The sequence below is a fragment of the Schistocerca serialis genome, chromosome 9 (assembly GCF_023864345.2).
Source record: "Schistocerca serialis cubense isolate TAMUIC-IGC-003099 chromosome 9, iqSchSeri2.2, whole genome shotgun sequence".
Classification (NCBI taxonomy): domain Eukaryota; kingdom Metazoa; phylum Arthropoda; class Insecta; order Orthoptera; family Acrididae; genus Schistocerca; species Schistocerca serialis.
Genome location: NC_064646.1, coordinates 346669485 through 346741573, shown reverse-complemented (window position 1 = coordinate 346741573; position 72089 = coordinate 346669485). Strand labels below are relative to the sequence as shown.

The 72089-nt window shown below is 42.6% G+C and overlaps 1 protein-coding gene across 1 annotated transcript; it reads left to right on the top strand.

The window, feature by feature from the left end:
- The first annotated feature begins 27858 nt into the window (after window positions 1–27858).
- On the top strand, window positions 27859–45490 carry LOC126419607 (arylsulfatase B-like). Its single transcript, XM_050086797.1, has 8 exons — window positions 27859–27969; window positions 31617–31776; window positions 33654–33877; window positions 36849–37098; window positions 37318–37466; window positions 41031–41166; window positions 43418–43576; window positions 45012–45490. Exons 1-8 carry the CDS (start codon window positions 27868–27870, stop codon window positions 45488–45490), a joined length of 1659 nt encoding a protein of 552 aa, XP_049942754.1. The 5' UTR covers window positions 27859–27867.
- The last annotated feature ends 26599 nt before the right edge of the window (window positions 45491–72089 follow it).

Genomic DNA, 72089 nt, shown 5'->3' with positions numbered 1-72089 from the left:
CTAAGCGCTGTTGGCAAGTGGGGTGCACCCAGTTGTTGTGAGGCCAATGGAGGAGCTACTTGATTGGGCTGTGACGGTTCCATTCACAAAAACTGACAACGTCTGGGAGAGCAATGTGCTGAGTATATATGCCCCTCCATACCAGCATCATATGACACCTGTGTGTGAGGTTGACTCGGCGGTCGGTCGGTTCCGTTGAGTCTTCAAGGCCTGTTCGGACGGAGTTAAGAGTCAAAAGGTAGAGGTGGGACTACACCAACATCAAAATTTTGTGATGGCTGTAAATGACGTTAATTCACACGTAGTGTTGCAGTTTGCGTACCCACATTGTAGTTAGAAACATAAATATTAACCTGGGTACAGAGGTATATTTAAAACTACACCTACTTGTGACAGCAGGAATCTTCCTTGTTAAAGAAAGAAGAAGTGGCCAGGTGCGAGTATGACTCGCTCACTGAATGTTCTGTACAAACTTAATTATATATAAAAACAGTTCATTTCCGTGAATCGAGAATCTTGACCACTCTGGCTTGTTATCGCCAGTAACACTGGCAACATATCGGTCCCAAGCATTTAAAGATTAACTAAATGTTACAGAAAATCTTCCAGGAGGTAGGCGACCATTATTATAATAATCAGTAGTTCTTCAATCATGGCGACTGGGTCGCGATGGTACGAGTTAAAAAAATCATGCAAGGAATGTTGTTATTTCTCATATGACGCGTTTCGGATGTTATTCTTCAACAGATATCCAGGAGCTGTTACTGCACGTAAATACGGCGTTTTAAACTGTATGTGAAACAATGTACATAAGACGTTTCCGTTTGTATGTGAAATAAAAATTCGCAGACTATATCTGTAATTCTGAGATTGGATTTTGTACTGTAAACAGTGGCATGCTACAACGGAAAAATTAGCGACACTCTCTTTTTTGTTATTTCTTCCAAAAATGTGGCACACGAACAAAGCCGACGTTCTTACCTTCTTTAGCTTGCAGAGAAAGCAGAGGCTGGTACAGCCATCCAGTATAATTCACAACCATCTGCTGTAGAATCCAGATCGTAAGCTTTAGTTTCATATTTTATAGAGTAAGGTATTGCAGATGAAACACGAAACTGAGAAAAAAAAAATGGCGCAGTCACATGGTCCGAGGCTCTATGTCGTTATATCCAATCTATGGCAAATGTTGCAGAGCTAAATGGTTGATTCACACCTACAGAATTATCAGTACGTATAAAAAATTGACCTTTAAAATGTTGATAGATCATATAGACGTAGCCTATGTGAGCAGTTGGTTGGAATAGCAGCGAGGTACATCGTCGGTAGCTGAAAAATATGACACTATGTCCATTCCAGTATAGACGTAGAACTGACGGGTCTCTTATAAAAGGACTCTATTACACCAAAATTGGTTGTGGTAGTATATGTATCAATGTAAAATGTGATCGAAGAAAGATGGGAAATTCACTCATGCTACTCGTCAGCCTTAGGACACTGCTAGAATGAAAATGTGGGTGACATAAATCTGATTGACCAGTGTTTCCATAGAAGACTATAACAAAAGCAACAATAATAGCACGTTACGAACAGTCGTTGTAAAAGTTTATGAGATACAATGTGTTCAACTGTGGGTAATATGTCAGCCTAACGAGACATGATATTTGTCTTGCATTTTGGATGGAAACAGATTGCGATTAAACTTTCAGCTTGTGACAAGCAGGAGTCTGCTCCAAATCTACGTCTTCCCATCCTAACTTAAATTTCTTTCATTTTTTCCTCTCTGAGAAATTTTGTAATTGTTCTTTCATTAATGCTTTCACCGCATCTCACTACGGTTTACGTCTGTATCGCCGCATTGGCGTTACACTGGAATGTCAAAACTTTAAGTGAATCAAATCATAGATCTATACGCACAATGTATTCTGTTTGATTTTTATACAAAAAATACAGTGGGAAAGCAGCCACAACATATTATCAATCAGAATTTCGTACTCGCTTTACAGCTCGCTGATCACTAAAACTACGGGATATTAGTGTGGCATCCGATGCTGTTAACATAGTCATAGTCATAGGCATAGGACTTTGTGCTAAATAAACAGTTAAAAGTGTCTGAAGAACCTTTAAGACGATACAGTCTCCGCAGGAAGTATGACTTCAGCTTGGGAGTAACCAGGACCGGAGTACTCATACTTAACAGTTATAAAAAGTACTCCACACTTCTCCCATTCACTTCTAAAGAACGAGCATTTGTTGTTGAAGGTAACACAGCAATTAATTCCTTTATTTATGAAACTGTAAAACAGGAATCTCACTTTCATATCGTACAAAGATCGCGTTGCGTTACCAAAGTTAGCAACACGAATCTACATCACAGACATTAGTGAAGATTCGCTGCAGTCCGCAGCCACGTATGCCAGGCTCTCCTTAAGACCACGCCTCCCTTCTGAGACAGTAGCGCACTCACGCTGAGGTCAATATAGTGTCCAGCTTGCAAGAACTCAGCCCAGATTCGTGACCTCACCTGAAGGAGTCAGCGTCATAGTGCGGGACCAATGTGATAGCTACAAAGTTTATAATGAATGTACCTCGTAAATGTGGAACATTGTACCTCAGGAGAATTGTATGTTAATCTGTGCATCAAGTGACACTTTAATAGTCAATGACAGTTGTAAATTATCCAGTATTACTGTGACAAAGCATTGACTTCAGTGGTGCTGTGAGGTCAGTCCACTACAAGGATCCCTCGCTACGCTCTCAGGCCTAGTAGACATTTGTTTACGGTAGCTACCGCACATTTGTTCACCAGCAGCAACTTCTGAACGTATAGAAGAAAAGGAAACACTCAAAACAGGGTAAAAAAGAGATTTTTCACAGGAGGTAAGCTACTATCAAATCAAGCTGCATAAAAATGACACTGTTAAACAGGAATTGAAAATATTCGCTCTATATGGTGAAACTAAATAGAAAGGACAACGATGACATAAACACACTTTGCGAATGGAAGGTTATTGACTACGAAAGTTAGTCCTCGTGTACCAAGCAGAGAGGCGAAGAATAGAGCGATCTAGAGGAAGATTGAGTCAAAACAGGAACAAACAGATGCATCTAACCAGTGATTGCTATGAAAAACTCCCGGAATATACGAAAGGGCTTAAATGATAAGAAATAAAGATAGTAATTGGACTTCTTGTGAGCAAATGTTTAAAAAAATTCCGTATCCGCTAAGTTTACTTCAATATATCCACGGCCGACCACCTGCCCTGTCCTTCCAATGGGCACTATCAGTGGGCAGATGGTATCTTCAAATAAATATATTTATATACAGGGTGGACCATTGATCGTGACCGGGCCAAATATCTCACGAAATAAGCGTCAAACAAAAAAAACAAAAAAAAAAAAAAACTGCAAAGAGCTAAACTTGTCTAGCTTGAAGGGGGAAACCAGATGGCGCTGCCATAGGTCAAACGGACATCAACAGCGCTTTTTTAAAGTAGGAACCCCCATTTTCATTACATATTCGTGTAGTACGTAAAGAAATATGAATGTTTTAGTTGGACCACTTTCTTCGCTTTGTGATAAATGGCGCTGTAAAAGACACAAACATATGGCTCACAATTTTAGACGAACAGTTAGTAACAGGTAGGTTTTTTAAATTTAAATACAGAACGTAGGTACGTTTGAACATTTTATTTCGGTTGTTCCAATGTGATACACGTACCTTTGTGAACTTATCATTTCTGAGAACGGATGCTGTTACAGCGTGATTACCTGTAAATACCACATTAAGGCAATAAATGCTCAAAATGATGTCCGTCAACCTCAATGCATTTGGAAATACCTCTAACGACATTCCTCTCAACAGCGAGTAGTTCGCCTACTGTAATGTTCGCACATGCACTGACAATGCGCTGACGCATGTTGTCAAGCGTTGTCGGAGGATCACGATAGCAAATATCCTTCAACTCTCCCCACAGAAGGAAGTCCGGGGACGTCAGATCCGGTGAACATGCGGGCCATAGTATGGTGCTTCGCCGACCAATCCACCTGTCATGAAATAGTGCTATTCAATACCGCTTCAATTGCACACGAGCTATGTGCTGGACATCCATCATGTTGGAAGTATATCGCCATTCTGTCATGTAGTGAAACATCTTGTAGTAACATCGGTAGAACATTACGTAGGAAATCAGCATACATTGCACCATTTAGACTGCCATAGACAAAATGGGGGCCAATTATCCTTCCTCCCATACTTCCGCACCATACATTAACCTGCCAAGGTCGCTGATGTTCCACTTGTCGCAGCCATCGTGGATTTTACGTTACCCAATAGTGCATATTATGCCGGTTTACGTTATCGCTGTTGGTGAATGACGCTTCGTCGCTAAATAGAACGCGTGCAAAAGATCTGTCATCGTCCCGTAATTTCTCTTGCGTCCAGTGGCAGAACTGTACACGACGTTCAAAGTCATCGCAATGCCATTTCTGGTGCATAGAAATACGGTACGGGTGGAATCGATGTTGATGTAGTATTCTCAAAAAATGGGTCAAATGGCTCTGAGCACTATGCGACTTAACTTCTGAGGTCACCAGTCGCCTAGAACGTAGAACTAATTAAACCTAACTAACCTAAGGACATCACACACATCCAGTCCGAGGCAGGATTCGAACCTGCGACCGAAGCGGTCACGCGGCTCCAGACTGAAGCGCCTAGAACCGCACGGCCACACAGGCCGGCGTAGTATTCTCAACAGCGACGTTTTTAAGGTTCCCGATTCTCGGGCAATTTGTCTGCTACTGATGTGCAGATTAATCGCGACAGCAGCTAAAACACCTACTTGGGCATCATCATTTGTTGCAGGTCGCGGTGGACGTTTCACATGTGGCTGAACACTTCCTGTTTCCTTAAATAATGTAACTATCCGGCGAACGGTCCGGGCACTTGGATGATGTCGTCCAGGATACCGAGCAGCATATATAGCACACGCCCGGTGCGCATTTTGATCACAATAGCCATACATCAACACGATACCGACCTTTTCCGCAATTGGTAAAAGGTCCATTTTGACACGGGTAATGTATCACGAAGCAAATACCGTCCGCACTGGCGGAATGTTACGTGATACCACGTACTTATACGTTTGTGACTATTACAGCGCCATCTGTCACAAAGCTAAACATGTGGTCCAACCTAAACATTCATATTTCTTTACGTACTACACGAATATGTAATTAAAAATGGGGGTTCCTGTTTAAAAAAAAAAAAAAAAAAACAAAAACGCAGTTGATATCCGTTTGACCTGTGGCAGCGCCATCTAGCGGGCCAACCATAGCGCTATCTGGTTTCCCCCTTCAAGCTAGACGAGTTTCGTTCTTTGTAGTTTTTTCGTTTGGTGCTTATTTCGTGAGATATTTGGTCCTGTCACTATCAATGGACCACCCTGTACATGACCTACGTTTCCCTCGTACTGGGCTGACATATCCTATATTATTTATGTTGATACTAATTCTGAACATGGGTAGTCATAATGATGAAGGCTGGAAAGCGTTTGCCTTCGTTTTTACGTAAAATCCTCACTTCATGTTTAAATTTTCCTTGCCTCCCGACACCAATACGTCACCTCCCCAACCCTCCCCCCCTCCCCGTTTTGTCACCCTGCACAGCAACGTGCGATGTACATAGTTACGTCAGTCGAACCGTATTGTCTTACTCTGTAACAATGTTTTTCAGAACTGAAACACTATAGCTGAATTTTGACAACAATTACTTTGGTGTCATTTGTTTTTGATTTTGCCTTCAGTATGTTCTGGATGTTTCTACCAGATTGAGTGGCGTGGAATTAGTTTATGCGGTTTCTATGAGTATATGCAGTGACAAGACACTACAGTGAAAACATTGCCGAAGATTCCAAAGTTGATTTGCTTGCTCTTAGTCAGTTTCTTTCAGTATCCTGCCTCTGCCCTGCACCTTTCCCACGTGCGACAGTCAGTCTTTCAACAGCTGATTTAACATGACGAACGTAAACTAAGTGAAAATACATTGTAGATTTGTCTTGATTTCTTAAAGGTCTGTTTTCGTCCAGTTAATAAGGCTGGTGTGGCCGTGCGGTTCTAGGCGCTTCAGTGTGTAACCGCGAGACGGCTACGGTCGCAGGTTCGAATCCTGCCTCGGACATAGATGTGTGTGATGTCCTTAAGTTAGATAGGTTTAAGTAGTTCTAAGTTCTAGGGGACTGATGACCACAGATTTTAAGTCCCATAGTCCTCAGGGCCAATAAGGTCGAAAATCTAAGTCTGCATTGGAAATGCTTATGTATTAGTGTCACTAAACGTGTTTTTCCGTTTAGTTGCTGGAGAATCTTTCGGGTTGTAAGACCATGCTATATTTCCTTTCACTTCCACACCTGAGAAAACTGATCATGTGCGCGCTGTTTATGTTCCGTTTTATGTTTTGATGCACCGACGGTCTTCCTCGCAGACCTAAATACCTCTAGATGTCGCGTTTATCCATAGGTTCAATTATGTTTCTAACGCTCTTCTCAATATCAGAAGATGTATCTTGACCTTCCTTACATTCACCCCTCATTTGACTAGCCAAATTACATGATTATGCTTCTAGGGAACATTTATACTCCTTCTTGGAGATCGCTCATCTTTGTTTCTGATGTGGTAGATTATTTAATGTTATCCCATGTACATCAGATGATTTAACATCTGAATTCTAATGGTAAGCCTGTACGACTTGGAACTGAGTGCATATAAAAACTGATTGAGTGCTAAACAGGACCACAAAGGGTTCAATCTTTCCTTTTGAAATCTACCACCCTTGATCATAATTTCCTCCATTATCATCTCTTTGTTGCTTTTTTCAGATGTAGATATGTCTTCCAGTGTTTCATCAGTGATGAGAGAGTGCTGAATACTGGACTTTTTATATCATTCTCTTGTTCTACACTACTGGCCATTAAAATTGCTGCACCACGAAGATGACGTCCTAAAGACGTGAAATTTAACCGACAGGAAGACGATGCTGTGATATGCAAATGATTAGCTTTTCACGGCATTCACACAAGGTTGGCGCCGGTGGCGACACCTACAACGTGCTGACACGAGGAAAGTTTCCAACCGATTTCTCATACACAAACTGCAGTTGACCGGCGTTGCCTGGTGAAACGTTGTTGTGATGCCTCGTGTAAGGAGGAGAAATGCGTACCATCACGTTTCCGACTTTGATAAATGTCGGATTGTAGCCTATCGCGATTGCGGTTTATCGTATCGCGACAATGCTGCTCGCGTTGGTCGAGAGCCAATGACTGTTAGCAGAATATGGAATCGGTGGGTTCAGGAGGGTAATACGGAACGCCGTGCTGGATTCCTACGGCCTCGTATCACTAGCAGTCGAGATGACAGGCATCTTATCCGCATGGCTGTAACGGATCGTGCAGCCACGTCTCGATCCCTGAGTCAACAGATGGGGACGTTTGCAAGACAACAACCATCTGCACGAACAGTTCGACGACGTTTGCAGCAGCATGGACTATCAGCTCGGAGACCGTGGCTGCGGTTACCCTTGACGCTGCGTCACAGACAGGAGCACCTGCGATGGTGTACTCAACGACGAACCTGGGTGCACGAATGGGAAAACGTCATTTTTCCGGATGAATCCAGGTTCTGTTTACAGCATCTTGATTGTCGCATCCGTGTTTGGCGACATCGCGGTGAACGCACATTGGAAGCGTGTATTCGTCATCGCCATACTGGCGTATCACCCGGCGTGATGGTGTGGCGTGCCATTGGTTACACGTCTCGGTCACCTCTTCTTCGCACTGACGGCACTTTGAACAGTGGACGTTACATTTCAGATGTGTTACGATACGTGGCTCTACCCTTCATTCGATCCCTGCGAAACCCTACTTTTGAGCACGTTAATGCACGACCGCATGTTGTAGGTCCTGTACGGGCCTTTCTCGATACAGAAAATGTTCGACTGCTGCCCTGGCCAGCACATTCTCCAGATCTCTCACCAACTGAAAACGTCTCGTCAAAGGTGGCCGAGCAACTGGCTCGTCACTATACGCCAGTCACTACTCTTGATGAACTGTGGTATCGTGTTGAAGCTGCTTGGGCAGCTGTACCTGTACACGCCATCCAAGCTCTGTTTGACTCGATGCCCAGGCGTATCAAGGCCGTTATTATGGCCAGAGGTGGTTGTTCTCGGTACTGATTTATGCACCCAAATTGCGTGAAAATGTAATCACATGTCATTTCTAGTATAATATACTTGTCCAATGAATACCCGTTTATTATCTGCATTTCTTCTTGGTGTAGCAATTTGAATGGCCAGTAGTGTATTTATTATTATTATTATTATTATTATTATTACAGAGATGACCTTATAATAAAAATCTAAAGGAAAGAGGGACTTACACATAGGACTGTCAGTTAAAAGTGAAACGTCCCCTTTGAACAATTGTACAAGACTGTGCTTAAACTGACATACAATATTTTTTAGCGCAACGCAATCTGACTTTCAAAAATCCCTACAAAAGAATGGCCCTGACTAACATTAAACTATACCTTTCAGAAATCACTTACCTCACAAAAATCTTCATTACTCGAACTACTGCAATACAGCGAGCGCCACTACTGCCAGCTAAATAAAAGATTCAAACTACGGAAGGCACTAACTACTGATAGGGATAGTTAGCAAATGAAAGATATTAATAGAGAACAAACAATGAATTTACCTTAATAGTCATAATATATATAGCAGTTCATGACAAATTACAAAACTCCGCCATCTCTCTCCCCACATCCACCACCGCTGGCGGCTCACCTCCAACTGCGCAACGCTACGCGCTGTTCACATCCAGCTGCCTAACACTACAATGGCGAGTATTACAACTATGCAAACTAGACACAGACTGCACACAGCACAGCCAGTGATTTTCACACAGAGGTGGCGTTACCAATAAAAAAACCTAAACAGCCTACTTACAAAAGATGTAACTGACGCCATGGCAGGTCGAGAGGCCTAATCCGAGAAAGGCAGAAGAAGATTATTACTACGTATATCAACCTATTCTTTCGTCGGATCTTGGTGGATCACACAATAGTAAATAAAATACTATAGAACGTAATATACAAGACTATCATTATTATTATTATTAACTTGATGAAAACCTGCGTTGCGCAGATACGTATTTATTTCAGTCTTCTGTTAGTCTATATCCTACTTCCCCCTCCCTCAGTAGACCTTCACATCCCCCTTCTATCCCCACGCTGTCACCCTCACCTCATTAGGTGGTTGCTGGTTCTTACCCCCACAATAGTTCTTTCTAAATAGTAAGTACAAAGTTTATATGAAATCGGTCTAGGGGATTAGGATGAGCTTTCTACGCTTGGCTTTGCTCGTATACGCATATGTATTTAACATATATCACTTTTGTATACATATTTCACTTATATCTCTAGCGAATTTCGTCCTGCAGTTACGTTTTCATGCAGCTCACTGCTTATGGCATTATATCTCCTGAACTATGTGTCCTAAAATGATACATGTTTGCTAGTGTAACGGCATATGTGAATATTGTCTGTCAAATTTGCTGCAAACAGAATTAGTGGTAATGAATTAATAACTTGATGCAGCAGTTTTACTGCACGAACAGCGAATATGTAGTATACAATATTTTTTTTCCTTTCATCATTCGCTTCCCACGCCCGGGTTCGATTCCCGGCGGGGTCAGGGATTTTCTCTGCCTCGTGATGACTGGGTGTTGTGTGATGTCCTTAGGTTAGTTAGGCTCAAGTAGTTCTAAGTTCTAGGGGACTGAAGACCATAGATGTTAAGTCCCATAGTTCTCAGAGCCAGTCCTTTCATCATTTTGTGGGGTGTGCCAACGAGAAAAAGCCTCGTAATGGCTTGAAATTATATGTAAAGTTACTTGCGAGTAACTAAGTGTCCTCATTTTCTTCTAACTGGTTTGTTGCGGCCTGCCACGAATTTTTCTCCAGTGGCAACGTCTTCATCTCAGAGTAGTCAACCACGTAGTCAATTATTTGCTGGATGTATTCCAATCTCTATTTTCCTCTACAGTTTTTACCTTCTACTGCTCCATCTGTTACCGTGGAATTTATTCCGTGATGTTTTAACAGATGTCCTACCATCCTGTCACTTCTTCTGGTCAGTGTTTTCCATATGTCCCTTTCCTCGCCGATTCTGCAGGGAACCTGTTAGTTCCTTTTCTTATCAGTTCCCCTAATACTCGGAATTCTTCTATGTAGCAAATGTTTCAATTATCTTTTCTTCCGGTTTCCCCTTAGTGCATGTTTCACTACCGTACAAGCTGAGATTCAAACGTACAGTCTCAAAAATTTCTTTCTCAAATTAAGGCCTATGTTTGATACTAGTAGACTTCTCTTGCCCAGAAACGCATTTTTTTCCAGTGCTAATCTGCTTATTGTGTCCACCTTGCTCCGTCCGTCATGAGTTATTCTGCTGCCTAGTTAGTAGAACTCCTTTACTTCATGTAATCCGTGATCGCTAATGCTGATGTTAAATTTCTCGTTTGCTCTCATTTCCGCTACTTTTGATTAGATTCGTCTTTCTTCGATTTACTCTCAATCGATATACCGTATTCATTAGACTGTTGATTCTATTCAGCAGGTCCCGTAATAAATCTTCTACACTTCCACTAACGATATAAATGTCATCAGGAATCTTTCATTGATATACTTTTGCCTTCAATTTTAATCTCACTCTTGAACCATCCTTTTATTTCCGTCCGCGTTACTCCGCTGCATAGATTGAACAATACCGACGAAAGACTACATCCCTGTCTTACACCCTTTTTAATCCGAGCACTTCGTTCTCATCTACAACTCTTATTGTTCTCTCTTTGCTCTTGTGCATATTGTATATCATCCGTCTTTCCGTATAACTTACCCCTATTTTTCTCAGATTTTCGAACATTTTGCATCATTTGAGATTGTCGAACGTTTCTTCCAGGTCGACAAATCCTATGAACGTGTCTTGATTTTTCTTTATTCTTGTTCCCTTATCAACCACAACGTCAGAACTTCCTCTCTGGCGCCTTTATCTTTCCTAAAGCCAAAGTGATCGTCATCTAACACATCCTCAATATTCTTCTCCATTCTTTTGTGTATTATTCTTGTCAGCAGATTGGATGAATAAGCTGTTAAGCTGATTTCGCGATAATTTTGGAAATTGTGTGGATGACGTTTTTTCCGACAGTCTGATGGTATATCGCCATTCTCATACATTCTAGACACCAGCGTGAATAATCATTTTGCTGCCGCTTCCCACAATGATATAAGAAATTCTGATGGAATGTTATGTATTCCTTCTGCCTTAGTAGGTCTTAAATATTTCAAAGCTTTTCTAAATTCTGTTTCTAATACTGGATCCCTTATCTCTTCTGTATCAGCTCCTGTTTCTTGTTCTATCATGACATCACACAAGTCTTTCTCCTCATAGGGGCCTTCAGTGTACTCTTTCCACCTATCCGCTCTCTCCCCTCTTATTATTGCCACCCTTGATTTTAATTTCACTGAAGGCTGTTTTGACTTTTCTGCACACGGAGTCAGTTCTGCCCATAGTCATTTCTTCTTCGATTTTTTCACCTGTTTCTTGCAGCCATTTCGCCTTAGCTTCCCTGAATTTCCTGTTTATTTCATTCCTAAGCGACTTGTATTTCTTTATTCCTGAATTTCCCTGAACGTTCTTGTGCTTCCTTGTTTCATCGATCAACTGAAGTATTTCTTCTGTTACTCATGATTTCTTCGCAGTTATGTACTTTATACGTATGTTTTTCTTTCCAACTTCTGTGGTTGCCTTTTTTTTTTTTTTTAGATATGTCCATTTCTCTTCAACTTAAACTCCTACTGACCCATTTCTTATCCCGGTATCTATAGTCTCGAGAACTTCAAGCATATCAAAACTAGACATGATTGTCTCAATGGGAATTCCGCGATCGTTCATTAAATAAAATAAGGGTTTTCAGTCTTCGACCTCTATTCTATATTTTCATACCTTAGTACTTCTGTATACCAATTGTTTGTGCATTGATTCTTCCTGATTAGTCTCTTACACTTCAGCCCACTCTTCATCACTACTGAATTGTGGCCTGTGTCTGTATCTCCACCGCGGTACGCTTTCTAATCCAGTAACTGATTTCAAAATTTTTGCCTGACCATAACGTACTCTATTTATTACAGAACTCAATTAGTCTTTCTCCTCTCTCATTCATAGTGCCAACCCATATTCTCTTGTAATTCTTTCTTGTATTCCTTTCTCTATAACCGCATTGCAATCTCCCATCACTAATAGATTTTCATATCCCTTTATGTACTGAATTACCCATTCAATATCCTCGTAAACTTTCTCTATCTCTTCATCTTCAGTTTCCGACGTTGACATGTACACCTTAAATATCGTTGTCGGTTTGCTGTCAGTTCTCGTGATAGTAACCCTATCACTCGAATGTTCACAGTTAAGTCACTGTCTGTCCTACTTTCCTATTCACAACGAGTCTACTCCCGTTATACATTTTCTGCTGCTGTTGATGTTACTCTGTAGTCGTTCGATCAGAAGTGCTTGTCCTCTTTACATTTCACTTCACTGACCCCCACTATGTCTAGACTGAGCATTAGCATTTCACTTATCACATTTCCTAGCTACCCTAACGCGTGCAAACTTCTGACATTCCAGACCCGACACGTAGAACGTTATCCTTTATTTAGTTGTTTAATCTTTTCTCACGATCACCTGAATGGAGAGATCATCATGACACTTTTTTCAATTACAGGTCAAGAGCACATTATGTGTCTTCAATGCAGTGGTTTCCATTGCCTTCTGCATCCTCATGCCGTTGATCATTGTTGATTTTTCCCCCTAGAACTTAGAACTACTTAAACCTAACTAACCTAAGGACATCACACACATCCATGCTCGAGACAGGATTCGAACCTGCGACCGTAGCGGTCGCGCGGCTCCAGACTGTAGTGCCTAGAACCGTTCGGCCACTCCAGCCGGCTAGAGGCATTTCCTCACGCCAAGAGCAAGAGAGTGCCCTGAACCTCTGTCCGGTGCTCCACCGTCTTTGACAAGGCCTTTGGCTGAATGAGGGTGACTTCTTATGCCGGAAGTCTTCGGCCGTCATCGCTAAAGATTTTTACTGAGAACGTAAGGATCAACGCCATTTTTATTAAGAATCAAAGAAGTTACTCCTCGATCACGAGCGCACATGGTCATTTTCAAACACTGGGGGAATGTTCTCTGGCTTTTGGCACGTCGTAAGCTACTCTCTATTTTCATATTTTCACCCCCCCCCCCCCCCCCCGCCACCTCTTTAGAGGGAGCTATTCTTGCAGTTACAGTGTTTCTTTCCACCCAGACAGAAAGTGATACAAAAAATATGTATGGATTATAACAGTAAATAAGTTCACTGTGCTGGATTTCGTGTTTTGTCTCAAGTCGGGTACACTCCACGCACGTAAGTCTCCGTGATGTATCAGCGCATAATTCAAGCAAGTTCAAGTAGAGTATGTTTCTGTAGTCGGCAGATGGATATTACAACAGTACCCATGATTTTCAAGAGCCCACTAAGATCTTTTGGCACTGCTCCGAGTGTACTCAGAAAGACTGGGACCACTTTCACTGGTTTCTGTCAGCCTGCTATTATTATTATTATTACTAACTGGCCAGACGCAGATCTGTACACGGTTCCCTCTGTGGAGGTTGCGGAGGTGTTACTTTCTCAAGGAACGCACTCACTAGACGAAATTTTGATTCGCATTCGCTACAGGAGATTTTATATCTTCATTCTGTTGTAACCGCTTGGAAACATGACATGCATAAACTGATTCACGTGGCAGGGTGCAGGCGGTTGTCGCTACAGCAGCAATCAAATATAATGTGTTTTTTTTCATCTAATTAGGCGCATTACCTTGCTTTTCGGCGATATTTAACGTGAATAGTCATTCACGACGAGCTGAAAACAACGTCTTCAGTGAGTTTGCGTTTCTATGTAGTTTCTCAGCTAGTACGCGTCCACTTAAACGCAATGTCAGCAAAAAAACTGACAATGTGGCTCTCAGCACCTGATAAAATTCTCATTACACTCCTGTCTTCCGACTCTAACACAAGTGGTCCATAAGGTTCAAGTAGGTCGGATTACTTTCCAGAGCAGCTGTGGTGATCAGTCGCGATAAAATCTTGAGTGTACTCGAAAATATAACGATATGCTGTTTGAACACTCTAACGTGGTAAAAACAAATCATGAAGGCAAAGGGGATCTCACATGAAAAAAATTGATTCCCAGCTCCCTCAAGAAAACAAAAGGAACTGCTTGTGTAGTCAAGACTATAGAAAAATGAAGCTCTTAGTGTACTCTTATTAGTCTTTCGAGAGAAGATGATGAAAATTATTGAAACAACAAGGCCTTTGGAAATATTACATCGCAAGTAATTCCAAATTCCACCGTACTTGATTAATGAAAAAATGCTATTTGCTTGCTCGTTATCTACATCTACATCACTACTATGCAATTGAAAATTAAGTGCCTAGTAGAGGGTTCAACGAACTGCCTTCAAGCTACTTCTCTATCGTTCCAATCTCGAACATTTCGCGGGAAAAACGAACAATTAACCTTCCGTAAGGGCTCTGACATCTCTTATTTTAGAATGATTATCATTTTTCCTTATGTAGTGGGAGCCAAAAAATTACTTTCACACTGTGAGGAGAAAGTTGGTGATTGAAATATCAAGAAAAGGCCCTGCCTTAACGAAACACGCCTTTGCTTCAATGATTGCCACCCCAACTCGTGTATCATATCTGTGGCACTCTCTTCCCTATTTCACGACAGTAAAAAACGACCTGCACGTCGCTGAACTTTTTCGATATCATTCGTCGGTTCTATTTGATGTGGTTCCCACACTGCACTGCAATTCTCCAGAGAAGGGGGAAAGGGGGCGCGTGGGGGGGGGGGGGGCAACGTAGTGTAGGGAGACTCTGTAGCAGACATGTTGCATTTTCTAAGAAGTCTCCCAATAAATCGCCGAATTTAGTTTGCTTCCCTCACAACATTATCTATGTGATGGATCCAATTTATTTAGTTGAATTTACAGCCTTTAGATTTAAGTAATTTTCAGTGTAACCGAAATTTAACGGACTCCTTTTAGCGCTCATGTTTATGACTTCACACTTTTCATGATTAAGAGTCACTTGCCATTTTTTGCGCTGTACAGGTATTTTGACTAAATCATTTTGCAATTGATTTTGATCTACTGATGACTGCATGGCGGTAAATGATAGCATCATCTGCAGACAATGTAAGAGGCAGCTCATAATGTCTTCTAAATCGTTTATGGACATCAAGAACAAAAGAGGGCCTATAACACTTCCTTGGGAGATGTCAGATATTACTTTTGTTACCCTCGATGACTTTCCGTCAATTACTACTCACTGTGACCTTTCTGACAGGAAATCGCGAATCTAGTCACTCAAATGAGACGATGCTCCTTAGTCGCGTAATTTAATTAGAAGAATCTGTACCAAAAGCATTCTGGAAATCTCACAATTTGGAATGAATTTGACAACCCCTGTCGACAGCATTCATTACTTACTGAGAATAAAGAGATAGTTACGTTTCATAAAAAAGATATTTTCTGAATGCTTGTTGGCTATCTGTCAATAAATCATTTCCTTCGAAGTGATTCATAATGTTCGCTCATTCTTTATGTTCAGAACTCCTACTGCAAATCTACGTTAGTGATGTGGGTCTATAATTCAGCGGATTACTCCTATTTCCTGTCTTGGGTAGTGGTGTGACTTGTCTGAAGGCTCTCTAGTGTTTCAGATACTCCACAGTATTAAATAATAGCTTTCTGTGTGTATGTGTGTGTGTGTTTACGTGTGTGTTCCCATTTTCCGTTTACGGATGAGATTCCTGCTGTACAATTGGTGGATGAATAGACAGTGAAGGAATTTTACACTGATCACTTGGTTCTCATGGAGTAACACACTGCATGTCTGAGTCAAGTGTTGCTGTTCTTAGCAGCTCAACGGTTGTAATATCGGCTCATTTAATTAACAAAAATAAATAAACAAATATAAAAAACGAATTCTCATTTGATCCATGAAGTACCACCATCGTGTATTCTCCAGGTGTGTGATTCTTATGCTTGCTACAGTAAATATTGTACCGAAAGTTCTCACCTCACATTGTGTAACGGGTATAGTGTTACGCTTTTAAAACGAATACTGTGATGGAAACAGTACAAAACTCGGTCTTGCACTTAACACCATCCAACAGTCCTTAAACATACATTCAGCAAGGAAGTTTCACATACTATGGTGAGTAGAAGACTTGACCAATAACGTAATGTTGATAGGAACAAACAACATCATGATAACCAGTAATGAGTGTTGATTCCAGGATGGATAGACGTGTTTTTCTTGTGTGTGGTACCAGTGTGTCTTAGGCAGAGGGAGATCTAAATCTCTTATAAGCGATCAACGATTAAAAGTAACACAGTAGCATCGACTGTATTAAGCCGCGAATGCATCCTGGCGTTGGTTCTACAGGAAGGTGAAACACTGTAATAATATCACACAACTATCGAATAAAGAAAACCTTCCACTAGGACAGCTCAAGAGTTGTCATCTTGACTTGTGGAATCACACTGAGCTTCTTATAACTAGTCTTACCCCCCTCCTACCTCTTTCCTTTCCTGTCTCTCCTTCCCCCGTAGGTGGGAATGCTCTCTTTCCAGGCCTGTTCTATCCTGTCGCTGATGGTTCAAAAGAGCTCCATGCACTGCAGGTGCTCTGCTTTGGTCGGTGTTTAGTTGACAATGACATTCTGTTTCCAGTCTGCAGCTGGACACTTCGGTAGGCGGTGGTTCTGCTTTACCAGGAATGTTCTATCCTCTCGCTGTTGGAGCACGAAAAAATCCATTTGCAGGAAATACTTTGCTTTGGTCAGTGTCGGGATGACAGTGATATACTGTTTAAGGTCTGCAGAAATCACACATATTTCTAAGGAATGCCAACCCCTGGTACGATGACACAGGAAACCTCCCCCTCCCCCCCCCCCTTCTACCACCGACGCCACCGGGAGCTTCCAGCACTAATCTCTTGTACATCGTGCGCTAATAATTAGTGTCTCTGGATGTCCTGTAAGTAAATTGTCATGCATGTGCACATTACACATACAGAGTGAGTCACTAACTATTGCCACCAAGAATAACTCCGAAACTATGAGAGGAACTGAAAAGTTTGTGTGAGAAAAGTAGGATAGGACAATGGGGGCCATGATACTATTACGTCAGAGATACGAAGGTCAACTGTTTTTTTTAAATGGGATGCCATGGTTTGATATTTTCTGATAGCTGCTATCGAGACAAATCCAGTGATGTGTAACAGTAAGGTCTTTGAAGGTCAATTAAGGTCACAAAGGTGGCATGAACGTCCACTTACAGAGGGTGTTCGAAGTGATGACCATTGGTATCAATGCAATGCTGCAATCTTCTTATCATGGACTGAGTGGTATTCCTTATCACATCACCACTTATCGATGCACATGCTCTGACAATTCTCTCTTGCATATCTTCAGGTGTAGTGGGAACGTCTTTATAAACAATGTCTGTTACGAATCCCCACAAGAAAAAATCCAGAGGCTTTAAGTCTGGCGAACGACCCGGCGACGACACATCTCCTCCGCGTCCAATCCAACGATTAGGGAATTGTCTCTGCAACTCATTTCTAGCCATCAGCGAAAATTGTGCCGGACACCATCGTGTATACACATGTCAATGGCACGTTAGATGGATACGCCGTATTCGGCGAATATTTACTATTTGCGCGATATACGAGAGAGAATTGTCATATCATGTGCTTCGATAAGTCCCGAAGTAATAAGGAATACCACTGAATCCATGATAAGAAGATTACAGCACTCCACTGATACCAATGGTCATCACTTCAAACGCCTTCTGTAAATGGATGTTCATTCCACCTTTGTGATCATCGTTGACCTTGAAAGACTTTACTGTTACACATCATTGGTGTCGTCTCGATAGCTACTATCAGAAAATAACTAGCAAACAATAGCATCCCATTTAAAAAAACAAAGTTGACCTTCATATCACTGACGTGATCCCACATAGCAACAAAAAACCAACGTCATATTATGGCCCCCGTTGTCCCATGCAACAATTGTCCCACTAACATTTCAGCTACTATCATACTTTTGGAGTTATTCTAGGTGGCAATAGTTAGTGACTCACCCCGTATAGTGGGGCAGATCCATACTAGATACTACCTGAGGATTATTATCCAGATAGATCCACCCTAACTGCTGCCCTCGCGTTTGCATGAGTGAATTCAACCCCCCACCCCTCCCCCCACAAGAAAACCATTTGCTGGATCCAGCATGAATAATGTTCCTGGAATTATAACATGCCAGATCCATTCCAAACAATAATTTTCAACTTACTGCAGGCGGATCCACCATTCGGGCGCCACCTAAGATCATACACAGGGGTGGGTCAATTATGAACGTAATCAAGGAATTATCATGTCAATGGATCCAACCCATTCAATATACTCATCCATCCCATTCACTACATCAAGGATGTGACGTGAGCTGGACCCACATCTAATATTATTCCCGTATGTAGTGCAATGTGGATTTTGCATTATCGGTATCCCACTTATAGTACAGCAAACGCCAGGCAACAATTATAGGATGAACCCCCATCACCCTCTGCCTCCATGGCTTCTAGATCACCCTTTACAAACGTCCTATCCAGTTAACGGACACTGTAAAATATCTTGGACTAACCCTTGACCAGCGACTAACATGGAAAATTCACCTACTAGCCATCCAACGGAAGGCCACAATAGGCTAAAACTACTCAAAGTACTAACAGTCGGAACTTTCGGTTTACACCCTTCCCCTCTTCTCCACACTTACAGAACCTGATCTGACCCATCCTCTGCGATGCAAACGTTGTGTGGAACTCCACCCCACTAAAATTCTCTTAAGTGCATCCAAATCGTCGATCTTGATGCACTCCATATCGCTTTTTGTATGTGTTTACCTTTCGCTACATGGATCCTGTATCACCTCATCAGATTCCCAAACCTCGACACCTCACATCCATCATCTCTGTGTCTCCTACATTATCTGGAAACTAGATTCTAATAACCCCATTGTGTTCCCTCTGGTTAACAATCCTGGTAAGCTGCCGCACCTTCACAAACTCATTCCTCTTTTCCTAGACCTACACACGGTCCATATCCCTTCGTAACGCAATCAACTCCCTTTCCCAGACAATGAGATCCTCCCCGATGTTCATCCCTCCTGCCTACTTTAACTATTCTGCAACTATCCCACTCCAAATCAGGGTTCCTTTCTGTTTTTCCCTGTACATTCATCCCTATCGCTTTTCTCTTGTAACCACTGTTCTATCCACATACAATACTACTCCTCACCCTCTGTCTTTCCCACCGTCTGTACTTCCACTATGCACTTCAACTCCTACCTATCATCTCTATAGTTTTTCCTATCTAATTGGCCCTTATCTTTTTACCCACACGCCTCAAACCTATGGAACATACTCTCTCCTCCCACAGTACTTCCCACCCAATGCATGTCTTTCATATTTCAAATGAAAGTGCAAGGCTCAAGAGTTTTTTCATCGAAGAATATTACCATGTTACATTTGTGTTTTTAAACTGTATTTTACGTCCTTTCAGCTGGCCATCTTTATTATTTTTAACTTAAAAACGAAAGTCTGTCCTCATATATGTTTTCATCTGTGTCATATATTTAAGAAGGCTGTTGGATGAAGAAAAGAGTAGTATACCACTGACAGTCCACCCCCTGCCCGTATGGGGCGAGGGCGATGAAACAACAGTAAATAAAAAAAAGTAAAAGTTCACAGATTAGGAGGATACAGCTACTTTTAAAAGAGCCATTGTTTCTAGTCTTGGACAACACAACCGTTACTTTGGTTTCCAACTTCAGACAAAGCATTTATATACCTTTACAGAGATCACAATCGGCGGTTTCATAGGTACAAAGATACAAACATAGAATTATGCAGTATTTACATCCTTCAGTTACACTACCCTGACAAACTGTAGAATGAATATATAATGTAAACTTTCGCTTCTGGTACTGGGCATCACATAAATCTTCCCGGCTAGTAGGCAGAGGTCGACGTATAAAACCTTCTCCTGACGTTTCCTCTCCGACTGAGGGAGATATCTTCGGAGGTAAAATGGCCAACTGCCAGGAGATAACTTTATACATAGACCATGGACGAATAGTCCAGAAGTGTTAAGTGACGCAGAATGAGTATTTAATGAGGCATTCTTTTACATTATATTTGAAGTACGTGGATTTTCAGTTTCCTATCTGATTGGAACCTATTATACGAAGGTTGGAACTTTAATAGTGATAACTATTTATTTACAGCTCGAACAAAATAGATACGTGTTTCAAAGTTTTACTTACCTTCAAATTAGTCGCCAGCATTGTAGATAACCCGCTGCTAGCGATATGGAAGTCGTAGGATACTCTTAGCAGTGCCAGCTGTGTTGACAGTTCGAGCGGCGCAGTCTATTGCCCGACGAATTTGTAGCAGTTCTGAAGCGAATGCCGTTAAGTGTTTCCTTCAGTTTAGAAATCGAGTTAAACTTTGAGGGCTTCAGTCAGGGGAGTGCAGTAGGCGGTATAGCACTTAGCAGCTCCATCATTCAAACAAATCAGTAACAGCCTGCACTGTATGTGCTTGAGCATTGGGCTGCAAAATGATGTTCAGGTCCTGCAGAAAGTGTCATCACTTCTGTCTCTAAACTGGTCGTAGGTTGTGTTCCAAAAATGAACAGCATAAAGACAGAAGTGGTGACACTTTCTGCAGCACCTGAACATCATTTTGCAGCACAATGCTCAAGCACATACAGTGCAGGCTGTTACTGATTTGTTTGAATGATGGAGCTGCTAAGTGCTATGCCACCTACTGCACTCCCTTGACTAAAGCCCTCGTGAGTTCAACTCTATTTATAAACTGAAGGAAATGCTTAATGGCATTCGCTTCAGAACTGCTACAAATTCGTAGGGCAATAGATCGCTCCGCTCGAACTGTCAACACCACTGGCACTGCTAAGAGTATCCTACGACTTCCACATCGCTGGCAACGGGTTATGTACAATGCTGGCGACTAATTTGAAGGTCAGTAAAACTTTGGAGCACGTATCTATTTTTTACGAGCTGTAAATAGTTGCCACTATTAAAGTTCCAACCCTCGTAGATAAAAAGCTCCTTTCTGATACCTAGATTGGGATGCACAGTATGTTTAGAAATTATTTTTACTTAAAATAATGTGGTTGTAAATTGCACAGTTCATCGTAAATTCACGCCTGTTACTAACCACATTTATCATTAGGAGTAATTTATTGTCAAATAAATGTGAGAATATCTAAATCCCTATTAAGTCTCTGAAGTGGTCTCAGAGACATGTCCAGTTACGATCTTTGCAGAAAACCCTTATTAAACGACTTTTTCTCTTTCTGAGTGGGGACAGTTGGATTTCCCCAGGCGTTTATGTCAAAGGACAAGATCGAGTATAAGAGTCCATAGCATGCGACCAATGCCATCTATAAATTAACAGAACAAGAAAGATTTCGATGTACAAAGCAGGCAGATCTGAGCTTTGCGGCTAACGTATCCATGTAGTGATACTGCGTAAGTTTATTATCCACACAGTCGCCTAGAATTATCACACGTGGAGTGTCACGGCGAGTTATATTTTGGATGACTGTCAGACAGTGTTATTTGTTTTCATTTTCAGTATGTGAGATTTTATACGACTAAATATTAAGCTGTTTGCTGTGAAGGTTTTGTAAGCCATTTACACTATCCTCCTACGTGTGTCTCTTATGACTATGGTTGAAACTTTTCTCACTAAATATGTGTCATCACCAAACATGTTAAAAAATAAACAACTTCCGAGTAAATCACTTGTATAGGTCACGAGCAACAGCGAAAAAGGCACCGAAAGTTGCGAGATTCCATTTTTAATGTTCCTTACACCTGGTATACACTTATTCCTGTCGTACCACTTGTTAATGTGGCCTTCTGTCTTCTGCTGTTGAGGTTACGCTCCGTTCATGGAGAGAAAGCCTTTAATTCCACACCGCTCTAGTTTCTCTCAGAAAAGTTTCTAATGTGCGCAATCGAAGGCGTTGGCAAAATTACAGAAAATACCAACAGGGGGAATTTCTTATTAAGTTGACCAAAAACTGAGTTCATGACGTCATATAACGCCTCCTCAGAAGACAACCCTTCATGGAAGTGAAAATGATATGTTGTTGAAAGGATATTCTCAGAAACGTGGGTCAGTATTACTGCATAGACTAACTTTTCAAAACAAATCGGGAGCACGTAAAGGAGAGAAAAGAGTTATTTATTTTGTCGTATGGTTTTACAAGTACACAACGTATTTACAATCAAATGGAAATGTCCAAATGTAACAAACCGTCAAGAGTACTTTGAGTCACTTGATGTAAAGTCCTTAGCTCATTAGTAAATCCTCGAAGTGGACACGAATTAACAATATGATTTATTGTTTGCTCCTCCGCTCCGTAGTCGCAGTCAGCGGATGGACAGAAACCCCACTTCTTCGTGGTGTAACCCTATCTTACTTGGCCAGTACTCATACGGTTCTGCCTTGACCAGATTTGGCGTGGTACTGCTTTTTTGGGTCTTGAACCATGTGAGCGTTGTTGGGTGGAGGTTCGTTCCAGCGGTGTGGCCATTTGCAGGTCACCTCAAGAGAACTGCTACCCTCTAAATCAGCCCAGGGTGGTTTGCGTGATTTCAGACGAATTTTTGATGGATCTTGTAGGGTATCACATAATGGAGAATTCTTATGAGAAGTAATCTTTTTGAGCTAGTTTATGTTGGCTTCTTTCTTCCTTAGATCTTGCGGAGCAATATTAGCCAAGACTGGCAGCCACTGACTGGGAGAACGTTTGACAGTACCAGTGGTAACTCTCATGCCTTCATTAAGCTGCACATCAATCATTGTCTGATGGCCACTGTTTTCCCACACAGAAACGCAATATTCTCCATCAATACACTATTGCGAGTGCAACAATGCGTAGAGTATGCGTCCACATCCAAGCTGCTTCCGGCAATCTTGCGAAGTAGATTCACTCTTGAGACTAGTTTCTCAGATAGCTTGATGCACTGTTGTTTGAACGTCAAGAGACTATCCAGAATGATTAACATATATACTGGATTGTAGTTATGTGGTACTCATATTCCATTGAAAGTAATATGTAGCTTGGGCTTGTTTATTACTTACAATTAGGTGGAATGCAGTAACATCAGTTATAGCTCGATTAGTGAGATGAGTTCATAATTCCAGACCAGTTGCAGATACACACTAGTGCACACTTTCAAATAAGAAGTCCAGGGTCATACATTGATTATGAAGGTGTCTCAAGGGGATGCTACGAAGTCAGCACAAGATTTTGATACTTTGGTATCTTTATCTGAAATCCATGCCAATTGTTTCCTTTTATAATCCCTTCAACTGTAGTATTCAGTAACGACACATATCGTAACACGTGCCCAACAACTGTATTTCTTCCATTCAATATCTTCGTAAATAGGCAAATGGATCTCAACGTCCTCACGGGAAATAGCGGAGACGGATACCAACAAACCTTTTTACTCCGTTACTGAGAGCTTATAGCTCTAGCGTGAAGGTTGTGCTCCTGTTAATCGCCTTTGCCTGTCTTTCTAATTGTTCCAAGTTTGTATTAGTCTCTTGTACAGACGGTTTCAGAAAACTGCTTCGCTGTCCTCTAGTGCACATTCTGACTTTCATTCCTCTCTTAGCTGCTGACTCATAGTACGGCCCAGTGCTTTGCTATCGCAAGTCATTCCGACCCCTGGGAAAGCTGTCCCCAAATCACGTAGTGTGTCATCCTGACAACACCTCATTACCGCACAGTGGCATTACTTCGATTTGTCACGCAATCTGTGATAACAGCTTCTGTTCCACCTGCGATAAATCCCGTATCTGAAATAACGCAAGATTACTTTCATGATACTGCGTACTGAAATCAAGATAATTACGTAAACAAGAGGTATATAAGTTCCTTCACAAAACAGACAGAGCACTATAGGCTTGTAGTAGCCTGCACACATCTTACGGTCACAGACGTCAGCTGTAAGTGTTTCTGCTGCTTCTCAGTTCTGTAGTTCACAGTGAATGTATATTATATCAATATCTATGGAGTTTCTAGTTCTAATTCTCATAACTTAAAAAAAAGTGTTTCATTTCATCGCAAGCGTGGTACTCATCGATGGTACCGATGAATAAACCTGATCCAAAAGTAAATTTGGGCGTTGCTTATATGTGTTCTGGTGTACTACCTTTAAGCGCGTTAGATTATTCTAATGCAAGTTATTGCCCACGAGAGAACTAACGCGTTAACTTGGCACTGTCAACGCAGAGAAGAGGTCTTCGAGTCCACAAGATAATTTGAGCTATGTTCAGTTAATTCATGTTCGAAGCAGTACATGAACTAATTGAATTGGAATAATAGGTTCTCATGGAGAAGACTGGCCATGAGTTAGCAATGAGTGTCAAAATTGAGCTCCATTTACCTTGAGCGATACGAAAGGAATGTCATGTTGTGTGCGTGGTAGACAGCATGTGGAGCGACTAATGCGATATAAATGTGTTGTAGCACCCCCCTGAAAACCCATAGAAAAGTATCGCGTCTTCGTATTCTGTCCTGTTCAAGCAGTAATTGCTTGCATCTCCATCGAATAGTGTTTACACACATTAAAATGTATTCTCAACAATACAGACACCACATAGCTATGCGAGGAAAGGGAGTGTGGAGCTAAACTTCGTTTTCGTGAAAGGATGGCTGAACATAGTATTGTCTATTTATATGGGAACAATGTCTTGTACAAATAGATGGATTTCCTCCACTGAAAAGTCCACGTATATTTCGGCCGCGGCTTCCGTTTCAAGAGTAGCAAGAAGATATACTGCCAAACATACTGCCAAAAAATAATGTCCCTAAACATCTCTGAGCCACCTGCACGTTCAAGGTTGAAAGTAGGCAGCCAGACGGGAGAACTTCGTTGCGACTATCCGAGTGTAAAAGCGAAGTCTTGTCGGAGACAAGGCAACATGTGGTGCCTAAGACTATTACAGAAGCAGCCAATCGTTACTGGTTCATTGAAGCGGCCTCGTACTGTTCGAGCTGTGTGGTGACTTGATGATATTCAGAGATTTATGGATGGCTACTCTGCCAAAGTCGTCACCTTTGAGAATCTCGTGTCACGTCACACGGTAGTCGCAGAAAACCCTGTTCTGCCTTGTCTGCCTTCAAATGTCTTCGCATCATTTACTTACACGTTACACCTAAGCTTTCAGGGATGACGGAGAAGGGTAAATGTCTCAGTTTAAGATAAGGACTCAGTCCGAAAACGACAAGGTCGAAAGTTACAAGAGAAAATCGTTCTGATACCTGAGACAGTGGAATATATGTACTGGTACTCTGATACCGTTGTTGTTGAGACTGTAGGGTAGGCAGTTTTCAGAGGAGGTAGGATGGACCGAAACGAGAGAAAAAAATGTCGAGTGAATATGAGCTCAAAAATGCATACTTTAAGAGCTATGTGCACGTGTTCAGTAAAACAAATGGATTCCTCAGTATTGAAGATGAACAAGTGATCACGGTTCTTAAGGTTGGTATTTCAGAGCCCATGTTCACCACTCCCTTTTTTCTTGTTTTGGTTCGTACTACTTCGTCCAAAAATGTGGGAAATAAAGAGCTCGCTACGAAAGAGATGTGTTTCCTTGAGAATACAGCCGCCTTTCTTCCAAGGATTCACAATTACGTTCCCTGAGCAGATCTGCTACTTTCGCATAAGCTTCGGTTTTGGAGTAGTTCGGTATCTACTGCCGTGATTACTCGATGATGACTCCCCGTGCTGGAGCAGTCCTCTGAAATTGGTCCATCTAGCGTCTTGTAAGGAGTATGTTTTACAGATGCATAGCATTCTGCCAGAAATCTAAGTTTTCCCCTCGCTTTCCTTAATTCTAATTTCACATGTCCGATCCGTTACGTATCGCTTATTACTATTACCCCTAAATATTTAGCCGATGCACGACATTTTATTTTCAACTTTTTTTTATCTTTCCATAACGTAGGTTTTTGCATGTTATGTCGTATGCCTGATTCACTTTGGAAAGAAGAGTTACAGCCTTAGTAATAATTATCGAAACTGATAACTGTTACAGACTTTCGTAATTTACGTGGTTTTTCGAAATAGTGCAGCCTTGTGGTGCAAAACAAATGCTTTTAGTTTAGTAAGACTTTTTAATTTCTGTTTGCCTTTTACATCGATATTCTGAAGTTTTACTGACGTCGATATCAACCGACGTGATTTGGCAGTAGTTACACGATATGTGTATGTTATCATTCTAAAACTAATACCTCCGAACATTTTATGTGAAAATTCTTAAAGAATTTTAAATAAAACAAAACTTATTCACATTGTACATATTTATTCTTCATGTCTACATGTTTGCAGCCGCTAGAGGCATCTGAATTGTAGTGTGTAAAATGGCGGTGTGTAACGTAACTATGTCGGTGCGTGAGAAACGGCGTGCTGTAATCGAGATTCGAATTCGAAAATTTCGTTCACACGTGGAGGACGCTCTCCTTCAGTATGACAATCCCAGACCATACAACGCTGCGACATCCGCAACAGTTCGATGCCATGGATTCATTGTCAACAGTTATCCTCTATATAGTCACGACTTGACTCAATCCGATTTTAATGTTTCCAAAGCTTAAAGAACATCTCCTAGGACTTCAAGTTGACAGCCATGCAGCGACGTAAGCAGGAGTGAGGTTATGACTTCGCCAATAAAGCCGAAAGTTCTACAGTGATGACCTTCGAAGTGGTCTCTCGTTAGGAGAAATTTGTTCGACATGAGGTTGACTATTTTTCGGAATAAATGTGTACATATGAACAATAAAGATGTATAATGTTAATAAAGTTTGTCTCATTTAAAAAGCTATGATAGTTTTCACACAAAAAATTCGGAGGCTTTATTTCTCAGTTCGGTTTCATAATTGGAACACTTTTCAGACTGTCGGCCCTGTATTCTAAGTTTAATATATTTTTTCATTTCATTTTGAAATGACAACATTCGCTTTATGTGTGCTGCAGTTTTTTTCTGAAATTACAAAAAATTTTCCAGTAATTTAGGTTTTAAAATGTGAAAAACTGTTCTAAGATACAACATGGCCATGCAGCTATGGACAAACATTGTATTGAAATTTAACAGTGCTGCAATTTACAAAATCTTATCAGTACTATATTTAATTGTCCATGCTTTAAATAACTACTCCACTAAATGCCAATAATCAATAAGTGAAATCAAATTAAGAAGATGTGTTATCAAAAACTACTTACAATTTAAAATCTTTTTTAAGTGGAAGCTGATGGCAGCTAACAGAAATTTCCATTTCAAGACAGGGAAAATTGGTAACACATTAGAGAAGAATGAAGGTGTTGCCGAGAGCTAATAGTAATAATTACTTACTCAGGAGCTGGATTGCTGCACATTGCAAATTACCTTCCTAGCTGAATGTTGTAAGCTGGTCGCACGGCTCTGAAAGACTTACAAATGAATTTCATTAGTATGACAACCAAGTGTACATTTCCAGTAGAACACGGCATTGTACTGACATCTGCTCTGTCTGACTGTTGGCAGAGACATCTGGGGAGGATGCGACTGCTGCTGGTGGTGGCGAGTGTGTGGCTGGTGGCCGCCGTGGGGCAGGCAGGGGCCAAGCCGCCCAACATCGTCTTCATCGTCGCCGACGACATGGTGAGTCGCCGTCCTGTCCTGCCATCAACTGGACAAATAGTATTATACATCCCTGTTTCTTAGGATTTCATGAGGGAGCATCTGACAGATACGTCAGTTACAGGGCTTGAACTGCTGACGTCAATTTTTTGCAGAATTACGAGACACCAGATGGCACGTTATGACTTTTTGATGATCTAAAGTCTCTAACTTTATTGCTTCTCATTATAGTAGGACTTCTAAGTTTGTAAGAGATAAATGTAACTCCAACGCATCTTTATATTATTTGGCACCATGACTTCATTTCATGGGAGCCATGATTTCACCATCAACATGCTCAGAATTTACAGTTCGTTATAGATTCTCCAGCTGCTGGTTGGTCTAATTGGCTCTTCCAGGAATCTTCCCTGCATGAGTGACAAACCCTATGATATTACAAAGGACAGAATCAATTAAAACTAGTGTTTCGAAGTGACTTACACTCCTGGAAATGGAAAAAAGAACACATTGACACCGGTGTGTCAGACCCACCATACTTGCTCCGGACACTGCGAGAGGGCTGTACAAGCAATGATCACACGCACGGCACAGCGGACACACCAGGAACCGCGGTGTTGGCCGTCGAATGGCGCTAGCTGCGCAGCATTTGTGCACCGCCGCCGTCAGTGTCAGCCAGTTTGCCGTGGCATACGGAGCTCCATTCGCAGTCTTTAACACTGGTAGCATGCCGCGACAGCGTGGACTTGAACCGTATGTGCAGCTGACGGACTTTGAGCGAGGGCGTATAGTGGGCATGCGGGAGGTCGGGTGGACGTACCGCCGAATTGCTCAACACGTGGGGCGTGAGGTCTCCACAGTACATCGATGTTGTCGCCAGTGGTCGGCGGAAGGTGCACGTGCCCGTCGACCTGGGACCGGACCGCAGCGACGCACGGATGCACGCCAAGACCGTAGGATCCTACGCAGTGCCGTAGGGGACCGCACCGCCACTTCCCAGCAAATTAGGGACACTGTTGCTCCTGGGGTATCGGCGAGGACCATTCGCAACCGTCTCCATGAAGCTGGGCTACGGTCCCGCACACCGTTAGGCCGTCTTCCGCTCACGCCCCAACATCGTGCAGCCCGCCTCCAGTGGTGTCGCGACAGGCGTGAATGGAGGGACGAATGGAGACGTGTCGTCTTCAGCGATGAGAGTCGCTTCTGCCTTGGTGCCAATGATGGTCGTATGCGTGTTTGGCGCCGTGCAGGTGAGCGCCACAATCAGGACTGCATACGACCGAGGCACACAGGGCCAACACCCGGCATCATGGTGTGGGGAGCGATCTCCTACACTGGCCGTACACCACTGGTGATCGTCGAGGGGACACTGAATAGTGCACGGTACATCCAAACCGTCATCGAACCCATAGTTCTACCATTCCTAGACCGGCAAGGGAACTTGCTGTTCCAACAGGACAATGCACGTCCGCATGTATCCCGTGCCACCCAACGTGCTGTAGAAGGTGTAAGTCAACTACCCTGGCCAGCAAGATCTCCGGATCTGTCCCCCATTGAGCATGTTTGGGACTGGATGAAGCGTCGTCTCACGCGGTCTGCACGTCCAGCACGAACGCTGATCCAACTGAGGCGCCAGGTGGAAATGGCATGGCAAGCCGTTCCACAGGACTACATCCAGCATCTCTACGATCGTGTCCATGGGAGAATAGCAGCCTGCATTGCTGCGAAAGGTGGATATACACTGTACTAGTGCCGACATTGTGCATGCTCTGTTGCCTGTGTCTATGTGCCTGTGGTTCTGTCAGTGTGATCATGTGATGTATCTGACCCCAGGAATGTGTCAATAAAGTTTCCCCTTCCTGGGACAATGAATTCACGGTGTTCTTATTTCAATTTCCAGGAGTGTATATCTACTACTCAGTCGTACCTTCTCTACAGTCCGAGTAACGAGGTTGGATCCGTTCTGGGATCTGTGTCAGGGGTCAAGTCTTATCATAAGCGAAATGGAATCCTCAAGAAAAATCTTAAATTTTTTACTTGTAATAGGTAGCAATACCTTCCAGATACGTCTCTATATCGTCACCGCTCCGACTGAGACATTTGTTGTAGCATTGTACAAACTCTTCAATGCTATCGTCATTGAAGGCAGCTGCCAATTCTCTAAGCTAGTCTACAGCTCGTTGTCTGGGCCAAAATGTTATCGTCTTAGGCAGAGGTTCATGCGAACAGAGACAAAAATCAGCGGGAGCCAAGTCTAGGCTTATGGTGGATGATGGAAACACCTTCCATAGAAAACGCTTTAGGAGCGTCCTCATTGCCTATGCAATATGTGGCCGAGACTTGTCACGAACAAGAAAATGCACGACAATTAGGTCGTGTGAACTGTACGAAATCAGGCGAAAACAGGTGTTCATACTTGGCTGGAGACATTATTGTTCTAGGCGTATTTACGAGCTCACTGTGCGTTCGGACGTGACGCAATCGACGGACATACTGGAGACACTGTCCAACACAGCTATTCAAAGCTTAATCGGATTTTTCACTGTGGTTTCCATTTCGCAACCGATCAGACCTTGCTTTGCGAATAGCCCTCACGTTTTTCAGTCGACTCATCTGGTTGAGCTATAATATGCCGCAGACTTAGACATAGACTTGTACGTTACAGTTCAGAAATTAAAAATTACTTGCAGGTGCAATGATAAGAGGCAACTGTGATTAGAAAGGTTATAGAGAAGAGAGGTAACACAACGATCTACCCAATGATCTGAACACAGAACAGTCCCAATCAAGTGCAAAAGAATACCTGAAGTGATATAAAAACCTGAATGACTTCCTAAGGTCCGCTTTTTTTGAGAAGGGTTAGAAGAAAATTGATGGCTGAAATGGAACGGCAACGTAAATCAGGCATGTAATACATATTCGAGTTATAGGGAAAAGAGTAGAAAAACAGAAAAGTAATAAGCAACACAGACGAAAGTAAAAGCCTGCTAAAACAACTGTTCATGAATATAATTCAGGAAACCGTCATAACGACCGTGAGTGCGATGTGCTGACAACACGCATCTCCTATTGCATCCTCAGCTGAGGATGACACGACGGTCGGATGGTCCCGATGGGCCCCTTGTGGCCTGATGACGGAGTGCTCTTTTTATGAATATAAGTCAGCAATTAAATACACTCTTCTCATATTTTAAAACTCTAAAGCAAAACGATGCTATGTATGCCGAGGAAATTAATGTCAAAAAATTAAAAGTAAACGGTTGAACAAGTGAGCTAAGAAAAGACTTGCACCTATCGAAAAATAGTTCTTAAAAAGGCTTTTGAAGTAAATGTAACAAATGAAGTTCAGAGAGGGTAGGGAAAGATATCTACCAAAATCTTATGAAATTGTAGGTGATAGTTTTTCAGTATGTGCGTAATTATTCATTTCATTTTCTGGCAATGGAAGTAGTCAATGGAGATTAGTTCATTTAAACGTGTCACGACTATCAACGGTAATAACAGTATCGATGAGAACCTGTCTTTTTATTTCGCGGTATTTTGCTCAGCACTACACTGTTTTCATTCTCTAAACGAAACTTTATTACGTTTGGGGAATAGGCCCAAGCAGCTAGTGAAGACGAGTGGTATTGAGCCGAAGAATGTGTGAGACGTAACAAAACGTGTTGCAGGGCTGGAACGACGTGAGCTTCCACGGCTCGGACCAGGTGCCCACGCCCAACATCGACGCCTTGGCGTACCACGGGGTGATCCTCAACGGCCACTACGTGCAGCCAGTCTGCACGCCGTCCCGGTCGGCCATCATGACCGGGAAGTACCCCGTCCGACTGGGTGAGTCTGACGTCAGCTTGGAAGTAGCACTTCTTCGTCAGCAGGGCTCGTGAGCACAACGTATACATAGAAATCCTTCACCAACTTTGTAGCTTGCTTTGTTCATGGTTTCCTCTGATAATACCTGCACAAGTTTTCGTTCCTCCTTTTTCATTCCAGTTTAGCTCTCAAGCTGTAAGTTACTTCACTTCACGATTGAAGTTGCTTTATGGCTGCGTTAAATCAGTAAGCATACCGGTCTTACAACCGAGTGGTCTTATTTCTACATCTGTCAACGCTTTCAAATTCAGGCTTGAAATACAAAAATTTTCTATCTACAATTTTTCAAACAACCTTCTTAGATGACGACGGACGCTGTTCACACAATGTACGGACTGAAAACCAGAAATAAAACATTATAAACTTATCCTTGTAAATTTGCACAGCTGATTGGGAAAGAATATCGTAGGACATTGCCCAAATAAATCAAACGTAAGTTAAAAATGTTGGTATTAAGAAATACGAGGATTGCAACTTTGATAGTGACAAGTATTTATTACAACTTATACAAAGTAGATACGAGTTTCCGATGTGGAAGTCGTGGAATATACTTAGCAAACGGCTCTGAGGTCATCAGTCCCCTAGAACTTAGAACTACTTAAACCTAACTAACCTAAGGACATCACACACATCAATGCCCGAGGCAGGATTCTAACCTGCGAGTGTAGCGGTCGTGTGGGTCCATACTGAAAGGCCGAATATTCTTAGTAGCACTAGTTGTGTTTATAGTTCGAGTGAAGCGGTCCGTTCCCCGACGAATCTCTGCAATAGTTTTGAAGGGAATACCATGAGTTTCTTCCTTCAGTTTAGGATTCAAGCTGAAGTCACAAGAGCTGTGGAGAGTGTGATAGGTGGTACTGTACTTTCCAGGCCCGTCGACTGAACAAATCAGTCACAACTTGCGCCATATGCGCCAGAGCATTGTCCTGCAAAAATGATGGGCTCTTCCTGCAGGAAGTGTCGCCGCTTCTTTCTCTTGGCTGATCAGTTTTCCGACACAGCCTGCAACCATCTTAGAGAAAGAAGTGACGGCACTTTGTGCTAAGCCCGCTCATCATTTTACAGCATAATGCTTTGACGCATATGGCGCAAGTTGCAATTGATCTGTTAGATCTGCGGTGTGCTGTACCACCACTGCAGTCCCAGGACTTAAGCCCTTGTGACTTCAATTTGATTTCTAAACTGAAGGATGCACTTTATGCCATTCGTTTTACAATTGTTACATAAATTCGTGGGGCAATAGACCGCTCCACTCGAACTATAAACACAACTAGCGCTGCTAAGTATATCCTACTACTTCCATGTTGCTGGCAACGGGTTATACACAATACTACTCTGAAGGCCAATACAACTTTGAAACATAAATTGTAAACACATAGATCCACTGCTAAAGTTCCAATCCTCGAATTTTCGAGACAAAATCTCTTGTGTAAATATTTTACACTATTGTGTCCAGCAACAGAACTCGTGTTGATCAGAAACGGCTTCCAGACCCTTAACGGCCATCTGACTTGGATCACCTGTCATTTCTCACAGCATTGTTCTTTGAACTAGACCCTTGGAGATATCTGTCGCCATTCTTGACCACTGAGAACTGGTTTCCAATTTTTAATACCTCTGCTTCAGTGGGAAGCAAAATTGAAGGCTACCTCCATCTTCCGATCTCGCCAGTAACTGACGACGATATTTGCCCATTGAAACCCGTTTTCCTACATCAGTGAAGCCCCACTAACTTCGTTGACCAAATATTTTCCCGTTCCCAGCAGATGAGTTGCTCTGCAAATGTGCCATCTACGTGTGTGCGCGCTGTGACTAATGGATCCCTCGTGTTGTTGCAGGCATGCAGGGCCACGTTATCCTGGGGGACGAGGTGCACGCGCTGCCCGAGGGCAAGATCCTGCCGCAGTACCTCAAGGACCTGGGCTACGTCACCAGGGCCATCGGCAAGTGGCACCTGGGCCACTACTCCAAGGTCTACACGCCCACCTACCGCGGGTTCGACTCCCACCTCGGCTACTGGAACGCCGGCGTCGGATACTACGACTACATATTTGCAGACCAGGTAACCAGTCGGCTTCTTTTCTGCGTTTCAGTTCATCTCACAAATTCCTTCGGACCTGCAGAGGGGGTCGGTGACCACTGTAAAAGCATTTAATTATAGTAATCAATGTCTTGGGACTAATTATTAAACTCTATAACCAGATTCAGTTTTGGAGTCATTATATGATTCAACGATTACAACAATGACATGTAGTACTGACTATGCGTGTTTACATCGTTGCTATATTCCTTGAATTTAATGATGACTGCAAGATCAAAACAAGTCATCAGTATCAAGAGACTAACATGTGACCAAGAGATTGATCCCTATGGCTTAATCATCTCATAAAGTCTCAGGAAATTTTACTTGCAGCTTTATTAAGAATGGCTTCACTCTTGTAAATTTTTAATTAGTCCCTTGATACAGTTTCCCAAGTGGCTACATATGAGATGAACATAAAAGCACAGCTGTTGCCTGTCTCACAATTTTCAGAGTAGTTGTCAACACCACATGTACATTTGGTGTTCCCAATCTATGTCTTATGAAAACATAGTCATCTTTTAAAATAAAACAAGTATATATTGGCGTCAACCTACTGGGTGGCCACTTAAATGTTTCAGCAAAAATATCTCTGGAACAACTATAGATATTGAAAACCGACTTATTTTAAAACGTCAGCTACTATTATTGTCAACGCAAACATGTTTATGTAATGGACATTCCATACTGTTTCTTACAGAATCAATAACATAAAAAATCACAAAAAGAATGGAATACGTGAGTTACATCTTGAGAAATTACAAAGCGAAATTGATGTTTGAAATGAACAAAACTCACCGCTGTTGCACATTCCGATATGCAAACGTGAACTCCACATTGCTCGTAATCGCGATGTGATAGACGTACTACGAGGCAACAAACGCTCTACTTACTGCTATTTACGCTGGTCCCATCACCCACGATGAAAAATAAAGACGGGGTTTGTTGGTTCATACTTTATTTATCGCTACTACAATACTAGAATGTTGCATCGTAGAACGTCATGATTACGACCAACGTGGGGTTCATGCTTGCACTCGGGATGTGCAATAGCCTCGCGTTTCGTTTATTTTAAACGTAATCTTCGTTTTGCAATTTCTCGTTATGTAATTGACGTATTACGTTGCAATCAAGACCATTCTTTTTATGATTTTTCAGATTATCGATTGCGTAAGAAATGACATGGGGCACCCCTTTTTAAAAAAATGCATGTTTACCTTGAAGATAATAGCTGCTTACGTTTTAGAATGTCTCACACTATTTACTTTCGTGAGCCCCTTGCCTTACACTCATGATCGTGAAAGTTTGTTTTCAGTGTCTATAGCTGTTCCAGAGGTATTTGCGCTGACACGTTTAAGAGGACCAACCCGCATATCACAAACATTGGAGCATTTCATCAATCACCTTGTAGAAATATCTGTGCTTCAAACCCTGTCATGAGACAACATACACAGCGGAGCCTGCCAGCTGTGTAGAAAACATGTCGTTCACATCCTTACCTGATACAGCATGTATCTGTATCAAGATCATTCCCAGAAAACCTGTACCCCACTGCAACGTTACGTACCGCGGAAACTACTGTATGGAGCATAGTGGAAACAATGTCGTACAAACATTAACAAGTTCCTGTTCTCTCCCATTAACACATAATTTGAGGGAAAGGTAACTGTTCATATATCACAGTATTATTGTAGTAACTCTGATGTTACTCTCGTGATCTTTATTCGGGTTACACGACAGTGAACTGAGCCAAATGTTGCTCAACACCTGTTCCCTAAATATACTCATTTGGTAAGCTAGGGCATCTTCCTTCAGTTATTCGCATTAAATTCCTTTTGTATATCCCTTATTTAACAATCGTATTAAACTCTAATTATCAGCAGAATCTCTTCTTGAATTATTTTCAGTCGCTGCTGTCGTTAATGTTGTATAAGGCCTTTAAAAAATGGCACAATGCTCTAGAGTTAGTCGCACTGACATATTATGTATGATTTTATTTTTATAGATGCACTGCAATTTCCCAGAAAGAAGTCGATGTTTTCATCTGACATCTCCACTACTCATCTGACGTATTGATACCATTCCACATAGCTTTGTAATACTACTTTAGATAGGTAGGAGATATGACAGTCTGCAGTAACTTACCACCAGCCTTGTAACAGAATATTCACTTCAGAGGAAAAAGATGACTTTCTGATTGCCCTGACGAACCATTCTTTGCTCTACAACGACCGTCAATGCATCTGATCATGCATTTCCGGTATATATGTGCCACGTTTGTCTGAAAAGGGTCGAATATCTCCACAAAGTAGCAGACTGGAAGTTCCACGCTCCACACATCGTCTTGGAATGACCTAGATTACCTATCTTACATGAATGAGCAACTACGGTGCCAGTGTATGAAGTGAAGATACAAAATGTTCCGTGAATTTTGTGGTAACTCACCCAGGTGATCAGAAGATTTGGTGATTATCGTTTATGGGCACGTACTAATGAAAAAAATGGAAATGATCGTCTGGCTCATTGGCCGGGAGGCCCCTTATGGGGCAGGTCCGGCAGCCTTGGTGCAGGTCTTGTTACATTCGACGCCACATTGGGCGACCTGCGCGCCGGATGAGGATGAAATGATGATGATGACAACACAACACCCAGTCCGTGAGCGGAGAAAATCCCCGACCCAGCCGGGAATCGAACCCGGATCCGTAGGAGGACAATCCGTCACGCTGACTACTCAGCTAGCGGGACGGACGGGCACGTTCTAATGTAGTGCTTCTTTAGATGATGAAAAATGAGCATTAGAATGTCGAATTTCGCTTTTCGGTAAATAAGATCGTTGCTTTTGGCCTCTTGAAGAGAGACTATTCTTGTTACGTACTGTACGAGGTGTAATGAAAGCTAGAGCTTTTGCTATGGAAAATCACGTAACGGCTGAGTATTACGTTTCCCCCGGCAGGGTGCCCACGGGTACGACCTGCGCGAGAACCTGACGACGGCGTGGCAGTACAACGGCAAGTACGCGACGGACGTGTTCACCGAGGAGGCGGAGCGGCTGATCCGGGAGCACGACACGGAGCGGCCGCTGTTCCTCTACTTCGCGCACCTCGCCTGCCACCCCGGGGACCACTCGCAGCTCATCAACGCCCCGCAGGACCTCATCAACAGCTTCTCCTACATCTCGCACCCCGACCGCCGCATACTCGCAGGTGAGCCGTTTCGCAGCGCTGGTTACACTCTCTTACTGCTTTCCGTCCTATGAACACCTTCATCACCAGTGAGGTGATGCTGGGATGGAACATTTAGTGTCCAAAATGGCACTTCAGCGTCTTGTTCGTAGCTTATGGTATTAATATGACTCAGATATTGTTATACACCACGGTCTGTAAATTATGGTATAATAAGTGGGAGTGTTCTTGTGTTGACAGCGGTGATGGCGAAGATGGACGAGTCGGTGGGGCGTGTGGTGACAGCCCTGCACGAGCGCGACATGCTCAACAACTCCATCATAGTGTTCGTCGCCGACAACGGGGCGGGCAGCGACGTCAACTGGGGGTCCAACTTCCCGTTCAGAGGCGTGAGTCGAGTTCTCCTACACTCTCGTACAGTCTGGAGTCAATAATGATTTGCTTCATTTTCAGAAGTCGTTAGCCAGTTCGACATTTTCTACTAGTAAATAATGTTGTGAGGACAAATAAGCCGGCTGCTGTGGCCGATCGGTTCTAGGCGCTCCAGTCCGGAACTGCGCTCCTGCTACGGTCGCAGGTTCGAATCCTCGGGCATGGATGTGTGTGATGTCCTTAGGATAGTTAGGTTTAAGTAGTTCTAACTCTAGGGGCTGATGACCTGAGATGCTAAGTCCCATAGTGCTCAGAGCCATTTGAACCCTTTGAGGACAAATAAACACCAGATCAAAAATGAGAAAGCATCGACAGTAACTTAAAACTAATGATACAGCTGCTGTTGTAAACGAATCGTTTTGTGGATGTCGTCGACTGATCTTTAAAACTGTCAGCAGACGATTCTGTGCAGAGGGTCTGATTCAAATGGCTCTGAGCACTACGTGAATTAACATCTGAGGTCATCAGTCCCTTAGAACTTAGAACTATTTAAACCGAACTAACCTAAGGACATCGCAAACATCCATGCCCGAGGCAAGTTTCGAACCTGCGACCGTAGCGGTCGCGCGGTTCCAGACTGAAGCGCCTAGAACCGCTCGGCCACATCTGTCGGCAGAGAGATTCTGTATTGGGGTATGTACTAGAGGGAGATATTTTCATTTACTTAACCTGTTAGTACGAATACAATAATGGAGGAAGAATGGATGAAGACAAGTCTTGTTGACTGGTGAAGTTTTAACGCAAGATAACGCTACGGCGTTTAACTGCAGTTTGAAGCTACTATCTCACACTTTCTGTTGTAAAACATACGTAGTAGTTGTTCTTATAGTTCAGACAAGGAGCACAAAACTCTTGCAACGGGCGCATAAACTTCCTGCTATTCTCTTCTTCCTGATGATGATTCTTCCGGAAATACAAAGTCTACTTTTTTTTTTTTCAAGGTCCGATTTGTCGCGAAATAAAAACCGCAACAAAAATAGAAAATGCTTTATTTGAAACATTTACTACACTTTCCACTACTTCTCTACGTAGTCGCCGCTCCGACTTCGATAGGCCGCGCAGGTTAGCCGTGCGGTCTTAGGCGTCTTGTCACGGTTAGCGCGACCCCCTCCGATGGAGGTGCGAGTCCTCCCTCGGGCATGGGTGTGTGTGTGTTGGCCTTAGCGTAAGTTAATTTAAGTAGTGAGTAAGCCTAGGTACCGATGACCTCAGCAGTTTGGTCCCTTACTCCTTACCATAAATTTCCAAATTCCCGACTTAGATATTTGTCATGACGTTGTAGCAACTGGTCAGTACCCTCGTCCCAGAAGGCAGCCGCCTGTGCTTTCCACCAGTTCTCTACAGGTAGTTTCTGCACCAAAAAGTCGTCCCTACAGCCAGCGCTTCATGTGAGAAAAAAGATGAAAGCCAATACCGGGATTTACGGTGGGTGATCAAACACCTTGCATCGAAAATGTTGCAGGAGCTTCTTTGTTCCAGATCAAGTGTGCTGCCAGGCATTGTTATGAAGGGCAACTCCTGATGACAACATTCCTCTTCGCTTGTTCAGAACTGAACATCGTAGACGATTTTCTCCAATCATTCATATCTGGACAAGACCATTGGTTGACACTCCCTTCTTTCCCTGAACGCATGCGTCATGGAGGTTTGTACGCCCTGTTTCAAAGTTCCGGCACCACTGCCACACTTTGCTGTCACGCATGACAGTCACGTTATCTGGGCTGCATGCAATCAAGCGAAACCCCTCAGTATTTAGCAGTCGAATGACAGTATACGTTTCACATTGGCGGGTGACACTATCGTTCTAGTTATTTTTACGCGCTCACTATGCACTCAGAACTGACAAGTACGACATGACTCAATCGAAACACTGTGCAGCACATCAGAGCAAACCTTCATCGGATTTCCACCGTGGTTTCAATTTTGCGACCGACAGGACCATGAAAAAAAGTATTCCTCGTATATCTTGACACTTCTGTGTTATTCTTGCCTGTTCTGCAGGAGATCAAGAACATTCTTCTCGTACCTTTTGCTTCCGTTTCTTGCTGATGGTTCCACTTGGAATGTCCATATCGGTCGGTTTCGAGTTGGCTCAGCTACCCCTTATGAAAAACTGTGGTTCATATAACAGCCAATCAATAGAGAAGTGCTTTGAGGGTGAGGTGTCAGATTTTCTGATTACCCTGTACTTTCTCACTAGCTCCAGTGACTATCTGTGGCACTTCCCAAAGAGAGCGGTTGCTCCTGAAAGTTGTGTATTCACTGGAAGAATACGTGAATAGTTTACGTAACGTAAACAGAACTTTTTATATTTTTGCCTGTTCACTTTTTAAGTTTAATTTTACGCCTGGATTCTTTACCAAGATAATTAACACATTAGCCACAACAGAATGAAAGAACATCTCAGAATTTCTTCAGACCATTATAAATGGTGACGTATGGTAGCAAGATCGTTTCTAATGGATAATAGTAATTGTATTTTAAGAAAATATAAATTTATACAGAATCAAAGATTAACATCTTCTATTTGATTTACTTTGACACTTACGTCATGCAAGTGGAGGTCATCCTCTTGATCCAATTTCAACTTTTTCTCAGAAGTTCCTCATAACTCGGGCCAACTGGTACTGGGCAATCAAGCACACCTCTTCTTTAATGGCAGTTTACAATTCTACTAAAAATGTTTTCTGTTGTTCTGAAGTTTCGTTACCCCTCGTAGTATTGTATAGCTAGGAGTAGCTGTGCAATTAAGATACCAAGAAAAGATCCATCACATTGCAATGACATAATATCTAGGAAAAAATGTTTACCATACGTGAACACATGTGCTCTATCGGCCCCTTTTACTTAGCTACTGAAATGACTGACAGTCCTGAAGTGAGTGACATATGTGCTGCCTCCTTCCCACCACTGACAATGATTTACTAACAAACCTGAAAGAATCTGTTTCCCGTACTTCAGTACAACAGAGCCACAAATACACAGTAAAGATTGCAACAGCTGATGCTGGATTAAATCCGTGCACCACATCCAGCATAGCTTTAGATATTTTAGACTACTTCTTCTGAGAAGCACCATGTATCACCTTCAACAGTGCGGTAATCACATAATGTTGATGATAGGGGGAAAAGAGAAATCCGACATATGCAGCAGTGTACAGTCAGTCGATCTTCGTCAAAACTTTTGAACGTTTGAAGGGTAAGGGTGTCTGTTGTGCTGGTGTACCTCATATATTTCACCTCGTAGCATGCGATGGCTTTCACAGTACTAATATAGATTTGTATATAGCTATAGATGTGTAGCATAGAAGTGTTACAGGAGATGCTCAGGTTTCAGGTATATCTACACAGCTCCACAATTGCCACAACAGGGTCAAAAAATTTACATATCAATTCCATCGCCAATGTGTTGTGCCTCGAAAAATTGAAGCTAATCCGTTAAACAATGTACATCATTCACAATATGTAACTTGATATATGATGTCTGAAGTGCTGTGACGTGCCGTGCTGTTTTGCTTGCAGATAAAGAACAGCCTGTGGGAAGGCGCAGTGCACGGTGTGGCTGCTGTATGGAGCCCGCTGCTGCAGAACACGTCCAGGGTGGACCACGAGCTGATGCACATATCGGACTGGCTGCCCACGCTGTACGCCGCAGCAGGTACGTCCTGGGGAGGGAGGTGTTGGGAAGAGGGGGCAGGGTGCTCATTTGGGAGGGTCGTCAGGGAAACAGTCACAGGCAGTGCCCACATCAGTGGCATTCACATCTAATAACACTGTCTGACAAAAAAAGGTGAAGTACCAAGAAGACATGGTCTGATGTGAATGGCTGGCAGAAGTGGCCGTGCGGTTAAAGGCGCTGCAGTCTGGAACCGCAAGACCGCTACGGTCGCAGGTTCGAATCCTGCCTCGGGCATGGATGTTTGTGATGTCCTTAGGTTAGTTAGGTTTAACTAGTTCTAAGTTCTAGGGGACTAATGACCTCAGCAGTTGAGTCCCATAGTGCTCAGAGCCATTTGACCCATTCTGATGTGAATGTACGTTCGTACAGCCACACGCCATCAGCAGGTATCACTGATTAGATTTTCAATTCTCTGCGACAGTTACAATATTCAGCAGAGTGCATTAGCATTTTGTTGGCATCAGGTGTGGTAAGGTATATGAGGGACATGAACAGTGTCTGACGTTGAATGATCACTGCGAAACACATGGAGATGCCGTGTAATCCAGAGAGATTCATCAGCACTGACAGGAGTTAGAGACAGGCCTCATTTTGCGTCTCTATTTGACCCACTGATCAAATTTTGCAGTAACCAAACAGTGGCCCAACGTTGGAATGCATTGGAATGTGAGGGCCAGAATACTCGTTCCCAATTAGCAGTCGACTGTGTCTGACCACCACAAGGTTGAAAGGGGGGAGGGGGGGATAGCTGTATTGTGCACCAAGCTCATCAAAACCACTTAACATCTGTAACTACCATTTGATAACAAGTTATGGACACTGTACAACACACTGTGTCTTACTGCACCATTCATTTGAGCCATACTAGGAAATTACCATGCGATGCATGCCCTGCTGTTAACAGCACAATACAGAGTGCTTACATATGGAGTGGTGCGATGACTAGGAAGCATGGACTGCTAATGAATGGCTTTGAATTATGCTCAGTAAGGAATAACGGACCTGCACTACCCTCGATGACCATCGTTGGTGAGTATAGCGGCGACCTAGGTAGGGGCCACATTCTACCAATGTTTTGGAGGGGTACAGCTGTTGTACTTCTGGAGTCATGGTGTGGGGACTTTTGGGTACGAATTCAGTAGCAGCTGGTAGTCATTGAGTGTGCAACACTTTGTCATGGACATTCTGCCTCCTTATATGTTACCTCTAATGCGACAGTACCGTAGCGTTACTTTTCAGCAAGACAATGCTCATCCAAACACAGAATTTGTCTGTTTAGTGATGTTGAGGTATTCACGTGGCCGGCAAGATCCCCAGATCTGGCACCAACAGAACCTGTACTGTACCAGTGCAGACGTCAACTCCTAACCAGTGCCAGTGTTCAGGATATCAGGAATCGTTATTAGAGTTGTGGGACATCTTGCCTCATGAGTGGATACAACAGCTCCATAACAGGGTTCCCAACTGCATACAGACCGACCAGCGACGGAGGGCGAGGCGGGGGGAGGGGTGGGGATTGTACATCATCACACATACAAGTGGGCTGATATACGAAGTTATTTGTGTATTTGATTCGTTTTTGTAATCGCTGAAATGACATCACATATCCTCTCAGCCCATGAAGTTTTGGTTTGTTTCCTCCTCTCCATCTTGGTGTGCTTCATCTTTACTGTCACGTCATTTAGTTGGCACAACTGTGCATTGCGATTAAATTATGGGTTATGGGTCATATTCCACATCTCTTTAGAAAATGGTCTTATTGAAATCATTACTTTCCGTCAAAGAGTGTAGCAGTTCAGTTTCGCAATAGGCTTAATTTTCTTCAGAAACATAGCACTGTGACGATTGCATTTAATTTCTAATAAATATTTTATATTACAGTTACTTCTCACTCACACTATTCCACTGCACGTAAGTATAAACTAATGCTTTCACAATATATCTATTGCAGCGTTATTCTGCAGAGCACAAGTACCTACTTCGTGTTCATTTTGAAAAGACTAACTCCGTGCACCTTTCCTGTGGTCAACACCTGCTTATCGTCCTGGGGCAATAAAATGCATATTTTGGAGCACATTCATTACTCTCCTGTACAAAGAATTTTTATTATGATTTTTGCAACTAGAAACAAAAGTCCTTCATGTCAGAACATGATGTATTATAGCAAACAGTCTATTGTGTATTAAAGGTGGTAATTCGTTAGACGTAATTTTTCTTAATGTTTTCACAGGAGGTAATGCGTCAGACCTGCCGGACGACCTGGACGGCGTGAACATGTGGCCGCGGCTGGTCTCTGGAGAGCCCAGCCAGCGCACGGAGATACTCCTCAACTACGACGAGGTGGCCGAGAACGGCGCCGTCCGCGTCGGCGACTGGAAGCTCGTCAAAGGTGAGTAGCAGCCATATCCGGACTGGCGTTGTCTGGAACCTATCAAATACATCAGACGCTGTACTACTGGGTCAGTCCACGTCACACAACAGTTGCAGTTGTGGAATGGCACAGCGATCAGTGCACAATTAAGTTATATGTGACAGACTTTGTGTCTGCGATAAGCATAGAGTTCATCTATAGAGGGTGTGACGAGTATAGCTGCAGATAGCTTTATATGTCGTACATTAAATGTGTTGGACTGTGCGCCTGATCCCGGCGGACGTTCAATTCCTCAATCGGGCATGGGTGTGTGCGTTTGTCCTTAGGATAATCCGGGTTAAGTAGTGTGTAAGCTCAGGGACTGATGACTTTAGCAGTTAAGTCCCATAAGATTTCACACACATTTGAACATTAAATGTGTAAACACTTCAGTGTATTGGTTGTTTTTTCTCCATATCTAACAGGCTTCCCACAAACACCTCAGATAATGTACTACCTGATGTTTTCTGCACAGTTGTAACTGCATCATTAAGTGGACTACAGCAGTCGTTATACACTTACCATTTTGTGTCCACACGTTCACGCTTCAATACCTGACTTGATGTCCAGGGGAAAATTAGCATTAATGGATTACTCTTGCCACATGTTCTCGCAGGTAAAATCCACCACTAAAAAATACGACTTATAATAGCTATAATTGTTAGTCTGCAAATGATGTATATCCTGATATAATGCTGTTCAGTACAGAATCCTCTGTCACCAGTATCTGCACTTATGCCCATTACATCCTGTATAAGTCTGATGCGTGTTATAAGTTTAATTCTGTATTAATATTCAGTGAAATCGTACCTCGTAGATCGAAAAAAGTTTTGTAAATATTTGCTGTCTTAAGGCAAATCATTGATAAATGGGAAAGTTGATGAGATATTTAGGTGGAAGGATTCCGCTAGGTAGTTATATGATGATAAAGTTTTGTGACCAGACTTTGACCATGAAGGATAGAGAAGCATATAAACCAAAAAACCTGAGTATCGACGGGCACAGTAAGAATTAATAATGGATACTCGATTCTAGAAGAGCAGGGGCACATTTCTTACTTTGTTGCCACTGGCAGTGTGCTATGGAAACCAGTGTTGACGGTACTAAAGAAGGAAAGTGTACAATATAGAAAGTGGTTACTCATACGGTTTTCGCACATCGTGTAGTTGTTTCCGTGAGATGTGTACAAAACAGCTGGAAACCCTAACAAGTGATCAAAGAAGGGTAGCTACACATATCTAAATTATTTAATGCACACTGCGTCTTCTCATGCGGCGAGAAAAAAAGTAGCAGGTGTGAGAAGAATGAGAGAGTATGAAGAAGTAGTACTTTTTATGAAGTTGAGCTATTTACTGTGAATTTAATGTTGTAAGTTGTTTGAATCAAAACCGTAAGCGGCGTGCTGGTGCGGCAGGTGTGCAGAACAACGACTACTACGCCGGGGCAAGCGGCGCTGAGGACCCGCTGTTCACGCCAGCCTACGACCCAGAGGAGGTGCTGGCCAGTCCAGTGGGGCAGGCGCTCTCCAGCGTGGTCGTGGCGTCCCCGGAGGCGGAGGACGTGCTGCGGCTGCGCGCTGAGGCGACCGTGTCCTGCCCGGAGCGGCCCGCCCACGGACTGTGCAACATCACGAGCACCAGCGGCTGGTGCGTCTTCAACATCAGGCAGGACCCGTGCGAGGCGGGCGACGGTGCGCCTGCTGACATGCCGGAGGGCCTTGTGGACAATCTGCTGGAGCGGCTGGAGACGCTGTCGCAGCCGCTGATGCCGCAGCCGGGGGCCAACGTCACGCAGACCGACCTGGCCGACCCCAAGCGCTGGAACAACACCTGGGTGCCCTGGGTCGACTGCATCGCCGACAACGCAGACCCCATGTGCAACGTCGTCACGTAGTGGTCGCTCTCTCTTTCAACACTTACTTTGCCTCAATAGTCTGAAGTAGCTATGTAAAGAGCAATAAATGGCTGTCACATATCTTACTTCTTGAATTTTCCTCAACATTATGTGTACCTTTAGATCAAGTCGACTACAATACCTACGACAATTGCCCCTGTCGTGATATGTGTACACTCGCTCACCTAATCAGTTAGCAATGAAAGGGTGTTACTTGCCGTATTTACTGACATGGCTGTCAGCTATGGTCCTGAAGAGCAACCAGATGTAGCTCCTAGTGTAAATGGTGTAGCTAATATTCTTGCATTTATAAGCAACAGCGGAAAGTGACGATGAACTCCTCGTTTCATAACAGCATTGAAAAGGACGTTTGGATAAAAAAGAATGAATGGATCTAACTAGATGCAGCAAAAAACCATGAAAATTACCCAGACATCTCAGTAATTATACAACCAAGCTTATTACACATTACAACGCTGTGAACTAGATAGTTTACCATCTGCTCATGAAGAGGAAAGTCAAACACAAAGGCAAAGTACCTGAAATAGATCATGAGTGTCAGGAGGAGTCCAATGCTCTCACTAGCCCCTTCCAGATGTCAGAACGAACAAGGCTATAAAGAAAACAAGTCTACTAATGTGTCCAGCGTAGATGCCTTCCCTTTGGAACAAATTAAAACACTTCACTCACTATCAGGCTATAACATGACAGTTCGGGTGCTTTCCATTACAAGGAAGCTGCACCTTACTATTCTATAAATTTAACGACTCATATTTCAGTGACTTGTAGCTTAGGAAAGCGGATACTGGCAGCTTCGACTCAGAGCACTTGTTAATAAACAGGCTGACCCCAAGTGGCCTGCTGAGGGACGGCGATGGCACAGCCAATTCGCAAAGCGTGGTTGAGTGAGTTGCCTGTTTGTTGAACAATGGACTATAGTGCCGCTCAGTGGAAGATTCACCAACTGTCGAGCTTGCGTGTTATAACATAGCTGATCACCCGTGAGCCACCTGGTTGCAACCACAGCATGACAGTGACGTAACTTCGTGAACACAAAGAGGGAGCAGCGAGAAGTATCACTTGAAAACAAATCACGCGCCGTTACAGGTTGGTTTTAACATAGAACCAGGACGCGGCTTCAAATAGACTATCGCTCAGTCTAATGCATATTGTCATTCGTTAGAAACTTTCTTTGTATACACAAAACATGTTTGTACACTAGCCCACAACTATTGATAATGCAGTAAATTAATCACACAGAGGAAGCTCAACCAGTTCCTTAGATTACACCACTGAGAAATGTACTCAGCCAGTCTACTATGTCCCATCAAAAGCATAATGCGAAGTTATCACTCCTACAACACTATTCATTTTCATTTTCTTCCATACACCGACAGTACAGTGTAGTGTTCTCCACATGATGAAGTCCAGAATACCAACAGTACGGTTTATTACTTAAAACTTATAATACGTGCAGTTTAGCAATATCTGAATACCATCACACCACATTGAACGTTTCATACGGAATCACTAAAGCGAAGAAATGCGACGTGGATAATTATATTAAAAGTTAATTAGGATATTCATCCGAACAGTGCCGCCAGGTGCATCGTCTGAGCTCCACTCTACTCGACCGCGATTTTCAGAAGCTGACTTTCTCCATTAGCCTGCCATACTAAGCGCTCCCGCCCAACCATAAACATCACATAATAATTACTTTGGAATACCACCTACGAAAAATCAGAGTTAGTGAAATATACGCTCTACGATAAAGTAGGTCGACAAATTTACGATGGAATGTTAAACATAATGACAAATATTTTGACTCGTGACGATATAGGATCCTTACACATCCCCAGATCAAAAATAAATAAATTTCGCCTGAAAATTTATGGCAACATGAAGTTTCAGTATGCAACTGAATACTTAAAAACGGTCCCAGCAGACACAAAACACAGAACAGAACAAGAACACCTATTGTTAAATTAACAAGCATTTGGATTATTTACAATCAGTACGTGTCTCAACGTGAAAACGTATCTTTAAAGTTGAATTATATGTGACGCTATCTAAAGTCCTTTACACCGTGATCACGGAAGTTTGGCAAAGAAAGACAAGAAACAAAACATTCAACAGTAGGCGTCCCAGACGAACAACAGTAAGAATTAAACACAAAGAAATTACAGACATTTGCTGCATGTGGCCACTGATTTATACCAAATTGAAAATCTGTGCAAGACCAGGAGTCGACTCCGGATCTCGTAAAAGGCAGATGCTCCGACCACTGTGGTCAGAGCGTCTGTCTAGTGAGCAGAGGAGAGGCACAAATTTTCATATTTCCCCATTCATTTACATCAATAGCCACCTGCAGCCAATGTTTGTAATTACTTTGTTTTTAATTCGTAGTGGTCGGCCGTTGTGACCGAGCGGTTCTAGGCGCTTCAGTCCGGATCCGCGCTGCTGCTACGGTCGCAGGTTCGAATCCTGCTTCGGGCATGGATGTGTGTGATGTCCTTAGGTTAGCTAGGTTTAAATAGTTCTAAGTCTAGGGGACCAATGACCTCAGATGTTAAGTCCCATAGTGCTCAGAGCCATTTGAACCATTTTATTTTTAAATTCGTAGTGTCTGCTGGATCAAAACTGTGTCTGTTCTTTCGGACACGTCCAAAACGACAGACACCAATATACAGTATTAATTACAGTAATGACACCATTAAATACCTGGTGGTTATAATTAAACTTTCCGTATTTAACACGTTATAACACGGAAACTAATTACCGTACGAGTACCAAACTTGGTAGCGTTAATGTCCAGAATCTGTGGTGCATGATTTCCGTGGTTCACAGCACCATCGTCCAGCTCCAACTATGGCCGCCAGGTGCCGTGATCAGTCATCGTGATTCTTAATCTCACACACCTGACCAGTCGCAGTGCACTTGAGATGTCAACATGATCTTGTACAAAAGGGGAGGAGCATTATTGGTGAAGATCTATTATCAAAACAACAGTAATGCTGCAGATGCACTTCGAGAATATCGCCGGCCGAAAGGATTACGGATGGGTCCTCTTTCTCCACCTGCTTTTCGGAGCCTGATGAAATTCGAATCAACTGAAGAACCGGGCGTCGCTCCGGGAAGAAGCCGACGAGCAGTTGCACCATAGGCGGTTGATGAAGTCGCTGTTACTATAGCAAACACAGCTGCGAGCAATGCTGTGTCATGACAGTTGAACATCCATCCCGTGATCCACTGTACGGAAGGTGCTTCGAACCATTCTCAAATGGTAGCCGTACAAGATCCATATCGTACAGCAGCTTGCACTACATGATGTACCACGACGTGTTGACTTCGCTCTCCACTTTCTCGCAAGAATTGAAGTCGACGAGGGCTGGCAATGGACCATCCTATGGGCAGACGAAGGTCATTTTTCTCTGACAGGTGAGGTGAACACACAGAACTGCCGAGTGTGGGGATCTTCACCCCCAGTCACTGTGCACGAAGTTCCTCTGTATGGTGAACATATCACCGTATGGTGTGGCTTCACGGCTACGTTCATCATTGGCCCATTCTTTCTTGAACAGGTTGGCGCTCAAGGACCAATGACGTGCAGTGTGACTGGGCAGCGTTACTGCGATATGCTTCGCCCTACAGGAGAGAGACCCTCACTCTCTATCATTTCTGGTTGAGGGTCTACCTGAAGGACAGGTCTTAGAGGGGAACATTTACAGACGTGCTGAAGTGCAGCATATCAAGAGACGTAGCCAGCATACCTACGGACATGCTTCGTTCTGCTGTGCAGAATGCAATCCTGCGCTTTCAGACTCTGCTGGACACTGATGGGCGCCATATTGAGCGCCTCTTGTAGCAGCAATGGTACCGATATGTAATGGAATGATGTACCGTAGCAGCACATTAAGTGTTTCAATTGAATTGATTCTGCATTATTTCTCTTCCACGTGTCCTTGACATTAATGCTACCCAATTTGGTACTAGTATGGTAATTAGTTTCCGTATCATAACGTGGTAAATAGGGAAATTTTAATAATAACCAACCGGTAGTAGGCACACTTTTAGAGGACAATGTCTGTTACTGTCCACAAAGATTTTATACTTTGATTTGTCAAAAATGTAGTTAAGAAACCAACAAAAATTGCGTCGTAACTAAGGAAGTATCAACTAGTCGCAATTAAATGTCTTCTACCGAATAATGAAAATCTGTCGATGTTATTCTGCTTTGACCACCATTGGAATTAACATATGTCAAGGCGAGTAATTCTTCTCATTTACATCATCATATTAAGCAAATATTAAACTTTTGTGTAGTAATAAAACAAAAGTAATAACATAATCAAGAAAATTTACACACAAAATAGGTAAATGTCCTACTTTAAATACGATACAGGTAAAAATTAATAAAATCAGCGATGTAAAAAGAAAATGGCAAGGAGGAGAGCTACGTTTGTGGCTTGCAGTGTACAAATGTAATTACATAAATACCTTACGATTCGACATATTCAAATATATACACATTATCACAGCGCTCTTGGTTGCTCTGTTTTTGTAAATACGCTGACTGACACAAAATCGGACCGTGTTGCCGCGCCGCTCCATGTGACTAGTTAATAAACAGGCCGACTCCAAGTGGCCTGCTGAGGGACGGCGATGGCACAGCCAATTCGCAAAGCGTGGTTGAGTGAGTTGCCTGTTTGTTGAACAATGGACTATAGTGCCGCTCAGTGGAAGATTCACCAACTGTCGAGCTTGCGTGTTATAACATAGCTGATCACCCGTGAGCCACCTGGTTGCAACCACAGCATGACAGTGACGTAACCTCGTGAACACAAAGAGGGAGTAGCGAGAAGTGCCGGCCGAAGTGGCCGTGCGGTTAAAGGCGCTGCAGTCTGGAACCGCAAGACCGCTACGGTCGCAGGTTCGAATCCTGCCTCGGGCATGTATGTTTGTGATGTCCTTAGGTTAGTTAGGTTTAACTAGTTCTAAGTTCTAGGGGACTAATGACCTCAGCAGTTGAGTCCCATAGTGCTCAGAGCCATTTTTTTAGCGAGAAGTATCACTTGAAAACAAATCACTCGCCGTTACAAGTTGGTTTTAACATAGAACCAGGACACGGCTTCAAATAGACTATCGCTCAGTCTAATGCATATTGTCATTCGTTATAAACTTTCTTTGTATACACAAAACATGTTTGCACACTAGCTCACAACTATTGATATTGCAGTAAATTAATCACACAGAGGAAGCTCAACCAGTTCCTTAGATTACACCACTGAGAAATTTACTCAGCTAGTCTACTATGTCCCATCAAAATGCATAATGCGAAGTTATCACTCCTACAACACTATTCATTTTCATTTTCTTCCATACACCGACAGTACAGTGTAGTGTTCTCCACATGATGAAGTCCAGAATACTTTTCGCTACTAAGTTTCTCGAACTCAATAGAAATTGGATACACTATCCTGCGAATTGTAAATGATCTCGAGTAATGATGTATAAATATTTTAATTTCGTGCGCTGCCACAGAGCACTTTAAATGTCGTGTCTTAATTTACCCAACGTTGCCATTATCTCCACCAGCTTCCAGGCAATTTGCTTTCTTTCTTCTTTGTGGTTAATTCACAAAAGTTTGCTTCGGAAAATTGATAATCTCATCGAAAATATTGCCGGGATATTTGCGATGTTAAACTGTACAGGGAAGCATACCAGTCCTATCATGTACCAAACTGTTCATCAGATCTTCAAACATTATCCATATCTTACGTTTCTTTCCGCAGTAAACTCGGAACAATCTTCCAAATTCTCTCATTGTACATGCAGCGGGCTTCGAGATTGGCTGGTATATCGACGTAGCAGAATAATGGATCTTCTCCTTCTCAGTAAACGAGTTCCACACTTTGGAGGTCAATTGCGGTCCATAATCCAACAGAATACTTTGTAGCCGAATGGTATTCAGAAAATAGTCTTTCTTTAACTTTTTAACTGTGGTTTCCCTCAGCGTAAAGAATGTGGTGTCACCGCCAGACACCACACTTGCTAGGTGGTAGATTAAATCGGCCGCGGTCCATTTAGTACATGTCGGACCCGCGTGTCGCCACTGTGTAATCGCAGACCTAGCGCCACCACAAGGAAGGTCTCGTGATACGATAGAGCACTCGCCCCAGTTGTACGGACGACCTAGCTAGCGACTAGATGTACGAAGCCTTTCTCTCTCCTTAGCCGAGAGACAGAATAGCCTTCAGCTAAGTTAATGGCTACGAACTAGCAAGGCGCCATTAGCCTTACAGTGATTGTAATTAAAGTCTCCTGTGTATAGTCAAGAGCGATGTACCACAATGATTGATTAAAGATAAGTATTAATCCAGCTACGTACTTTTCTTCATAGCATTAATTACGTAGCCTGTTCCAGTACTTCACGCCCGTCTGCGTTAGTCTAGCGTGCATTTTCAGCCATCTCGACCTACAAGGTGTTGGCCCAGCTGCCGACACATCAAAGAAGCAAAAAAATTTCGAAAATAATTCGACCACTGCCAAGACTTACGAGAAATTTCTAAGAAACTTTGGAAGAGGGCCAATAAGATGAAAACCAGTGATTTCGTCTATTGTGTGAATATTGTGCATGAATTTTTTATGTCGCGTTGTAGACACTGTGGTGTACTGACTTAAGTCGCATTCTTAAATAAGCCTTCGTACTCACCGAGACAGGTTATCAACGATCACTTGTTTCTGAAGTCGTTGTAAATGTTTCTCTGGACCAAAATGCGAGGAACTCCATATCTTTAATCAGGTCATCGATAATCTGTATCGGTACGCAGAGCCTCCATGATTCGGAATTTAAGTCTGTCCTGAGGTAGAATACGACCCTCATGAATTAAATAATATCGCCGAATTTTAAACTCCGTTTCATCTAGTTACATTATCTTTATCATTTCTATCACCTAATTTGCTTACTGCTCTACTTTGATGTTACGCGAAAACTTGCGATTTTTTTATTCACCCCCTACTCCTCTCATAAAATTAATCATAATCTCCTTCTCACATGGGGTCTCGGCTTAAAACGGCTGCCAAATGTTGCAGTATCAGATACTCGTATCACATTTATTTCGCCTAGAATGTATTGTAGCTAAAATTTGGATTCTCGAAGGGCGAGTGTCCATCTGGCAATGCGTTTATGCAGTATTTTATAGTGAAGAAGGAAAGAAATGCATTATGATCAGTCAGTACGATAGTGTGTCGTCCAAGCAGAAAACGGAGGAATTGGTGAAAGCCTCAAATACTCACAAGTGCTTTGCACTCCGTCACAGTGTGTTACCTTCCCCAGATTGACGGAACGCGACTTACGAACGCGGCTGTGCGGTGTAATTCCTGACTATTTTCATTGACTATTTGATACGAACACGCAAACATGCACCGAGTCCAAAATTACTTGCATCAATCTCAAGGTAAAATGGGTCTTTCAGATCTGGCAGGAGCAATAGTGTAGCATCAAAGAGTTGTTTCTTTATTTCATCAAATGCTTCCTGTACAGAGTTCTTCTATATTAATTTTAGTAACACAGGGGATGAAAACCAGCGTCCTTTAAGAAATCACCGATAGTTTATGCAAAAACCGAGGAAGCTGTTTTTTAAAAGTTAAAACCGCAATATTTGGAACTGCTTCTAAGAATGGTATCTTCTTCCTCAGCAATTTTGATATTTGCGGATTAAGTTTAACTCCAGCCGATCTAAATGTATTCAAAACTTTATATAGCCTTCACGGAGTTATGTTCCATCTTTGCAACTAAATGGAAGGCAGTTTGCTTTTTGCCATCAGCATTTCGCTTTCTTTTCTTATGAAGTATATTCTGTTTCCTGTAATACATATTTATTTATACACACACACACACACACATATATATATATATATATATATATATATATATATATATATATATATACTCCTGGAAATTGAAATAAGAACACCGTGAATTCATTGTCCCAGGAAGGGGAAACTTTATTGACACATTCCTGGGGTCAGATACATCACATGATCACACTGACAGAACCACAGGCACATAGACACAGGCAACAGAGCATGCACAATGTCGGCACTAGTACAGTGTATATCCACCTTTCGCAGCAATGCAGGCTGCTATTCTCCCATGGAGACGATCGTAGAGATGCTGGATGTAGTCCTGTGGAACGGCTTGCCATGCCATTTCCACCTGGCGCCTCAGTTGGACCAGCGTTCGTGCTGGACGTGCAGACCGCGTGAGACGACGCTTCATCCAGTCCCAAACATGCTCAATGGGGGACAGATCCGGAGATCTTGCTGGCCAGGGTAGTTGACTTACACCTTCTAGAGCACGTTGGGTGGCACGGGATACACGCGGACGTGCATTGTCCTGTTGGAACAGCAAGTTCCCTTGCCGGTCTAGGAATGGTAGAACGATGGGTTCGATGACGGTTTGGATGTACCGTGCACTATTCAGTGTCCCCTCGACGACCACCAGTGGTGTACGGCCAGTGTAGGAGATCGCTCCCCACACCATGATGCCGGGTGTTGGCCCTGTGTGCCTCGGTCGTATGCAGTCCTGATTGTGGCGCTCACCTGCACGGCGCCAAACACGCATACGACCATCATTGGCACCAAGGCAGAAGCGACTCTCATCGCTGAAGACGACACGTCTCCATTCGTCCCTCCATTCACGCCTGTCGCGACACCACTGGAGGCGGGCTGCACGATGTTGGGGCGTGAGCGGAAGACGGCCTAACGGTGTGCGGGACCGTAGCCCAGCTTCATGGAGACGGTTGCGAATGGTCCTCGCCGATACCCCAGGAGCAACAGTGTCCCTAATTTGCTGGGAAGTGGCGGTGCGGTCCCCTACGGCACTGCGTGGGATCCTACGGTCTTGGCGTGCATCCGTGCGTCGCTGCGGTCCGGTCCCAGGTCGACGGGCACGTGCACCTTCCGCCGACCACTGGCGACAACATCGATGTACTGTGGAGACCTCACGCCCCACGTGTTGAGCAATTCGGCGGTACGTCCACCCGGCCTCCCGCATGCCCACTATACGCCCTCGCTCAAAGTCCGTCAACTGCACATACGGTTCACGTCCACGCTGTCGCGGCATGCTACCAGTGTTAAAGACTGCGATGGAGCTCCGTATGCCACGGCAAACTGGCTGACACTGACGGCGGCGGTGCACAAATGCTGCGCAGCTAGCGCCATTCGACGGCCAACACCGCGTTTCCTGGTGTGTCCGCTGTGCCGTGCGTGTGATCATTGCTTGTACAGCCCTCTCGCAGTGTCCGGAGCAAGTATGGTGGGTCTGACACACCGGTGTCAATGTGTTCTTTTTTCCATTTCCAGGAGTATATATATATATATATATATATATATATATATTACAGGGCATCATGTACTGGTTACAAGAGTGTTACTATTTAACATTTTCTGATGTTTTTCTCGTGTCTTCTAATTTATAAACAACTCCTGCAACACAAGTTGCTCAAGGTCAAATTGTCGTTTGGCGTTACTTACGAGTTACAAAGTTTTTAGTTCATGTGTGTGGCCCTGGAGATGTGTTAATTCAGTCCCTATTCTCCAGATGGCCGATTTCCGGCTTTTTTCTCTACGCACATTTTTACAATACTTCATTTGCACTTTTCATTGTGTGTTGAATGTGTGTGTGTTTGCAGTAAGTAGTGTTTGTCAACTGTCATTGTGTGTTTAGAGAGAGAGAGGGAGGGAGCGAGGAAGGGAGGAAGAGAGGCATTAATTAATTATTTATTCTGGTTATGTTTCACATTTCTGTTTGTTATTGTTTCAGTGGCTAACATGACCACTGAGTTATTGATTACGTTGATTTGGTCTTTTACTACTTTATATATATGAAGATGGTATCTGTTCTTTCGGACATGTCCGAAAGAACAGATACCATCTTCAATACATATAGCTAAGGCTCACCGGCCATTTGACCATATTCTTCTGCGCAGATGCACAAACAGTGCCTGAAGTCTGAATCGGCAGTAACGCCGCGAGTAATGAGTATGATGGGCAGGGGCACTATGAATATAGCGCGGGACAATAAGTTGCGAATGTGGGTCTCACAGGAGGCGTGCCAGAGGTAAGTCCCTGCAGCCGCACTATCCTATGTGTCCTCGGTAGCTGAGATGGATAGAGCGTCTGCCATGTAAGCAGGAGACTCCCGGTTCGAGTCCCGGTCGGGGCACACATTGTCAACTGTCCCCGTTGACTTGACGCCTGTTTGCAGCTAAGGGTTTTCATTTCATTGTATTTAACTACTTTCTTTTTCACTGCAAGGGCTCTTTGTATCTGGAAGTTTTCCTGTAATGTCAGGAGTTGCTGTTAATTGTTCACTCTAATAATTTTCATGTCCTGTTCCATGTTGTGTGGTCAATGTCCACGTTTTGTCAGGTGTTCTGAAAAGGTAGAATGGCTATTCTCATACTATCAACTTCTTATAAATTGTTTATACCTCGTTTTGAAATTGCCGCCTGTCATCCGCAGATATACTGTTTCATATTCTTGACATTCCATCTGGTATATAACTGCTCCTTGGTATTGATCTGGTTTGTCGATTGCTGATTATAAATGTGTTGGAGTGTATTTCTTTTTCTGTAAACAATGAGCAGTCATATTTACTTGAATATATTTGCTATTCTGTGTGTTTATTTGTGTTTATATGTTAAAATCAACACACATATGTCAGTACAAGGCACCACTCAGTCCTTCACAGTTATCGATCAACATCTGACTCTGTTCACGCCCCATATATATTCTACGAGGTTTGGCACCAACACGAAACACGAACAGACACTAAAACACTCTCCCTGTTACAGCACTCAGTCGTCAGGCCACGAGTGGGCTACCGGGACCATCCGACCGCCGTGTCATCCTCAGTGGAGGATGCGGATAGGAGGGGCGTGGGGTCAGCACACCGCTCTCCCGGTCGTTATGATGGTATTCTTGACCGAAGCCGCTACTATTCGGTCGAGTAGCTCCTTAATTGGTATCACAAGGCTGAGTGCACCCCGAAAAATGGTAACAGCGCATGGCGGCCTGGATGGTCATCCATTCAAGTGGCGACCACGCCCGACAGCGCTTAACTTCGGTGATCTCACGGGAACCGGCTCCCTGTTACAGGTAGTTATCATTCTAATCATTTACATACATATCCATCAATGATGCGTGACGAAGTTGAATTGGCTGTAGAGCAGGTTCTCTGGGTGCTTCATTCTCTTTGTTAGGGAGTGCAAATTGTAAGAGAAATCAGTTGTTGAAAGTCTGAAATGGAATATTAGGCAACAATTGGCTGTAACCGGGAAAAGGACTACAATACGCAGAATACGAATGGATCTGAGAGATGAAATATTGAAGGCCGCGGAGGATCAAAGAGGCAAAAAGACAAGACTTATTATAAATGTTGGCTACTGAAATTAATTGGTGAAATAAGAAAAAATTAAAATGCAGAAAATGAAGCAGATGATACGTAAAATAGATGTCTAAAAATGAGATTGACAGAAAATACATAATGTATAAGCACGAATAGTTAGAGGGCAAGTATGTTGTTGTGGATGCATACATTACTAGGGTAAAGATAGATGCCACTTATAGGAAAATTAAAGAAACCTTTCGAGAAAAAAAGGAGTAACTATCTAAAATACTCTGTTAAGAACACGATAGCCCAGTGTATTTTTAATAGCAAAGATAAGATCCAGTTATTAGCCAACAGTGAGGTATACAAAATCACCTGTTCTGATTATGACGAAGCTTACATCGGTCAGTCAGCCAGAGACATAGCGACTAGGCTGGCTGAACATGAATGCAGCTGGAGGTTGCAGAATTCTGACTCCGCATTTGCTGAGCATGTACTGAGTGAGGGTCACAGCTACCAGCCAGTGCCCCATGTACTTCACTAAGCAAACAAAGGCCATAAACTCAACCTACTGGAAGCCCTGGAAACATCTTGCTCACAGTCCAGATCTAATCCTAAATGACCAGACACAGCTCAACACTTCCCCTCTCCTAAACTTCGTGTAACAATCTCTGTTATTCATTACTTCCCACACTGTCTGTCCCTACATATTCCCATTTTCCTGAATTCATTGGGTTCTTTTGTTTTATTGAAGTTGTCTGTGTATTCCATGCAGACTGTAATTTCAATTGTTAAGGCTTTCATTTAAATGGCACTTGTATTACTGCCCGCCCATGTTTGATACTTCTTGCAGTCGTCGCATCACATATTGTTTATGTTTTACTTGGTTCATTTATTTAATGCGAACTTTTACATAGCCACAGTTTTGAATATAATGTTAATGTTAAAATGCAGCACCACCAAACTCTAAAAAATTGCGTTTGCTGTATATTCCCTCAAACGCCTCCATTTTCCTGCATTTATTTATTTCTATTTATCTTATTGATATTGCCTAAGTTTCTTATGTATTCTGTAGTTACACGGTGGAACAAGGGTGTATTTTTAATACGGGAACTCGTTACGCTATAATGTAATACCAGGGTTGGAACTTAAATAGTGGCAACTATTTATTCACAGCCGATACAAAAGAGTTACATGTTTGCACCTGTTACTGTCCTTCAATTGAATTTCCATCCCTCATCCCAAACCCAGCAATTTAAATCTTGTTCATTTTATACATTCCACTGCATTTTTGCAGCTAAATGACATGCTTTCTAGAAAACATTTCAAAAGCTTATAGGAGATGGGTCATCAGTGTTTCTGTTGAGGTAAATATACTGACAGAAAAAAAGAAACGCATCACCACGAAGGAGTTGTGCGACATAAATGAAAGTTGGTAGGCGTGTTTCTACATCTGAAAGATGATGTCTATAAAAATTTATCGCCGGTCGCATGAGATGGGCGCTAGTAGCGCCACTATGAGGACGCCGATCAGGTTTGCTTTAAATACACCGACGTAACTGTAGTGAGCGTTAGTTGCCTTTGAACGCCGTGAGTTGACGTTGGTCAAGAATGCCTTTAAGGCGACAAAGACGCTATTATCAACACCTCACTCAATTTGAACGAGTTCGTCTAACACGGCTACGAGAAGCTGGATGTTGCTTCTGCGATATTGCAGAAAAAATTGGGAGAGTTGTAGCAACTGTAGATGACTCCTGGAAGCTGTGGTCAAGAGAAGACAGGGCTCCGATCTGCCACGTGGCGCTGCCGACTGAGAAGACCTTCTCCTCGCGTTCATCGTGTGGCTCTCACTATCGTATTGCATCTGCAGCAGCAATTTGAACAGCAGATGGCACCACAGTGACACAACGAGCTGTTACAAATCGGTTACTTCAAGGACAGCTCCGAGCAAGATGCTCCGTAGCTTTCATTCCCATGACACCAAACCACCGTCTATTGCGACTTCAGTGGTGCCAAGTGAGGGCACATTGGAGATCGGGGTCGACGTCTGTTGCGTTTCCTGACGAACGGCAGTGCGTTGATTATAAGGTAGCGTTGAGGGCCTGCAATCAACCTATCTGCGTGATAGACACACTAAACCTACATCTGTAGTTATGGCGTGGGGTTGGATTTCGTATGAGCAGGAAACTCTAGTTGTTATCCCATGTACCCTGACTGCATATTTGTACATTAAACTGATGAGTCAACCTGTTGTGCTGCCATTCATGAACAGCATTCCAGGGGCTGTTTTCCAACAGGATAACGCTCGTCCACATATCACTATCGTAACCCAACATGCTCTACAGAGTGTCGACATGTTCCCTTGGCCTGCTCGATCACCAGATCCGTCCCCAGTCCAGCACACGTGGAACATCATCGGAGGAAAACTTCAGCATCGTCCACAGTCAGCTTTAACCGTTGCAGTATTGACCGACCAGAAGCGCAACAGGCATGGAACTCCATCCCATAAACTGACATTCAACACTTGTGCAACACAATGTATGCACGTTTGCACGCTTGCATTTAACATTCTGGCGGTTACGCCAGTTATTAATTGCACCAGCATTTCACATTTGCAATGGCTTTCATTAGCCTGTGACCCTGCAATATTAATTACTTACGTATGTTACCATCACACATGTATTCCCGAAATTTCTGTGCTCTACGTTAATTATTTTATGGTTTCGTTACTTTTTATGTCAGTGTATTTTGTCATCCATATACAGAAATGATGTGACATACAAGTAAAGTCCTTCTTCCCTTTAATGGTGAACTCAAATTCGGCTGAATTAAGTATACATAAAAATGAATTGAGTGCTCAAACTCTTCTCCCGAAACATCATTTTCATGATCCTAAGTTGCTCTGTTATCATCGTTTTGTTACTACTTTTTAGGTGCAGACGTGTTTTCCAGCGTTTCAGCTCTAATGGCAGTGGACTGATGTTCGTACCTTTCGTTTTATTCTATCTTCTTAATCTTATTTTAGCGTCATTATTTACTGGAGTACTTAGAACTCGTACGGTATTAAAGAGCAGCTCGATTGCACACTTATACGCTGTGTATTTTTAAGTACCACACTGAAGAAGAGCTCGCTCATTTCTCTATAACTACTCCTGGTTTTCATTCTAAGATACTGAATGGCTAGCATGGTGCAGAAGATTATCGCTTAAGTATCAAAATTACGTGTCGTTTCTCTCCTAATAAAACGCATTACCTTGCATTTACTGTCATTTCATGCTGATAGGCATTCATAAGGAGCTGGTGTGCAAAACGTAAGAACGAAAGGAAATTTTGGATGCTGTGTTACTGCTATGCAACACAGCTCGATGATGCTCGGACCATAATACGAGTAGAAAGATCTGCTACAGTATAAAGAATTAAAACTGAACGAAGTACGTCGTGAGACGAATATAAACGAGACTTTCATTCAAACACAATAATCACACTGAAGTCTTCGCGATTTGTGATGCTCTCCTCGACATTACAAAAGGCAGGACATGGCTATTATTAAGGTATGTGATCACCACGGAAGACAGTGCACGCTCTGCAAAGTGCTCACATATTGGCCGCAAGTTGGGTAGTGAGTTATGATAGGCATTCCACTCCTAAATCAGCTCGGTTGACAACAATGGATTGGCGTTGGTACATGTGGACATGTTGCAGTACGACTCTCCACCGCAGACCACACGTGTTCCATTGGATTTACGTCGACGGAACGGACAGGCTTGTCCTTCCGCTGAATATCTTCACGTTTGAAGAGCTCCTCCACCTGTACTGTCCAATGTGGTCGTGCGTTCTCATCCATACAAATGATATTAGGAGCATATCAACACCTGAAAAGGCACATAGGAAAGGAGTACAGTGTCTCAATAACGTCGTCCACCGTGTTCGAAGATTTGGAGGTCAGTATTCCCATGCAACATTTTGTCTCCCCATAGCGTAACACCGAGCGAGATGGCGCACACTGGACTCGCATTCGGGAAGACGACGGCTCAATCCCTCATCCGGCCATCCTTATTTGGTTTTCCGTGATTTCCCAAAAATCGCTCCAGGAAAATGCCGGAATGGTTCCTTTGAAAGGGCACGGCCTACTTCCTTCCCTGTCCTTCTCCAGTCCGATGAGACCGATGACCTCGCTGTTTGGTCTCCTCCCCAAGACAATCCAACCCCCATAGCGTAACATCTGGACCACATAACAAATATGTGTGTTGCATGTCACCAAGTCTCGCTACACGTCGGTACGTCAGGAGTCACTACCCAGACCGAATCGCTCTCATCCGAGAAGAGCACGCGTCCCAATTTTTGGTTGGTCTAGTTCTTAAGCTCTTGGCACAAACAGAGGCGGTGCTGCCAACGTACGGGCGTCAACGGAACACAACGTACCGATCATTGGACAAAGAGACCACCCAAATTCAGTCGGCGCGCCAATATGCAGCTTGCCTTGCAGATCTGTTAAATGTAGTTCCATCGCAGCCGCTGTTTGACGTGGGCCCCTTCTTGCCCAGTGCACAACGTAGCGCTCGTCTGCTGCTGCAGTTGATCGTCGTCGACCGCCTCCTCTACTTCAGGCATCAGTGCCTGCGGTTCGAAACGTATCCCACGCCTGTGAAACGATGTGAGCAATACCAAACTCCTCACCTACACTCGTCACACTGCATCCTCATTCCAGTTTCCCGGTGATTCTTCGGCGTGTAAAGGACTCCAAATGCTATCCCCGAGCCATATTGTAATGAAGAACACCACAGTGCACCGTAATTGCTCGCTACACACGCTGTCTTTTCCCGTTGGTTCAACTGCCTCGGTTTGTGGAGCAGCACGATTTGGCACTATAGTCAATCAGACTTCACGCCGTGTGATGTCCAAGTTTTAGTGCTTGACTGTGAGACTTGTGGCACCGAAGGTGGCGCCCTCCACGCCCACACCGGCATGATGGCCAACACAAAACACTGGCATCTCTGCATAAGGGTTAGTTTTCACTAAAGTGACACAGGATGTGTGTACTCCGATATTTGAATACGTCTGCTTAAGGTTAACCATTAATACTTGCTCACCTGGAGATAGATTGGGTCGAAAGTCGAAAGGTAGCGATTTGAAGGGCAGAGGAAAAAAAGTGCCAAGGAAAGAGCCAAGGGAAAAAAACCTCTGCGATAGTCAGGTCGGGTAGCAAGAGCAGTAGCGGATGTCTTGCTGCCTGCGACAGGTCATGCAAGGGTAGGCTTTGTTAGTAGTGGGAATCACGCATGTCGATACCTTAGACGTTGTGCGGTTCTGTTTCTCGGCTGCTGCCGCTTGGTGCCGGTGTTGATCTCTCGGTCAGCGTCAGCAAATCTATAACCGTTAGATTCATCATCGTTTTGTGCCCTATAGGTCATATATCAGATGCACAGTATAGGGTGATACTGGCGATTTGTTTGTGCGTCAGTGGGTGAGCTCGTCGGTTTGCCTGGTCGGCTTTAATAGCAGCTGGTATATCCCATGAACGTAGCAGCTGGTATATCCCATCAACGTTGCTGATACACAGGGGCTTTGGTTCAAATGGTTCAAATGGCTCTGAGCACTATGCGACTTAACTTCTGAGGTCATGAGTCGCCTAGAACTTAGAACTAATTAAACCTAACCAACCTAAGGACATCATACACATCCATTCCCGAGGCAGGATTCGAACCTGCGACCGTAGCTGTATTACCTCTCGTCAGGGACAATACAATGGCTGACGGCCTTCTCTTAACGACCGAGAACATCGGCTTTTGCGTAGAGTTGTCATTTCTAACAGACAAGAACACTGTGTGAAATAACCGCAGAAATCAGTGTGGGACGTACGACGAACGTATCCGTTATGACTGTGCGGTAAAATTTGGCATTAATGGGCTATGGCAGCAGACGACAGTCACGAGTGCCTTTGCTGCCAGCGCGAGATCGCCTGGAGCTCCTGGGCTCTTGACCATATCGATTGGACCCTAGAGGACTGGAAACCGTGGCCTGGACAGATGAGTCCCGATCTGAATTGCTAAGAGCTGACGGTAGCGGCCGAGAGTGTGGCGCCACGAAGTCATAGACCCAAGTTGACAAAAAGGCACTATGCAAGCTGACGATGGCCTTACAATGGGATGGGCTGCGTTTATATAGAATGAACTGCGTTTTCTGATCTAAATAAATCAATCACTCACCGCAAATGGTTATGTTCAGCTACTTGGTGACCATTTACAGCCATTCATGGACTTATTGTTCCTAGACAGCTATGGAATTTTTATGGATAACAATGCGCCATGTCAACGAGCCATAATTGTGCACGACTAGTCTGAAGAACATTGAGGGCAATTCGATATGGCCACCGAGATCGTCCGACATGAATCCCATCGAACATTATTTATGGGACATAATCGAGAGGTCAGTTCGTGCGCAATATCCTCCGCCGGCAACACTTCGCAATTAATGACGGCTGTAGAGGCAGCACGACTCAATATGTGTACAGGAGACTTCCAGCGACTTGTTGAGCCCTTGACACGTCGAGTTGAGTCCAGTCAATGCCGGGCTAGAGTAGCTGCGACACGATATTAGGACATATCCCATGACTTTTGACACCTCAGTATACTGATGATGGTGAGTGCACGCTTCGATTTTATAAAGTATAAATTACGAAGTCGTCAAAAGTTGGTAAAATTTGTTTGCCATCATAGTTCTCAAAGTAGTTATATGATGATGAATACCCGGGTTAAGGTATACAAAAAATGTCACTATATAAGCGCAACCACTCGCCTGGCAGCTCTCAATTCCTTGGAGCAGCCTCCAGATGGCGCTCATAAATTCGGACTAGTTTGCGTTTCCACGCCACGTATATACTCGTCCACAGATAGTGGCGACAGTTGCCGAAGAGCCTGCTATCAATCGTGGACTACATTGCTTCCGCCGTATTGTGGCAGAGATGGAAATGTTTCCACTTTCAGGCACGAAATACGACGCGGCGTCGACATTCAGACAGTTATAGTCCTGCAGCCAGTTTAGTGTAGTACCTGTGGTTAGCTCAGTATAGTTCTTATAACTACGCTGCGGCGTACAGTCCTACTAGTCCTGTTAAGAAGATAACATTCCGACTTAGTAGTCGCTATTTTCAGAGTAACAGGACAATCAAGAGTGTCTGCAGTATTACTTTCAATCAAAGTGAAAATATCATAGACTGCCAAGAAACAACAATGTTTTTAGATATCACTGTATTCGTTTTAGAATGCCACGAATCAAAGTGTACTGAAGGTGGTGTATTGTACTGTATGTTAACCAGGGGCCTAGAAACGACGGACTCCGTCCCCGCCGCAGCCGCAGTGTTGCACAACCCCACGACGACTACTGCAGTCCGCTTCACCCCTCCGCCCCCCACATCAAACCACTCTCTCAGGGTTATTGTGCGTTTCCGCCCCCGGTGGACCCCCCTCCCAGGGAACGTCTCACACCAGACAAGTGTAGCCCCTATGTTTGGGTGGTAGAGTAATGGTGGTGTACGCGTACGTGGAGAACTTGTTTGCGCAGCAATTGCCGACATAGTGTAGCTGAGGCGGAATAAGGGGTGTAAGTAGGCTGTTTATGTTATCTTATTGGTAACGCCACGTAGCGCTCTGTATGAAAATCACTGGCTGTGCTGTGTGCAGTCTGTGGCTAGTTTTGCATTGTTGTCTGCCATTGCAGTGTTGGGCTGTTGTCTGTTAACAGCGAGTAGCGTTGCGCAGTCGGAAGTGAGGCGCCAGCAGTGGTGGATGTGGGGAGAGAAATGGCGCAGTTTTGAAATTTGTAACACTGGATGTCATGAACTGCTATGTATATTATGATGTTTCAACACTATTAAGGTAAATACATTGTTTGTTCTCTATTAAAATCTTTCAATTGCTAACTATGCCTATCAGTAGTTAGTGCCTTCCGTAGTTTGAATCTTTTATTTAGCTGGCAGTAGTGGCGCTCGTTGTATTGCAGTAGTTCGAGTAACGAAGATTTTTGTGAGGTAAGTGATTTGTGAAAGGTATAGGTTAATGTCAGTCAGGGCCATTCTTTTGTAGGGATTATTGAAAGTCAGACTGCGTTGCGCCAAAAAATATTGTGTGTCTGTAATTTTTCTAAGGGGACGTTTCATATGTCGACCCTTAGCCGAGGATACCTCATTGGAATCTTCTGATTTTTTCTTGTAGTTTGTGTAATTAGTGTAGCTTTTGTTTATTGCTAGCGCGTAATTGTAGAGAGAATCTCCTTTGTAGTTCCAGTCTTTCACTGTTGTACAGTGAAACAGTTGTGGCATGCAGGTAGATTTGCACCAAGTATTTCGCAGCTGCGCTTGCAATTAACTAGATATTATTTTCAGCGCTATGTTAATGTGTTCTCTTATTTTTGCTCTTCAAATTGTGCTTTTCTGTGTTACCGTGTGAAATATTGTGACAATAATGGCGTGAGAAAAACCTAACACTAGGCTCCAAAGTAAACTGAGAAATAATAGTGACGACGAGCGTAGCTTACCAACACCACTGTGTAATGAATTAACAGACATTCAAAGTAGTAATTTGGTAACTGTGCATAGAGAAATGGAGCGAGCGTCAAATAATGGTGTAGACAGTGAAACAGGTAGTGAACAGGGAAGCATTATCGATCGATCAGTCGGCAACAGCTCGCCTCAGGAATCGGGAATGACAGAACACAAGATTGCAAATACTGTACACTCAGGTTTTGGGTTCTCACCGTTTTCTCAAATGAGTCAAGACACATTCTCCGCTTGTCAAAATGTGAATGTTGCCGGTGCAATATCACTGCCGAAAAGCACTGAGAAACATGTTTCAGACACCAGTGCATTGTTATTACAATTAATGCAACAAATCGGACAAAAGCTTCAAAAGTTAGACACAATGGAACAAAATCAGAAATTACGAACGCATTGTTTTGGTGAACAGACGACACAGTGTTATTGTGTGTGTACATTCTTGCTTGTTAGTTGCACAATTACGTAACGACTATAAGACTTACATACTTAGAACATATATTGGTACTGCTAATGAGATTTTAATGCAACATTTTGGTTTACTTGAAAATACATTCTGGATTTAAAGTACTTTCTGAGAGATACCAGATGCCACAGTGGTTAGTTTATGTGACAGCTACACGATTCTATCACGACGCTACTAATGAGTGACAATTTACAATGTTGCTTTTGCGGTATTTCTGTTTTATATCTGCACAGTTTTTCTGAATTATTCTGGAAAGTAAAACATGTTTCAGTAGTAACTTTTGTGGTATAGCTACAATCAGACAGCCTTTCCCGTAGCACAACAATACGTTACAGCACAGTACTTTCTTCATCACGGCAATAATCGTAATAACTTAAGATATCCGACATTTCACTGTAAAAATACAGCAACCAGCCACTTTTTAATGCGTTTTATTTATGCCAATATGCATTTCGGGTTTGCACCCATCTTCAGCTGGCAAATTACATGGATCTTCAGTTACTACAGTAGTACAATCTCGACAACGGTTTGGATGCTGCAGCAGGCCTGTGCAAAAGCAACGATTCCAATCATTTACTTCAATTTCGCGAGTTTAAAGTTACGCACTATCAGTTGTTTATTTTACATACATTCTCCTCTCCTTGTTTTTTCTTGGCTTTTCTTCTTTTTTGCAACAACACAAACACTTTTTATCACGTATTTTACACAGGTGCACTGCGTTATCCGCCATGTTGTCGACTGACAGTTTTTGTTCACATACAAACGGTTTATATATGGACAGAGTTATATTTTACGAAAGTTTTGAGGTTCTAAGATAAGCTACTGTTTTCTAAACATTGACTTGGGTGACAGAAGTATTCTAAGTACGATGTATACAATTTTTTTTGCAGTATTGAAGATAATAAACTAACATAACACATTTATACAAAGCAGTAATTCATACATTTACAATATAACAAAGATAGAATTAAGATTTTTATGTTTTATATTATTACATGCATTTGTTGGGTTTATATTAGATTATGTTATTTCTTGATTGTGCTTAGTAAGTGGTTTGATAAGTAGAGTGTGGAAGTTTTTCAGAAATATCCGGTTTGGCAGCTCTGTTTGGTCGTTAAGTATGTCAGAAGGGGATGCATGTCTATGTGAATAAATTTCGATTTCTTCTAGGAGGTTCATTCTTTTTCCTTTGTTGGCTAGGTGGAGAACTTGTAGGTTATGGGATATGTGTTACTTGATGTTCTTCTTCTGCTACATGTTGGGCGAATGTGGATTTATTTAAGTTTTTTAAACGAAGAGCATCCATGTGTTCTCAAAAGCGTATGCTGAAGTTTCTCCCTGTTTGGCCTATGAATGTTTTTGGACATGAGTTGCAGTTAAGTTTGTATATTCCTGATTGATTGTACGGTTTGGTATTATTTTTAATGTTATTGATAGCTTTGTCCTTTATTTTGTTATTTGTGTAGTAGCTGATTTTGATATCTGTTCCTCAGAACAGGTTTGCTATTTTATATGACAGCTTTCCTACAAATGGCAAGCTTACATATTTTTCTTTTGGCTGTGTTGTGGTATTCTTTAATGTTGTTTTGTTATTGTATTTGTTTATATGGGGATTTATCTTAGAGTTTAGTTCATCTATTAATTTTGGATTGTAACCATTATTGTAAGCAATTGCTTTGATGGTGTTTAGTTCTTCTATTTGGTCAGCTGGTTCTAGTGGTATTTTGTGCATTCTGTTTAGCATTGCTCTGTATGAAGCCGTCTTATGTTTATCCGGGTGGCAGGATGATTTATTAATTGTGTTATCTGTGTATCTTGGTTTCCTGTATACTTGAAATTTGTATTTGTTGTTGGAGCTACTTATGCAGAGATCCAGAAAATTTAAACCTACTTCTGTTTGGTGTTCTACAGTGAAGATGATGGTTCAAAATGGTTCAAAAATGGCTCTGAGCACTATGGGACTTAACTTCTGAGGTCATCAGTCCCCTAGAACTTAGAACTACTTAAACCTAACCAACCTAAGGACATTACACACATACATGCCCAAGGCAGGATTCGAACCTGCGATCATAGCGGTCGCGCGGTTCCAGACTGTAGCGCCTAGAACCGCTCGGCCACTTCGGCCGGCGATGATGTTCTGATACATTTTATTCATTTCTTTTGCAAGGTTATCAATTTCTTCTGCTGTGCCATCAAATAAGATTATTATATCATCAACATACCTTTTGTAATAAATTATCTTGTTTACTATCTGGGGGTTTTCTTTAAAAAATTTACATTCTAAGTTATTGATGAAAATATCTGCAAACAAACTGGCAAGGCAGCTACCCATAGCCAGGCCCTCTTTCTGCTGGTACATTTTGTTATTAAAAGAAAAATAGTCGTGTGATAGTACTAGTGTTAATAGGTCAATGAATTCATATATTTCTGGTAATGCCAAATTTTTATGTTTAAGTAAATTGTTTTTAATTATTTCTATTGTTTCTTTGACCGGTATGTTTGTGTAGAGGTTTGTGATGTCAAGTGATGCAAACCTAGCAGTACCAGAAATCTGAATTTCCTTTAGACAAATAATAAGTTCATAGCTGTTCTTTACTGCTGTCGAGATTGTACTACTGTAGTAATTGAAGATCTATGTAATTTGCCAGCTGAAGATGGGTGCAAACCCGAAATGCATATTGGCATAAATAAAACGCATTAAAAAAGTGGCTGGTTGCTGTATTTTTACAGTGAAATATCTTTATCCACGGCCATGGAGCTCAACATACCAAGTATAATGGACAAATTGTTACTAAGATATCTATACGCAAAGCATTTCAGTTTTGTTTATCATGAGGTAAGTACATTGACTTCTGCAGAACTTAGCTTTCGGAGGACGATAACTATGACACTTCCACAGAGATTATCTTACAACAAGACGCACAGTTTAGCGCTACAGTACACGTATTTGAGTGATTAATTTTTGTATTTAAAACATTTATTTTTAAAGATATTTGAAGTACAATGATACAAAGGTTTTCCGTGATACATTTCATTCCATTGCTGTAATCTGTAACACCTGAGGGTATAATTACATTAATCCTTGGGGAGGTACATGCTTACTTTGTGTACCATGTGTTTGGCAAGCACAAGGAGCCCCAGCTAATATGGTATTGGCTTATACAACTTTACACATCGGTACCATATGTCTCCAACACAGAATTACACAGCTATCTGATTATTTAACAGAGAAAAAAAACATATTTTTACTACGTCAGTGACACGTGTTTACGCAATTACACCGTTCGATAACTTCACACTTATGAAATTGTATTTTGTCTGTACTTTGTGAACTGTTAATATTTTTTCGGAACCATTGTGATAATTTGAGAGCTTAGACTGATGTATTTGGTAAGGGATCATGATTTTTGAAGTATGTTTGAGGTAAACGACTTTATTGAAGGTCTTGAAATTATTGAAAGAAGCTGCGACGATTCTGAGATGTGATTGATCTGTTATGATGTTATTATTACGACGACTATGTGTATTATGCTGTTGAGGTACGTTTATGAACAATAAGCTGATGCTATATGAGAAATTTGATTATGCTACGTATTTATTATGATGAAATATTGAAGAAGTGTCGACGAATATGTACATGTGTAATAAGGTAAGGAATAATGGGTAGTGGTTAGGGACTCTGACTTGTGAGAAAGGATGTTGGAAACCAAGAATCGTACTTTAAGAGTTATGAAATGTGTGTAAATGCGTGAATGTATCACAATGCCGGCGAAAATTTTTTGAACACTGTTGTATTGGACTTCGTTATCAGGAGAAAGAAAACTGGCATTCTACGGATCGGAGCGTGGAATGTCAGATCCCTTAATCGGGCAGGTAGGTTAGAAAATTTAAAAAGGGAAATGGATAGGTTAAAGTTAGATATAGTGGGAATTAGTGAAATTCGGTGGCAGGAGGAACAAGACTTTTGGTCAGGTGATTACAGGGTTATAAATACAAAATCAAATAGGGGTAATGCAGGAGTAGGTTTAATAATGAATACAAAAATAGGAGTGCAGGTTAGCTGCTACAAACAGCATAGTGAACGCATTACTGTGGCCAAGATAGAAACAAAGCGCATGCCTACTACAGTAGTACAAGTTTATATGCCAACTAGCTCTGCAGATGATGAAGAAATAGATGAAATGTATGACGAGATAAAAGAAATTATTCAGGTAGTGAAGGGAGACGAAAATTTAATAGTCATGGGTGACTGGAATTCGTCAGTAGGAAAAGGGAGAGAAGGAAACATAGTAGGTGAATATGGATTGGGGGGAAGGAATGAAAGAGGAAGCCACCTTGTAGAATTTTGCACAGAGCATAACTTAATCATAGCTAACACTTGGTTCAAGAATCATAAAAGAAGGTTGTATACCTGGAAGAATCCGGGACATACTAAAAGGTATCAGACAGATTATATAATGGTAAGACAGAGATTTAGGAACCAGGTTTTAAATTGTAAGACATTTCCTGGGGCAGATGTGGATTCTGACCACAATCTATTGGTTATGAACTGCAGATTGAAACTGAAGAAACTGCAAAATGGTGGAAATTTAAGGAGATGGGACCTGGATAAATTGACTAAACCAGAGGTTGTACAGAGTTTCAGGGAGAGCATAAGTGAACAATTGACAGGAATGGGGGAAAGAAATACAGTAGAAGAAGAATGTATAGCTCTGAGGGATGAAGTAGTGAAGGCAGCAGACGATCAAGTAGGTAAAAAGACGAGGGCTAATAGAAATCCTTGGGTAACAGAAGAAATATTGAATTTAATTGATGAAAGGAGAAAATATAAAAATGCAGTAAATGAAGCGGGCAAAAAGGAATACAAACGTCTCAAAAATGAGATCGACAGGGATTGCAAAATGGCTAAGCAGGGATGGCTAGAGGACAAATGTAAGGATGAAGAGGCGTGTCTCACTAGGGGTAAGATAGATACTGCCTACAGGAAAATTAAAGAGACCTTCGGAGAGAAGAGAACAACTTGTATGAATATCAAGAGCTCAGATGGCAACCCAGTTCTGTGCAAAGAAGGGAAGGCAGAAAGGTGGAAGGAGTATATAGACGGTTTATACAAGGGCGATGTACTTGAGGACAATATCATGGAAATGGAAGAGGATGTAGATGAAGACGAAATGGGAGATAAGATACTGCGTGAAGAGTTTGACAGAGCACTGAAAGACCTGAGTCGAAACAAGGCCCGCAGAGTAGACAACATTCCATTAGAACTACTGGTGGCCTCGGGAGAGCCAGTCATGACAAAACTCTACCATCTGGTGAGCACGATGTATGAGACAGGCGAAATACCCGCAGACTTCAAGAAGAATGTAATAATTCTAATCCCAAAGAAAGCAGGTGTTGATAGATGTGAAAATTACCGAACTATCAGTTTAATAAGTCACAGCTGCAAAATACTAACGCGAATTCTTTACAGACGAATGGAAAAACTGGTAGAAGCCAACCTCGGGAAGATCAGTTTGGATTCCGTAGAAATGTTGGAACACGTGAGGCAATACTGACCTTACGACTTATCTTAGAAGAAAGATTAAGAAAAGGCAAACCTACGTTTCTAGCATTTGTAGACTTGGAGAAAGCTTTTGACAATGTTAACTGGAATACTCTCTTTCAAATTCTGAAGGTAGCAGGGGTAAAATACAGGGAGCGAAAGGCTATTTACAATTTGTACAGAAACCAGATGGCAGTTATAAGAGTCGAGGGGCATGAAAGGGAAGCAGTGGTTGGGAAAGGAGTGAGACAGGGTTGTAGCCTCTCCCCGATGTTATTCAATCTGTATATTGAGCAAGCAATAAACGAAACAAAAGAAAAATTCGGCGTAGGTATTAAAATTCATGGAGAAGAAGTAAAAACTTTGAGGTTCGCCGATGACATTGTAATTCTGTCAGAGACAGCAAAGGACTTGGAAGAGCAGTTGAACGGAATGGACAGTGACTTGAAAGGAGGATATAAGATGAACATCAACAAAAGCAAAACGAGGATAATGGAATGTAGTCAAATTAAGTCGGGTGATGCTGAGGGAATTAGATTAGGAAATGAGACACTTAAAGTAGTAAAGGAGTTTTGCTATTTATGGAGTAAAATAACTGATGATGGTCGAAGTAGAGAGGATATAAAATGTAGACTGACAATGGAAGGG

Coding starts and splice junctions, on each gene's coding strand:
- LOC126419607 (XM_050086797.1), top strand. CDS start 27,868: ATGCGACTGCTGCTGGTGGTGGCGAGTGTGTGGCTGGTGGCCGCCGTG. Junction 37,099..37,317: donor CGACCGCCGCATACTCGCAG/GTGAGCCGTTTC, acceptor TTGTGTTGACAG/CGGTGATGGCGAAGATGGAC. Junction 41,167..43,417: donor CACGCTGTACGCCGCAGCAG/GTACGTCCTGGG, acceptor ATGTTTTCACAG/GAGGTAATGCGTCAGACCTG.